This window comes from Nilaparvata lugens, unplaced genomic scaffold, assembly GCF_014356525.2.
Source record: "Nilaparvata lugens isolate BPH unplaced genomic scaffold, ASM1435652v1 scaffold1682, whole genome shotgun sequence".
Lineage (NCBI taxonomy): Eukaryota > Metazoa > Arthropoda > Insecta > Hemiptera > Delphacidae > Nilaparvata > Nilaparvata lugens.
In genome coordinates this window covers 1,360-73,448 of record NW_024090257.1, presented here as the reverse complement: position 1 = coordinate 73,448, position 72,089 = coordinate 1,360, and the positions used below count along the sequence as shown (strand labels likewise).

General features: G+C 32.4%; 1 protein-coding gene and 1 long non-coding RNA gene across 3 annotated transcripts; both read left to right on the top strand.

The window, feature by feature from the left end:
- Positions 1–22,200: 22,200 nt before the first annotated feature.
- On the top strand, positions 22,201–30,190 carry LOC111050621 (3-phosphoinositide-dependent protein kinase 1). The gene is made up of 5 exons (XM_039443831.1): positions 22,201–22,614; positions 25,293–25,420; positions 25,760–25,855; positions 26,632–26,786; positions 29,349–30,190. The coding sequence occupies exons 1-5, from the start codon at positions 22,475–22,477 to the stop codon at positions 29,457–29,459; spliced, it is 630 nt and encodes a 209-aa protein (XP_039299765.1). The 5' UTR covers positions 22,201–22,474; the 3' UTR covers positions 29,460–30,190.
- Positions 30,191–36,270: 6,080 nt separating this feature from the next.
- Positions 36,271–50,209, top strand: LOC120355451. 2 transcript variants are annotated; one of them, XR_005573523.1, is made up of 3 exons: positions 36,271–38,933; positions 41,399–41,582; positions 49,608–50,209. It is a non-coding gene; the product is annotated as an uncharacterized LOC120355451 (long non-coding RNA). The 2 variants fall into 2 exon arrangements; XR_005573522.1 differs by having other exon boundaries at positions 41,399–45,951.
- Positions 50,210–72,089: the final 21,880 nt, after the last annotated feature.

Sequence of the window (72,089 nt, the reverse complement as noted above, 5' to 3'; positions counted from 1 at the left end):
CAGCTGTGTACACTCATTGGCAAAATCGAGAGACTTGGCAACGTTTTTTCATAATATCTTTCTTCACTGCCATTATAACGTGGATCTCACTATAAGGGGATTCACTCTGAGAGAAGAACAAAAGTATGTGCAGTACATTCTTAACGTATTTTCATGTTATATAATTACATTGCATGATGAATATAAATAAATAAATTCAAATAATATTATTAAATAATAATAATATCAATAACTATAATAATATTATTAAATAATAATAAATTTGCATGTTAATTGGTAGGTTGGCCATACTTCCATAGATGTGTCACGTGACTTGTCGATGCTATGTCGTGTCGGTGCTATGGTTTGTCGAGGCTGTGGTGGCAGGCCTAACTTTATTTTTCTTGTCGATGCTATGGTTTGTCGAGGCTATGTCGTGTCGGTGCTATGGTTTGTCGAGGCTATGTCGTGTCGATGCTATAGTTTGTCGAGGCTATGGTGGTTCCCCCATCGAACCCCTAAGAGCAGCTTCTCTTTGTCTCAGAAACAGAGTAACGGCCAGCAACAGTCACAGTTATAACATAGTTATTCAAAAGTATAGTTATTCAAAGTAAAAGTAAGAGTATCTATAGTGAGGTGCACGTTATAATGGTAGTGTACAATTTGCAATGGTGCTGCTATCCTTGTCTATTGTTCAACAAATGTGAAAGAGTTAGGGGTTAGGTTTTATTTAGGATATATTTGATAATGTTTTATTAGGATAGGTTAGGTTTTTGCTTTAAAATTGCAATATGCTAGAAGGGGCTAGGGTCTAGGTAGAGTTATGTTTTTTGATGTTTCAATGGTAAAAGGATAGGTTAGGGGGTTAGGATTTTGCTTTGAACCACATGTTTGTGAACATGTTCATGAAATGAACCACATGTTTGTGAACATGTTCATGAAATGAACCACATGTTTATGCTTTGTTCTAAAGATGACAAATAAATCTAAAGAATTAAATGTGAAAGGGTTAGAGGTTAGGTTTAATTTAGGTTATATTTAATAATGTGTTATTAGGATAGGTTAGGATTTTGCTTTGAAATTGTAATATGCTAGAAGGGGCTAGGGTGCAGTTAGAGTTATGTGTTTTGATGTTTCAAATGTGAAAGGATAGGTTAGGGGGTAAGGATTTTGCTTTGAAATCTAAATTATTGAATGTGAAGGGGTTAGTGGTTAGGTTTTTTGGATTATATTCAACAATGTTTCAAAAGTACTCTTTCTTTTATCAAATAAAATGATAATATATTGATTATTATATTGAATTTTATGATAAATCATCATTGGATAATAATATCTTCATCAAATAGAATGACAATTGGCTCCAGTTACAGTGCTCAGTAAGCATCATCACAAAGAACGTTACATTCAAAGAACTGACTGAATGGAACAGGAAAAACCCGTTGCTAACTCATGCGCGATACGGTGCTGTCTGTGACAGAGAGTGGTTTGTCCAACTCGCAACTCCAAATGAATTGAAAATTTTAGGTTAGTGATTGTTTTTCCAAAAGGAGCAGAAATAAAAAATAAATACTTAGGCATAAAAGAAGAATTTGGCAATGTCAAAGAGAGAAGACAAGAGTATAACTATAGTCAGATCCACGTTATAATGGCAGGAGATAAAGATAGAAGAATAGCGATACCGATTCTCTGCATTAATTATATTTCTACACCATCAAAAACATAATTGGCATCTTTGTGGACCTGGAAAAGTATAGTACCACCGGCTTTGTCAAATGATAGATAAGGATAGCAAAACCAAAGTTGATCAAATACTGTCATTATAACATGGACCTCACTATACATCAAAGTCAACAAAAACAGTGGTTCTTGGAAGCTTTTAACTTGGATAAAGAAGTGTTACAGTGCTTTGAAAAGACTGACTTGAATGAATAAAAAAATTTATTTTAATGATACAAAGAAAGTACAATATTCTAATTTAGCAAGCTGCATGAAATTGCTTCCTCCAAGTGACAGTAAAAGGTAGTCAATTTTAAGACTGAAAAGCATTTTGTTTGGAAATATTCTATCAAAAGTGTTGGTCATTAAGTAGACATTTGCCTATCATTTCTTATAAAGTTATAAGTTTTTACCAAGTATGAGTGAAAGGCATTGGAAAAAAAAGTTGAAGAGAAACCTCTAGATAAACTGCGACTATTTACAGGTAAGCATGGAAAACAATAATAAATTAGTGTGAACCAATAATGATAATATTTTTATTTCCACAAGAGAAGAACAAAATAAACAAACAACTTGTGCAAATGTAAGAAAATAACTAACTAATTAATACTAAGACAACTTTTACATCTACAAAATGATATGGCTCTATATATCAATGTGCGGTTTCCGCCATTTATTTTCTTTTGTAACTCTGTATCGAAATAAGGTATCATGAATTTGGATTCATATTTAAGATGTTGAAGCGACAGAGTAAGTTAATAATTGAAGAGTAATTTTCAATTTCAAATTGGAGCTCATAACTTCAACAATTATGTGTCAATTCAAATCGCAATTGACAACTCTAAGTCACGACTAACTAGTCCAAAACGGCGCCGCGCCGTGCTCGTAGTGCACAGACCTTCCATTTTCCGCTCTCCTGCGCGCTGTGCCGCATTGCACCGCCCCACCGACCTAGTGCACGCATAGCTTAAGGCTCTAATAGCCTACTTAAGACTGCTCTAATCAAATGTTTTTCTTGAGTGAAATTTTTATTGAAATGGTTAAACGTTCAAATATTCATTTATTCAAAGATTTTATTGAAATGGCCAAAATTTAATTTTTGTAATATTGTACTCAGTGTACTTTTCGTTCATATACGACGCAGGTTACAAAAGAGAAAATACTGGATTCACCCAATTATAAGTAATAGGCTGTCTGAAGGCATGCATAGGAAATTAAGAAAGTAATATTATAAAAATAAGAAAGTAGCAACAATTAAGAAAGTATTGAGACAAGAAGTTATTGCTTAGATAAGTTAAGAATCATGTGCCTGGTACTCTCGTTGGAAGGGTTACCACTTGAGCCAACTCCTCTGAATATGATTAATGAGTTGTAAAATTGCCTAAAAACTTTAGGTGCATTCATCTCTCATCATCATCCTCAGCAAAAAAATACATGAAGACTCAATATCAATTTCAAACTCCATTGTTCACAAAATATTTTGGTGTGACACCACTTTGTGCGGCGCAGCAGACGGTCTCTAGTGGACCATCTATGTTTGTTCTCTACTATCTCCGACTCACCAGCCACACTTTGCAGCGCAATAATATACAGTGAGTGGAGCCGCGGCCAAACTGTACAATCCTCAAGTGGAAGACACAGTTCTAAGTAAATTATGACCTTTACAAGAATTCCCAAGGTCAACCTGGTCCGGCTAACCTCAGTCAGCGTTTGGAGAGGACCGGAGTAGGATTTACTGCTCTCAATGTGGTGTCGGCCGGCCGCTCAAGGTTGGAACAGCCAGGCACGATTGGCCTCCTAGTGGTGTTTGGCAACCTTCCAACACCGAGTGGTGACCTCTAGGTTCACCATGGCAGTCTCCTCATGAGTTGGAAAATCTTCAGGAGGTGGAATGCATCCTTTGCACTGTCCGAAGGGAGGGGTGTAGCTAGGAAAGACAGGAGAGTAGGGTAGCTCATCTGCTCAGTATTCAGTTTGAGGAAAAATTTATTAATTAGTTCGAATTTGAATTTGAAAATGCTGTAGATCACCCCGAAGATGACTACTACTGCAAATATTGACAACAGGGTTAACAGCTAGATGGAAATTCGATGATCACTACTATCCAAAAATTATCTGCCAGCCCGGGAATCAAACCCGGTACCTCCTCATTGCTAGTCAGGAATGCTCACCCTTACACCAAACTGACAATCTCTGGATAGTAGCGCTCATTTTAATCAAAGATTACAACATTTTATTGGGATTCTCGTTTAATAATAATTATTCATCAATTAATTTGATGCAATTTCTAATTTATTTCTATTTGTAAAAATATAGACTTGATCACTGCTCTATCCTTAATACATTTTAATTGGTTTGTTTCCAGATGGCAAGCACTTCCAATGCACGCCCTAATCCCCCAAAGAGGAGGCGTGAGGAGGATGGGAACGTTGCCCCTCCTAAGAGAAGGTGCATTGCACCTCAACAGGCCCCTCTTAGACAATCTCAGAGGATAATACAAAGAAAGTAAGTAACTTATATGAATATAAACTATTCAAATCAAATTCATACATTATATTCTCCAAGTAGGTAACCCATGCTCCGCAAGGGTCTGTATAAAGCACAAACAGGTTGAATTTAGTTTTATAATTTCATGCTGATATCTTTCAATATCACTACTTTCAATGTTACTAACTACACTTATTATTTACAATGGGAAAATGGATTGATTGGGCTCCTTACTTTGCATCAAAAATCGAATAAAGTCACATTTTGAAAAAACCCTTCTGGCTTTGATATTTCCATCTTTTCGGCCTTATAACATTTTAACGACTGATTGAAAAAATCCGTGCTAATCATGAGCTCATAGAGCATCATATTTTCTTCAATTTAATGTATCATTTCATTATATTATGCATCTCCCTATGATTGTTGCAACCATTATAGTGTTGAGTGTAAAATCTTCAGTTTAACAACAATAGATCATTTGACAAAGAAATTAGGAGGGAACACTTGGAACAAAATATTTGACTTCACAGTTTTTTTTGGACTAGTTAGAAGGTCAACATATCAAAATTCCTCAACCCTACCCCTTGTGCTTAAGGGATGAGGGTGGTTTAAAAGTTGCAATTTCATTTCTGGCTTACATGCATGTATCTTGGAAACAATGTATTTCAGCAACATGACTAGCTGAACAAAAATGAAGCTAGATAAATTTCCTACAAGTTTTGTTCAGTAGGGTTTTTGATATATTCTTTTCCTACAGTTACCTTGAAAAGTGGACATTCCTGCACTAATTACAGAACACAAAAAATCACTTTTCTGCTCTAGTGTGGGAATAGTTATTTGTGCAACTAGTGCGCAAAGTGACAGTTTGCTGCACGCCCGAGCTGTAGGCGAGGGCGGAATGGCTTCTTGAGTGCAGCAGAGGAACTTTGCTCACATATTTCACATTAAACTTTTCCTACAGTTACCATTGAATATGAAAAATGAATAATTATGGGTAAAATGATGGTTGAAATCCATCAAATTTTTGTGTGTGTGATGCTGTTATTAATAACAATCTTAACTCATTTAAAAATTAAAAATCCAATTGAAGTTGGAAATTCTCAGCCAAAATTCTCATCTTTATTCATTCAAGAATCAGAAAAAATACAGATAGAACAAAAAATTCACATTCAACATACATGCCAGCAGCTTGTTGGCTCAACTGAGCTGCAAAATGGCTGAACACAACAAGATGGCTGAACCGACAAGCGTGCGACCTAGCGGGAAGAATTGTACCTAAGTTTGTTTCATCCAGCTAAAAATTACTGAAACACGATTCAGAAATTTAGACTTTTGCTCAAATTACCGAGAAAAATGCTCAATGTAAACTGAGAAATATTTATAAAAATAACATAGACAACAGTGAATATTTATTGTAGTATTGTTATGTTTTTTATTATTTCTATTTATATGAATATCGAATGGTAATCATTTAACCTCAAAATTAGAATTTTATAATGTATATTTGCTACTTTTCTAATTTCTTGCAGTTGAAATAATAATAATTATTATTGATAATTATTATCAATAGAAAAGAAGTATTATTTATTATTCAATGATGAGAATTCGTAAATGATGATTATTTAATTATGATTTAGATGAACATTATTCTTGTTTTGGATTCCTAGATTGGGATTTTATCATAAATGTAGGGTAGTCATTGAAATGATTCTCATCTAAATCTAACCACAGTCATTGTTACCAACTTAATTTTTGTTTTTGTGCACTAATCATCCATTTAACCCACCAACTATTTTGTGTTGCCATGTTGCAAATCAGGAGTGCAGAAAAGATTTTTCCCGCACTAGAACGGTAAAGTGAATCTTTGCGTTCTGTAATCAGTGCAGGAATCATCACTTTTCAAGGTAACTGTAGGAAAAAAATTTTTCTGCACTCCAGATTTGCAACATGGCAACACAAAATAGTTGGTGGTTATATGGAGGATTAGTGCACAAAAACAAAAATCAAGTTGGTAACGATGACTGTGGTTAGATTTAGATAAGAATCATTTCAATGGCTACCCTACATTTATGATAAAATCCCAATCTAGAAATCCATAACAAGAATAATGTCTATCTAAATCATAATTAAATAATAACTTCTGATCATTTAATAATAAATAATGTTTATTTTTTATTGACATTTCTTTTGGTGCAGCAAACTGACACTTTGTGCACTTGTTGCACAAATAACTATTAGTTTTAGAGATATTTGTTTCTAAAAGTGTAAAATCTTTGAAAAGACAGTTTTTCTTCCAACATTTGCATTTTCAGGGCTCATTACTCAACAAATGCATATTGTTCGAGATATATGCAAAAAAACAAAGTATGGTACTTGCAAACCACCCCCACCCCCTTAGAAAAGGGGGTAGGAGTGAGGACTTTTTATATGTTTACCCCCTTGCTATCCTTAAAAGAGCTGCGGGGTCAAAAATTGTGATCCAAACTTTTCCCTCTTCAATCTTTCATTGACTGGACTAAAAAAGATTTCAAGTTATTGAAAAAATAAAATTTGATTAAACTCAACCACTTATTTCTTGATAATTATCAGGAATCATTCTTGGTTTCATTTTCTATTAATGTTTTGACTTTACCTATTTTTTGATCCTGTTTTCAAACTTTTCTTTTATCCTCAGTGCTGAGAGATATCATGAAGAATCTATCCTCTAAATCTCATGGATTTATATCTTACCAAATTTTAAATGTTCTGTCCCAAAAATTTAAACTTCAGGTGCTCATATCTCAAAGAGTAATGATCAGAAAAAATGTTTTCCTGAGAAAACTTTTTCATTTTGGTAGATTGATGATATACAAATCGAAAAACTTAGAAAAATATCATGAGTAGAAAGTTTATTTTCAGCCTTTGCACAGCCTTAAGGGATGAGAGTGGTTTAAAAGTTGCATTTATCTTAGAAACAATGCATTTCAGCGACATGACTAGCTGAACAAGAATGAAGCTAGATAAATTTCCTACAAGTTTTGTGATATCACCTCCAGTTTTGGAAATATCTACTTTCAAAAGAGTAAGAGACAGTTTTTCTTTCAACTTTTTGGGCTTATTACTCAACAACTGAGCATTGAACAAATGAGTACTGAACATTGGGTTGTAGAGGATTTAGTTCTCTTCAATTTGATGTATTTTTCACAATTTAGTGCTTTTTATCAATTATTATAGCAATATTAAGTATATTAAGTTTTGTTCAGTAGGGTTTTTTGATATCTTCTTTAGTTTTAGAGATATTTGTTTTTGAAAGTGTAAAATCTTTTTAAGACAGTTTTTCTTTCAATGTTTGGCACTTTCAGGGCTTATTATTCAACAAATGCATATTGTTCTAAAAAAACGAAGTATGGTACTTGCAAACCACCCCCACCCCCTAAGCACAGGTGGTAGGAGTGAGGAGTTTTGGTATGTTCACCCCCTTACTATCCTAAAAAGAGCTGCAGGGTCGAAAATTGTGTTCCAAACTTTTCCCTCTTCAATCTTTCATTGACTGGACTAAAAAAGATTTCAAGTAATTGAAAAAATGAAATTTAATTAACTCAACCTCTTATTATCAGGAATCATTCTTGGTTTCATTTTCTATTAATGTTTTGACTTTACCTATTTTTTGATCCTGTTTTCAAACTTTTCTTTTATTTTCAGTGCTGAGAGACTAGAGAGAGAGCAACAACAACAACAACACAACAACAACAACAACAACAACAACAACAACAACACAACAACAACAACAACAACAACAACAACAACAACAACACAACAACAACAACAGCAACAACAGCAACAACAACAGCAACAGCGTCAGCAGCAACAGCCTCAACATCCCCAGCAACAACCCCAACCGGAACAGGAACCTGATGTTATGGATTGTACTTCTTTACCCACACTTTTTTACACCTGATGTTATGGATTGTACATATTTACCCACACTTTTTTATATTCTTCTGATTATTATTTTTCTCCTCCTCCTCCTCCTTCACCTCCTCATTCACCTCCTCATTCACCTCCTACTCCTCCTCCTCCTCCTCCTTCACCTCCTCATTCACCTCCTACTCCTTTCCCTCCACTTCTCTTTACTTTCATTCCATCTACAAATAGCAATATGCCACATTTCCACTCACTATCCATGAAAGCTGTCAATGATAAATTTAGGTAGCACTGTAGGTGTTTGATCCTTTTTCCAAATAATTGGGAATGTATTGGAAATTGGTTTGTTTATTTCTGAACACTGTTTGAAAATGTCTCTGTTTTAATTTCAGTATATTTGGAACTATACTGGGCCAGGATTGGCAAAGGGCCGTACTGGCCATGCCAAATCGTAACAGATGAAGAAGGTAGATTCTACAAGAGAAAAAGTAAGTCATCAACATTATCTACTTGAACAATACTTTGGATAGTCCACTATTGCATTTCTTGTTTTGTTTATTCATTCATTTTTCATTCATATACAATCACATATTATACAAATTATTCATATTTATATGCATGACAATATTTATTATTATTATTGGCCTTATGAATTTTGATCGATCTATCCATTTATATCTATCTCTTTTATAATTCAAACATTACAACATTTGAAATGGACCAACAGGCTTTCTTGAGGTTCAAACTGTTCCAATTCCAATTTATACAACATTCCAACTCTATAAATTTCTAGCTAAACAAAATATTGTATGATAGGTAGTGAGTATATCATAGAGAAATATAGCATAAGAATAAGATAGCCCATGGTATAGGTCGTTTATGTTCTGTTTATATACTGTTGACTACTGTCTATTATTACTTTTCTTGCTGGGTGAGAGTATAAGAATGGCACAGTATGAGAGACCACCAGCATCACATAGCTTCAAGAAAATGAACTACTAAGTTTGAGATAACATTTAAATTTATAACATAAATGCCCTATACCTTGGAATATATTCTTATACTATATTTTCTCTATGGTCTTGACTATGACCATTGACATGGTCTAGTATGACCATGACTATTGAAAATTTTCAAAAAAGGGTTTAAAAAAATAGTTAGAAATCAGCCATTAGATTCAATTCATTTTTATGTAAATTGTAACTAGAGTAGATTATTAATCATATTCACTAGTTTTCTACAATAAAAAGAATAAGTTTAATTTTTTCTTCATGTTTGTTTTCAGTTTGCTCCAACAATGTCATAAGAGTCTCACTCTATGTGCGGTGGTTGGGGGATGGGAGGCATTCCTGGGTGGGCCTCTCTTATTTGGTGCCCTTTGAGAGGGCACCAAACCCCCAACAGACACCCTACACAATGTTGAAGGATTATGTCATAACTGTAAGTGTAACAACATGTTTCCGAGTAAATATTACAGTAATTACAATACGACAACACTTGATTATCACAATATCACAAAATATTGATTATTAATATTATTAGATACAATTGAATATTGAATTATTAATGATATGAGTATGTTCATTAATTCGCGAAAATCCAAATCAATTTGTCTATGAATAATGGGATGTTTATACAGAGTGATGCAGAGAAAACACAACCATGTTCTTCAAACTGCCAGTACTGTGTGATGGGGGGGGGGTTATTATCCTCAAACGAATGTTGGCAGATGGCCCATATTATGCCATTTCAGTTGCTATGAGCATTGGGATGTACAATATTGTGTGTTCGCTGTGAAGCAGTTTTTCTAAAACCAATGAATCTGTAGTCACAGTGCAATGCTTTTGCGTCAATATTTTAGAGTTGGGCCTCAGGGTGCAATGCCTGATCAAAATACTGTACCCCGATGGGTTGCAGCGTTCAGGAGTACTCGTTCTCTGATAAAAAAGAAATCACCTGGTATTCCCTGTTCAGTTAATACTCCTGAAAATGTAGACCGAATCAGTGTCGTCTAGTCCTGATACCATCTCATCGAGTCAATTGTCTAGGACTAGTAACAACTGCCATTCTGACTTGGTCTACATATTCCGGGGAATGGGGAAGACCAGGTGGTTTCTTTTTCATCAGATAACTAGTACTCCTAAACGCTGCAACCCACCAGAGTACAATATATTGATCAGGCATTGCACCTCAATGCCCAACTCTAAAATATTGATGGAAAAATATTGTACTGTGACTACAGTTTCATTGTTTCTAAAAAAATACCTTGTTAACAGCGAACACATGATTTTGAACATTCCAATGCCCATAGCAACTGAAACGGTATAGTATGGGCCGTCTGCCAACATTCGTTCCAGGGCAATACCCCCTCCCATTGACGAGTACTGGCTGTTCGAGAAACATGCATTTCTTCTGCACCGCTCTGTATTACTTGTGTCTACCAAAAGATAGCTTCACTATTCATATGAAAAAGAAAAACATTTAAAATAATTTATTGTGTGCAGGTTACAGAAGGTCTACAGTATTGTTTTATTTTTATTATTATTTTTGTTGAGTATGTTAATGTGAGGATGTGGTTTTGCCAAGAGCAAGGAGTGTTCCTTTTCGAACTGTCTTTCATAAGAAACCTATTCAATGCCTCTACATTTTTTGAAATGGGGCTATCTTGAATGTTTTAAAAAATATCATTTATATATATATATATTATATATATATATATATATATATATATATAGGTTCATTCCTTAACACAAAGTTGGTCTTTTCTATAAATCTTTACAACTCATGTTGGTACGTTCGCGTAAGATGGTCCAAGCATCTTTAGTAGCTCCACAGACCTATCATGTGATGGCGTTTGTGTAATGGAGTATTATAGTTCACTCCCGTGGGTCTGCGCGTTCGCGCCATTTATTCAGACTGAACTTGATTTGAGGTTATGACTGTATTGAAGTTGGCGCCGTTTCTGTTGTGAATAGAATATTCTTGTCTAGTCCTTGTCTGTCAGCTGTCTGTTGTCTGCAGACAGTGCAGAGTGAAAGTAATATTGTGTTTTGTGATGTTGTGATTGTGTCAAAATGTCCAAAAAGATTATTCAAGCAGTGATAAAATTTTGAATTTAACTTTGAAAGGTAAGTCAGTTATAGAATTATAACTTGTACTTGAATTATTATAATTACTTGTACTATTTAGCTTGCTTCTTTTACAATTATTTCCTTATGAGATTTAGTAATGCTTTAAGGTTATTAACATTTTGAAACGAAATCAAGAATAAAACACATCAAAAGTAGAAATTAAAAGTAAACCGCATCACTACTCACAGAGTGTATGTAATTGAGTGATTGGAAATAAATAAATGTAACAAAAAATAAAATCGTAAATGTAATTCCTTCATTTCTATCACTACTTACAAGCTCAACTAATTCTGCACAAGAATCTTATTCTATTAGGATATATACAATAAATATATACCTGGATAGAATTGGTAAGAAGCTCATTGGCAATGAAATTCTCAATTGTATAAATAAATATTTAGATCATAAAAGTCAAGTTAGTCCTAAAATCATTCCTCTTCAGCCATGCAATTTTTCATAAATAACTCTTTTAATAGGTCTAAAGATAGGAATATATATTTATTTATTTATTCAATCAATGAGAATTACTCAACTTACAGAAAAGTACCACAGGCTTATACGCCCAAAACGGTTCCAATTCTAATTTATACAACAGTCCAAATGTAGCTAGGTTATGTGAATGCAAACAATACCAATCCTGGGCCTAGGACTAATGATGAATAAACAGCTAATGAAACTTTTCTAAACACCATATCTTTGAATGTCCAGGGTATATCAAACAAATAAGAATATATTTCCCTCTTATTATGTTATAAAACTATAGCCTAATGCTAGGATAATTACTGTTGCTGAACACTGGTTAACAAACAATGACTGTAGCTGTCTCACACACTGGAGTGTGGTGTATTTGCTTAGCCTAATGATGCGAATGATAAGTTTAAGAAGTTTTTTGATTGTATATGTCAGCTGTTAATGCTGCTTATCCTCTTAGAGGTTTCAAAGTTAGTAAGCCTAAGCTGGATGATGGATGGTATACTGCTGATTTAATAAAGCTCAACATAGTTGTGATGAATATTATAGCTTACTGAATTTTTTTAAGACTAATCAGTTTAGAGATAAATATAAAAGCTGTAAGAAAGAGTATAGAATTGCTATTAAGAATGCAAAAATAAATTATTTCAACAACAAAATAGAGCACTCAAAAAATAAAACTCAAGCTGCATGGAAGGTAGTTAAAATTCTTACAAATGTCAACATGAAGCTATTGATTCACATGATGATAACAACGCTGATTCATTTAACAACTTTTTCATTGAAAAAGTTGAGGAAATTAGTGAAAATGTGCCAGTTAGTGAACATCTCAGCTCTCACTACATCAATAAGTGCAATAGGCCCAATGTACCATTTTTTTCCAACCTGTTACTGCAGATTATGTGTACCAGAAAATAAGTAGTCTTAGTAATTCAAGTTTTTTTTTAGATATATATGGTATTAATTCTAAGGTCTTAGAAATATCTGCCCCTTATATAAGTGAAGTTTTGAGTTACCTTTTTAATTATTGTTTAGTATACAAGGGCATTTTTCCAAGTGTATTGAAAAACGTTAAGGTAATACCTGTAGGCTACATAAAAAAGGTGATAAGAAAAACTTCAGGCCAATATTTCAGGCCAATATAATCAGGCCTTATTTCAGGCCAATAACAATTGTACCTGTGATATCCAAAGTATTTGAGGCCATAATGCAAGACCAGATCTCAAATAATTTTGAAAACTTTGGTATTTTTACTAAAAAACAATTTGGTTTCAGGCCATGTAGAAATACTAGCAATGCAGTAACAAGTTTAGTAAATTAATAGTGTCTTTGATGATTTGGAGAAGGGTCTATCTGTTAGTTTTTGGTCATATGACATGTCTAAAGCTTTCGATACTGTTAAGCATAACATACTTTTTGAAAAATTTTCTTATTATGGCTGCAATTCAAAATCAATCTATTTAAAGGACCGCAACCAGTTTGTTTACAAAGATTGTCAATTCTCTAAGGGCAGAAAGGTTCATTATGGGGTCCCTTAAGGCTTCATACTTGGATCAATACTCCCTAATATATATATTAACAACATAATTTGTAATATAGAAGGCACTGATAAAGCAGGATTTCTCTTTGCTGATGATTTTGGTCTCAAAGTTAGTTGTAAATACGAAGCAGGTGTACAAAATTGTCTAGTTGATAGCTCTCTACTCCTTAATGATTGTTGTGCTAGTAATTATTATGTTCACCTATAAAAGAAATTCAAACAATGAAGTAGGGACTGAACCTTTAAAATTTCTAGGTATTGTTCTTGATCCCAAACTTAATTGGCAACCACATATGCAGAATTAATTAGTGAAAAAAATAGCAAAGGTACTGTACTTGCTGAGAAGGTTAAAGTTAACTGTAGATATTAATATATTATTAAATGTGTGTTTCTCTCAATACAAAGTTTACTGTCCTATGGTATACTATTATGGGGCTCTAGTACTCATGTCTCAAAAATATTTATACTCCAAAAGAAAGCAATTAGATTGATTTGTAATGTTGATATGAGGACCCACTGTAAACCTTTTTTCACAAAATTGGGAATATTAACTGTCTATTCTTTGTATGTATTATTTAGTGTTAGTTAAGTAATCTGGATTTTTTTAAATTAAATAGTGACTGTCATGGATATGAAACCAGAAATAGGAATAATATCACAGTTCAATAGTTCAGGTTCACAACTTCACAAAAAAATCTTCTGTACACATCTGTTAAACTGTACAATTCATTACCACTAGAAATTAAGGCACTGCCTCTTACATTCTTCAAAAGGAAATTGAAAACTGTACTGAAAGCTGAAAGTTTTTAAGATAACATCCAAGAATTTCATGTAATTGACTGGACCAAATATTTGTAGGCTAATATTATTTGTATATATTAATTGTATTATGTAATATCTAGTACCTATTTTTGACATTTATCAATGCATTGTTAACAATGTCTATGATAATATAGATTCTTATTCTTATTCTTTCAAGAATGTGAACAAAAAAAGGCTTGCTCATTTTTGAAAGTGGATTTCATATTTATTTTTTGTTTGTATTCTAGTTTCCTACATCTTTGTGAGTAATGAGAGAATTGAACAAATACTTTCTGTATTAATTAAATTTATTACTTATAATAAATTAACTTATTACACATGGATGAGTGGATGAATAACCCCCATAATAATTTGAAATTAAAAATGGTTTTTGAATTTCAGTATTTTTTTTATTTCTACAATTTATTCCTGTTTATTATTTCATTTATTTTATAATAGTTCCTGTTATATTCAATATAAACAATTTTCATAGATAGAGAATAGCTGCTACAGTATCTTATATTCACTTTCTAGAAAACCACATGAAAATACATGTGAAACAATTGTGGAAAATGCACATTGTAGTGGGTTCTAGCACATACAATATTATTAGATTACAAACTCTACCTCTTCTTTGGTTCTAACCTTCTTATTGTGGAAAACTTTTTTTGAAAATTGCAACTTTGAATGCTTTATTGAAAAACGATGATACGTATCAAAAAAGTATTTTAGCTGTTGTTTTTCTTCCAAAGACTACATTAAAATAATGTGTCATCTAGTGTGATGATCTTTTTCTTCGAGAAATATTAGTTTAATTGAAATAGATGGAAACAGTTAATTAATCAAACTTGAAAAGCTAATTATACATTGAAACAAATCCTGAAACAAGAAATCTAGCTTATTGGAAGAATAGCTTCCAAAATTACTAATGAAGCTAACAATGAAAATCAATGAAAAAAATTCCAATGTCACTTCAAAAATCATAAATTGAATCTATGAAGTGCATCAACAAATCAACTGCATTCAGCCTATCAGCTTGGAAAATTATGTATTATCATAAATTCAATCGAAAGAAAATACTGTAACCATGCCTATTGGAAGAATCCTTACAGACATCGCGAGGAACGGAGAACCAAAAATTGAAATTCTATCAGCCAGTTGCATAAAAGAAAATCAAACCATAAGATGACGTCTTTAATGGAGCCACTACAGCCACTTCCCTGTTCAGCTCTGTATGATGACGTCATCTTATGTTAATTAAATTACATTTTCTTTTGTGCAACTTGCCGTTTGTGTTGGAACTTGGAATTATGACATCCCTATTGTCTGTACAGGTAGATCGGAATTTTCTCTTTTATTATATTCGGAACCTACAAGTTATGTATGGTAGCCATTGAGCTTATTAATTTTTTTTGTCCAAAAAGATGTGGGGTCCCAAATTTGAGAATAATTTTCAATATCATTTATCTTATCAATTCGAGTGATAGCTCATTTTACTCTAGAACATGGTATGCCATAGTGGAGTAGGTCAATTTCCACACAGAAAAAACTAAACAAGTAGAATAGAGGACACATTATAAAATTTTTTTGTAACTAACTAGGTTTTGTATGTAATTTATTGTAATTTATCTAATATGTTGCGTAATTGATCTTGTAGTTTTTTTTTTGGGGGGGAAATAAACATTCATTTAATTATTTGTTCATTTTACTCAGCTCTTCAAGGTGGGTTCAATGCATATCGGTTACCTGATTGAACCTTACCTAACCCTAACGCATGCCTTCGCCACGACCAACCTCACCAGACATGTGTATTTTAATGAAATGATTATAAACTCAACTTTTTGGAATGGGATTGCTCCAAAAATACTTCAACAGTGTAATAAATAAGTCAACAGTGCAATTCATTAAAATATACATAGCCTATCTGGTGAGGTTAGAGGTACTAGTGAGGTTTTGTCAGGCAACCGAAATATGCATTGAAACCGCCTTGAAGAGCTGAGTAAAATGAGCTATCACTCAATATGAAAGGACAAATATTAAGAATTCTCTAATTGGAGAAAAAGAAGAACAAGATGACAAAGAAGGAGAAGCAGAAGAAAAAGAAAAGTTGGGAAAAAAGTAGGTGTTATCCAATGTACCTACAAGGTACTGGTATACAAAATACAAGGTATACAGAATACAAGGTACTGGCCACGAAAAGATGCGCGTTGACAAATCCAAACCAGCTGGTCGGTGTAACGTCATTGGTGCTCTAAAAGTATATTCTTCCTATCTTTTCAATGTTAAATTGAGCAGCTTTGTAAGTCTTTTTCTCAAAAAGTACATAACTTTCCAGTACCATCGACATCCCCTACGATTAATACAAGAATTATCTTAATTTTTTTTAGAAATTCAATACTTTTGGACGGCTGGATCTTTCAGAATGATCGATTTTGTAAGAGCCTGCTCATCGAATAACTGTTGCTCTCTTATTGAAAATTAACATGCTTTCCCTGGCTCTTTTGTAATTCAATTACTCAATGCTGATCAATTTGATAAAGCGATCATTGAATAAGGAATTAAAAACGTGGAAACATTAATTAGAGTATAATATTATTTCTCTCAACATCCTTCATATCTTGTCTGTATATTACATAGAATCAGTAGAACATCTTGCCGGTTCAACATCTTTAATCCTTTAGGAGTGCACTCTTAATTCAGGAAAAAAATGATATACACATACTTTAACCAGGTGATAGTTGTGTGTTACGGTCACATACAATATTTATCTTTTTTCTTGAGCAGCTTTGTAAGTCTTTTTCTAAAAAGTATATAACTTTCAAGTCCCATCGACATCTCCTACGATTTATACAATATTTATCTTCAATTTTTTTTAGAAATTCATCACCTTTGAACTCCTAGATCTTCCAGAATTCTCGATAATGTAAGGGCATACCGGTTTGGAGATAGAGAACTCTCATTTGTTACTACGAGAAGGGATACTCGTAGAATGAATGAATAGATTTTATTTGTCAACATTTGAAAAGATGAATGGCTTCAAAGGTTTTCTACTGGAGGTTTTCTATTCAAAGTTTTAATACCCCAACAATTATAAAGTTGAAAAAAGGTACTGAATGTAGCCTATTTCTCCTAGTAATACTTTGAGTGATAATATAGACCTATACTTCTTCAATCACTGTTTTTATCAGCATAATAATTAGGCTTGGCTTGAATACTTTATAGTTATTTCGAGCTTTCTCGTTATTTATTACGTTGTACACATTCGAGCTGTTTCCTTTGTTCATTGTGATATTCTTCTGCAAACTCAACCAATATCTATCCTTTCAAAATTGATTCTAATACCAATCTCAATGCAGAAGACATATAAAGGAAAAGCTAATATTAATTAGATAAAAGTAAAATCAAGAGCGGTTGCAGAGAATAAAGGTTGTTAGTGCAGGGCATTCCATCAGTGATTTGAAAGGAGAATGTGGATGATCAACGGATGAAGATGATAAGCGCACCACTTTCCTCCCTTATGATATTATATTATGATATTTGATGATTTCGTTTGTTATTACCAATCAATTGGATTGATCAACAATTAAATTCCAATTTTATTTTCGATAAAGAACTTTATTGGTTTCAAAATTATTTACACTCAGTGACCAAGGCACAATCTAGTAACATAATTTTTATCACATATACATCACTCACACTCTATGTGGTAGAAAGCCCCAATATATGGAACAAAAGAAAGTATGGGGTGATAGTATAACACTCACATTCATAAATGCATTATAAACTGAATAATTTGCTATTTGAAAAAATATCTTAAAATATGCCCAACTATATTATCTTTCCGGTATAGGAAAATAATGTGGAGATTGAAAATAATTGGAATTTACCACGCACATTATCCTGTTTTAAGTTTATGAGAGTTCAATTTCTAGAATTGAAATGCCCTCCGAGTTGATTAAAGAGATTTTCATCCTTTCTATTCTTTCAAACAGGAATTCAACCGATCACTTGCCTTATAGAATTATCAAGTTTATTAGAATGAATATATTGTAGGATACTTATAGTATGAATTCATATTCATACGCATACTTTTCAATGTATGATTCATTTTCATTAAATTCATTATTATTGAATCATGAAGAGTTGATTTTCCCTTTCACAAATAAATAAAGAATGAGAGTTCTACAATAAGTACCAATTGAGAATTCCTCTTACAAATAATTAAATTAGAAATATGTGTTTCAGAATACGAGATCAAGTATTCAATACAATTATTGAGAATTCCTCACGCGCAATCCATGCTTTAATATAATATTCGCCCTTATATTTTTTGTTATAGTTTTCAATTAGAAAGATTCAACCAGAAAACTATTTCCTCATCAAGTATGTGAAAGCCATAATTTTCCTGAAAAAAGAGTTCCTCCTAAGGGATTAGGCAAGAAGTTCTATTGATTCTACATATGATATACAGTACACAGACAAGATAAAGGATTGTGAAAGAAATAATAGTACAATCAATGTTTCATGTTCTTAATACCTTATTCAATGATCGATTTATCGAATTCATTAGCATTGAGTAATTGAATTACAAAAGAGCCAGGAAAAGCATGTTAATTTTCAATAAGAGAGCAACAGGTATTCGATGTAGGCTCTTACAAAATCAATCATTCTGAAAGATCCAGTCGTCCAAAAGTATTGAATTTCTAAAAAAAATTAAAGATAAATATTGTATGAGTCGTAGGAGATGTCGATGGGACTTGAAAGTTATTTACTTTTTGAGAAAAAGACTTACAAAGCTGCTAAATTTAACATTGGAAATATAGGAAGAATAGATATTTAGAGTACCAATGATGTCACACTGATCATCCGACTCTGATCATTAAAAGATCGAGATGCACGTGGCCAGTACCTTGTATTCCAAGTAACTTGGTGTTATCTACAGCTTCCACTTTTATAGAGAGATAAAATGAATGCATATCGTTTGAACTTGCCGGTTCAAGTTCAACTACCTAATAGCGTTGTAGCGTTGTTACGCGGGAAAAGTTATCCAATTCAGTTCCTTGGCGGGCGACAGCTGAACGAAGCGCGACTTTTGAAAATTTTTGCCTAGCGTCACAACTCTCATAATAATTATGTTTTTTCGGCTTAGGAAGGTGAAGGAGTCATGGGAAAATTCTACAAAAAGTCGTGAACGTTTTTTTCATATATTTGAGATTCTTCTAAATTTTTAAATCAATCTGTCCAAATTTAACAAAGTTATAAGCATTTTCAAATGTGATGCTGGTTAAGAATAAAAATAGAGTAATATCCGTATTCCCTACCAGACATTCAGCTGAACTTTGAGTTCTCATTTTATTCTATGGAAAAATGAATGCATTTTTAGCATTTCTGAGCTTGGAATCATATTTTTCAAATGTTTCTTCATATCTTTATCCAATCAGGTACAATTTATATAATATACAGTGATGCAGTAATTAAGATTTCTATTACATAAATACATACATTACATATATAAATTAATAAATATATACATTATATAAATTACATACTTGAGTATATTCTTACCATTGAACAGACCAACACGAATTGTAGAGATTTAAACAAAAGACCCTCCTTGTGTTAAGGAATGAACCTACACTTCTATGGATGAATACTTCGTATACAAATCAATTAATATCAGATAATTTGATAATATTCTAGAGATTGGAGTTAGACTCACTAATATTCTATAAGGAATAATTGTCATACTTGGAAGATGTTGGAGAACATTGCTCATTATAATGTAAATGTAGTAACAGTTTGTAGCATTCAATGTTTTAATGATTCCAGTAGTCCTTCATTATTGTACTTTCTTGTGTATGTCACTGCAATAAACTGAATTTATTGATACACGAAATAATTCTAAAATCAATATAACAATAGGCAGTGTTCGGTAAAGATGGTATTGTGATTAAAATTCATTCAAAGACCTGGCATGCTGCCCAAAAGTCTTCATTCAGTTTTAACAATCGAAACCTTGATATTATTCCAGCAAATAAGTTTGAATTTCATGGCCATTCCCCAATTTTATTCAGATGTTCATACCTTAAGATTAGTGTGGTTAATTTCTGATGAGAAAGTCAAAAACATTTTTTTTAATTTCCAATAATTGATAGTAGGGCCATTTGCACAGTGACAGTTTAAACGAAAATTCCATCTTAAACTGGATTAAATCCATATCAAGTCTTGTTTGTTATAATGTGTTACATTTTGAGTTTAAGCCACCAGCTGATTAAATTCAGTTCAAGCTTTGACTGTGCAAATGGCTCTTAATTCGGTAATTCCCTTTCAACTGATACAGCTCATTGGGGTTTTCAGGGTAATCTCCTAGATTTCTACATTTATTGAGCATGCTTGACTTATTATGCAACCTCAAATAAATAAATAAATCAACTTTATTAATCAACTTTAAATGCATGAAAAAACGGTGCTTGTACAATTTTTTTCCTTTACATATTCTGACAACATGAAAATCTTAGTCTATTGACAATGCTCTACAGAATGTTTTGAGTTATGTGCAATACAAGTTCACAGAGCCGGTTGCTGGTTGATTCAAACAAATCTCGAATCATTATTACAAAGACGAAGTATGGCAACGTTTGATGGACCTTCATGAGGAGTGGAATTTATTACTATATATGAGAATTGGCAACACAGCTCAGCGGACCAAACATAGGAGCACATTTCACGCAGCAATTATAATATTGAAGGACCTTCTTGAGGAGTAAAATTTGGAAGCAACTCCAATGTTGGCGCCAAATCACTCAAGACCCAACATAGGAGTAGATTTTATATAGCAGAATTATATAAGCACTTTGGAGGTTAGAAAGGACCATCATGAGGTGAATAACTTCACAAGGATCTAGATTAATTATGGATGAATATATCATAAATTGAGTGGAATATAACCATTCAGCAAGTCAAGTTCTTCAGGTATAACATAATAGTTTTATTTTGTGACTATCTGATCAAATTTAAAATGGGGGGTCCCGGGAACTACATAAGAGTTGAAATTTTACTGGACCCACAACAGGCACAAAAACGTAAATATATATATATATATATTATTAGCATGACCTATTCCACCCTCTAGGTTCCTAATAATTGTGAAGTATTGCTACAACGCGGACTAGCTACAGTCGGATATGGGTCGGGGTCAGTAGCCATACTGACAGGTGGAGTTACCGGACCTACACTTCTCCCTCTATCCTGATTCTTTACCCTCTGCTTCTTTCGCGAGATTTTTACTTTCAGGGGAAGAGTGTTTGCCCGTGCCGTTGCTGGCCATTTATTTTCTTTTGTAACTCTGTATCGAAATAAGGTATCATGAATTTGGATTCATATTTAAGATGTTGAAGCGACAGAGTAAGTTAATAATTGAAGAGTAATTTTCAATTTCAAATTGGAGCTCATAACTTCAACAATTATGTGTCAATTCAAATCGCAATTGACAACTCTATTCACCCAATTATAAGTAATAGGCTGTCTGAAGGCATGCATAGCAAATTAAGAGAGTAATATTATAAAAATAAGAAAGTAGCAACAATTAAGGAAGTATTGAGACAAGAAGCTATCGCTTAGATAAGTTAAGAATCATGTGCCTGGTACTCCCGTTGGAAGTTTTATGACTTGAGCCAACTCCTCTGAATATGATTAATGAGTTGTAAAATCGCCTAAAAACTTTAGGTGCATTCATCTCTCATCATCATCCTCAGCAAAAAAATACATGAAGACTCATTATCAATTTCAAACTCCATTGTTCACAAAATATTTTGGCGTGACACCACTTTGTGCGGCGCAGCAGATGGTCTCTAGTTTGTTCTCTACTATCTCTGACTCACCAGCCACACTTTGCAGCGCAATAATATACAGTGAGTGGAGCCGCGGCCAAACTGTACGATCCTCAAGTGGAAGACACAGTTCTAAGTAAATACTGACCTTTACAAGAATTCCCAGGGTCACCCTGGTCCGGCTAACCTCAGTCAGCGTTTGGAGAGGACCGGAGTAGGATTTACTGCTCTCAATGTGGTGTCGGCCGGCCGCTCAAGGTTGGAACAGCAGTTTGGGGTGATCCCAAAGATGACTGCTACTGCAAATATTCACAACAGGGTTAACAGCTAGATGGAAATTCGATGATCACTACTATCCAAAAATTATCTGCCAGCCCGGGAATCAAACCCGGTACCTCCTCATTGCTAGTCAGGAATGCTCACCCTTACACCAAACTGACAATCTCTGGATAGCAGCGCTCATTTTAATCAAAGATTACAGCATTTTATTGGGATTCTCGTTTAATAATAATTATTCATTAATTAATTTGATGCAATTTCTAATTTATTTCTATTTGTAAAAATATAGACTTGATCACTGCTCTATCCTTAATACATTTTAATTGGTTTGTTTCCAGATGGCAAGCACTTCCAATGCACGCCCTAATCCCCCAAAGAGGAGGCGTGAGGAGGATGGGAACGTTGCCCCTCCTAAGAGAAGGTGCATTGCACCTCAACAGGCCCCTCTTAGACGATCTCAGAGGATAATACAAAGAAAGTAAGTAACTTATATGAATATAAACTATTCAAATCAAATTGATACATTATATTCTCTACTAAGTAGGTAACCCATGCTCCGCAAGGGTCTGTTTAAAGCACAAACAGGTTGAATTTAGTTTTATAGTTTCATGCTGATATCTTTCAATATCACTACTTTCAATGTTACTAACTGCAGTTATTATTTACAATGGGAAAACGAATTGATTGGGCTCCTTACTTTGCATCAAAAATCGAATAAAGTCACATTTTGAAAAAACCCTTCTGGCTCTGATTTTTCCATCTTTTTGGCCTTATAACATTTTAACGACTGATTGAAAAAATCCGTGCTAATCATGAGCTCATAGAGCATCATATTTTCTTCAATTTAATGTATTATTTCATTATATTATGCATCTCCCTATGATTGTTGCAACCATTATAGTGTTGAGTGTAAAATCTTCAGTTTAACAACAATAGATCAATTGACAAAGAAATTAGGAGGGAACACTTGGAACAAAATATTTGACTTCACAGTTTTTTTTGGACTAGTTAGAAGGTCAACATATCAAAATTCCTCAACCCTACCCCTTGTGCTTAAGGGATTGATTATATTATATGCCTTTATTAGGGCGGAGTTAGGACTCCTGGTCCTCTCTACCACACAACCCTTGAGGGTGGTTTAAAAGTTGCAATTTCATTTCTGGCTTACATGCATGTATCTTGGAAACAATGTATTTCAGCGACATGACTAGCTGAACAAAAATGAAGCTAGATAAATTTCCTACAAGTTTTGTTCAGTAGGGTTTTTGATATATTCTTTTCCTACAGTTACCTTGAAAAGTGGCCATTCCTGCACTAATTACAGAACACAAAGAATCACTTTTCCGCTCTAGTGTGGGAAAAATTTTTCTGCACTCCAGATTTGCAACATGGCAACACAAAATAGTTGGTGGGTTATATGGAGGATTAGTGCACGAAAACAAAAATTAAGTTGGTAACAATGACTGTGGTTAGATTTAGATAAGAATCATTTCAATGGCTACCCTACATTTATGATAAAATCCCAATCTAGAAATCCAAAACAAGAATAATGTCTATCTAAATCATAATTAAATAATAACTTCTGATCATTTAATAATAAATAATGTTTATTTTCTATTGATGTTTCTTTTGGTGCAGCAAACTGACACTTTGCGCACTTGTTGCACAAATAACTATTAGTTTTAGAGATATTTGTTTTTAAAAGTGTAAAATCTTTGAAAAGACAGTTTTTCTTCCAACATTTGCACTTTCAGAGCTTATTACTCAACAAATGCATATTGTTCAAGATATATGCAAGAAACAAAGTATGGTACTTGCAAACCACCCCCACCCCCTTAGAAAAGGGGGTAGGAGTGAGGACTTTTTATATGTTTACCCCCTTGCTATCCTAAAAAGAGCTGCGGGGTCAAAAAATTGTGATCCAAACTTTTCCCTCTTCAATCTTTCATTGACTGGACTAAAAAAGATTTCAAGTTATTGAAAAAATAAAATTTGATTAAACTCAACCACTTATTTCTTGGAATCATTTTTGGTTTCATTTTCTATTAATGTTTTGACTTTACCTATTTTTTGATCCTATTTTCAAACTTTTATTTTATTTTCAGTGCTGAGAGATATCATGAAGAATCTATCCTCTAAATCTCATGGATTTATATCTTACCAAATTTTAAATGCTCTGTCCCAAAAATTTAAACTTCAGGTGCTCATATCTCAAAGAGTAATGATCAGAAAAAAATGTTTTCCTGAGAAAACTTTTTCATTTTGGTAGATTGATGATATACAAATTGAAAAACTTAGAAAAATATCATGAGTAGAAAGTTTATTTTTAGCCTTTGCACAGCCTTAAGGGATGAGAGCGGTTTAAAAGATGCAATTTCATTTCTGGCTTACACGCATTTATCTTGGAAACAATACATTTCAGCGACATGACTAGCTGAACAAAAATGAAGCTAGATAAATTTCCTACAAGTTTTGTTATGTAGAGTTTTGTGATATCTCCTTCAGTTTTTGAAATATCTACTTTCAAAAGAGTAAGAGACAGTTTTTGTTTCAACTTTTTGGGCTTATTACTCAACAACTAAGCATTGAACAAATAAGTACTGAACATTGGGTTGTAGAGGATTTAGTTCTCTTCAATTTGATGTATTTTTCACAATTTAGAGCTTTTTATCAATTGTTATAGCAATATTAAGTATATTAAGTTTTGTTCAGTAGGGTTTTTTGATATCTTCTTTAGTTTTAGAGATATTTGTTTTTAAAAGTGTAAAATCTTTTTAAGACAGTTTTTCTTCCAATGTTTGGCACTTTCAGGGCTTATTACTCAACAAATGCATATTGTTCGAAAAAACAAAGTATGGTACTTGCAAACCACCCCCACCCCCTTAGCACAGGGGGTAGGAGTGAGGACTTTTGGTATGTTTACCCCCTTACTATCCTAAAAAGAGCTGCAGGGTCAAAAATTGTGTTCCAAACTTTTCCCTCTTCAATCTTTCATTGACTGGACTAAAAAATATTTTCAAGTAGGTAATTGAAAAAATGAAATTTAATTAAACTCAACCACTTATTACCAGGAATCATTTTTGGTTTCATTTTCTATTAATGTTTTGACTTTACCTATTTTTTGATCCTGTTTTCAAACTTTTCTTTTATTTTCAGTGCTGAGAGACTAGAGAGAGAGCAACAACAACAACAGCAGATACAACATCAACAACAACAACAAGAACATCAACAACAACAACAACAACAACAACAGCAACCGGAACAGGAACCTGATGTATTGGATTGTACGTATTTACCCACACTTTTTTATTTTCTTCTGATTATTATTTTTCTCCTCCTCCTCCTCCTTCACCTCCTCATTCACCTCCTACTCCTTTCCCTCCACTTCTCTTTACTTTCATTCCATCTGTACAAATAGCAAAATGCCACATTTCCACTCACTATCCATGAAAGCTGTCAATGATAAATTTAGGTAGCACTGAGTATAACAATGAGTGTAGGCCTAATATTCTTATTTTTAAACTGTAGGTGTTTGATCCTTTTTCCAAATAATTAAAAATGTATTGGAAATTGGTTCGTTTATTTCTGAACATTGTTTGAAAATGTCTTTGTTTTAATTTCAGTATATTTGGAACTATACTGGGCCAGGATTGGCAAAGGGCCCTACTGGCCATGCCAGATAGTTAGGGACGAAGATGGGAGATTTTACAAGACAAAAAGTAAGTCATCAACATTATCTACTTGTACAATACTCTGGATAGTCCACTATTGCATTTCTTGTTTTGTTTATTCATTCATTTTTCATTCATATACAATCACATATTATACAAATTATTCATATTTATATGCATGACAATAATTATTATTATTATTGGCCTTATGAATTTTGATCGATCTATCTATTTATATCTATCTCTTTTATAATTCAAACATTACAACATTTGAAATGGACCAACAGGCTTTCTTGAGGTCCAAACTGTTCCAATTCCAATTCATTCAACATTCCAACTCTATAAATTTCTAGCCAAACAGAATATTGTATGATAGGTAGTGAGTCTTATCATAGAGAAATATAGCATAAGAAGAAGATAGCCCATGGTATAGGTCGTTTATGTTCTGTTTATATACTGTTGACTACTGTCTATTATTACTTTTCTTGCTGGGTGAGAGTATAAGAATGGCACAGTATGAGAGACCACCAGCATCACATAGCTTCAAGAAAATGAACTACTAAGTTTGAGATAACATTTAAATTTGTAACATAAATGCCCTATACCTTGGAATATATTCTTATGCTATATTTTCTCTATGGTCTTCTGTATGACCATGACTATTGAAAATTTTCAAAAAAGGGTTTAAAAAAATAGTTAGAAATCAGCCATTAGATTCAATTCATTTTTATGTAAATTGTAACTAGAGTAGATTATTAATCATATTCACTAGTTTTTTACAATAAACAGAATAAGTTTAATTTTTTCTTCATGTTTGTTTTCAGTTTGCTCCAACAATGTCATGAGGGTACAACTCTATGTGCGGTGGTTGGGGGACGGGAGGCACTCGTGGGTGGGCCTCTCTTATTTGGTGCCCTTTGAGAGGGCACCAACCCCCCAACAGACACCCTACACTATGCTTAAGAATTATGTCATGACTGTAAGTGTAACAACATGTTTCTGAGTAAATATTACAGTAATTACAATACGACAACACTTGATTATTACAATATCACAAAATATTGATTATTAATATTATTAGATACAATTGAATATTGAATTATTGATAATATGAGTACATTCATTAAGTCGCGAAAATCCAAATAAACCTGTCTATGAATAATGGGATGTTTATACAGAGTGGTGCAGAGAAAACACAACCATATTCTTCAAACTGCCAGTACTGGGTGATGGGGGGGGGGTTATTATCCTCAAACAGATGGCCCATATTATGCCATTTCAGTTGCTATGAGCATTGGGACGTTCAACATCGTGTGTTCACTGTGAAGCAGTTTTTCTAAAACCAATGAATCTGTAGTCACAGTGCAATGCTTTTGCGTCAATATTGGGCCTCAAGGTGCAATGCCTGATCAAAATTCTGTACTCCGATGGGTTGCAGCGTTCAGGAGTACTAGTTCTCTGATAAAAAAGAAACCACCTGGTCTTCCCTGTTCAGTTAATACTCCTGAAAATGTAGACCGAGTCAGTGTCGTCTAGTCCTGATACCATCTCGTCGAGTCAATCGTCTAGGACTAGTAACAACTGCCGTTCTGACTTGGTCTACATTTTCCGGGGAATGGGGAAGACCAGGTGGTTTCTTTTTCATCAGATAACTAGTACTCCTAAACGCTGCAACCCACCAGAGTACAATATTTTGATCAGGCATTGCACCTCAATGCCCAACTCTAAAATATTGACGGAAAAATATTGTACTGTGACTACAGATTCATTGTTTCTAAAAAAACCTTGTTAACAGCGAACACATGATGTTGTACATTCCAATGCCCATAGCAACTGAAATGGTATAGTATGGGCCGTCTGCCAACATTCGTTCCAGGGCAATACCCCCTCCCATTGACGAGTACTGGCTGTTCGAAAAACATGCATTTCCTCTGCACCGCTCTGTATTACTTGTGTCTACCAAAAGATAGCATCACTATTCATATGAAAAAGAAAAACATTTAAAATAATTTATTGTGTGCAGGTAACAAAAGGTCTACAGTATTGTTTTATTTTTATTATTACTTTTGTTGAGTATGTTAATGTGAGGATGTGGTTTTGCCAAGAGCAAGAAGTGTTCCTTTTCGAACTGTCTTTCATAAAAAACCTATTCAATGCCTCTACATTTTTCCAAATGGGGCTATCTTGGATTTTTTTAAAAATATCATATATATATATATATATATATATATATATATATAGCGCACCCTTTTTTTGTGCTATATATTTTATACAACTATGTACTTATATCCATTATTACTTCATATAACCCCACCGGAACAAAATATATATAAATATTAGTTTCTAAGGATACTTCATAAATAAAATGGTTAACAAGAGTAAAAAATAGATTTTTGCACATATTGGAGAACATGGCAGACATTTCGAACTAATGTTATAAAATTTTTTTGCTATATATTTTATACAACTATGTACTTATATCCATTATTACTTCATATAACCCCACCGGAACAAAACCTGGGGGCATTGGATACTGGTAAAATACTGTTCAAGAAGGAACACTCGTTGCTATTGGAAAAAGGGGGCATGCTTCACATTATCCTTCACAAAACAATACTGCTTACCTGTTGTAATCTGTACACATTAAATGACTCACATTTATGTTTTTCATTTATTAACAGTGATGCTATCTTCCAGTAGCCACACAACGAATATAAACCCCCACTTTTTACAGATATGTTTATTTGAATGTGCGTGACTTGATGAACGTTCTGTATAATAAAAAATATTGAATTATTATGGGAATATTAATTATTATATACAATTGAAATGGAATTAAATGTGTTAGATTCAAATGGAACTATAGTGGGATTCATGTTATAAAGACAGTGGAAATGATAGGGAGTCATTGTTGCCACTTTTTCTTTCCACCACTATAGTAGATAGCCCCCTGTAAATCTGATATGATATTGATTAATGATTCTTTCTAATAATGATCAATTCCATCTTAAATATATTCCATTCATCAAGGAGAGATATTTTCCCATAATTTGGTAGTAAATTTCCATTATTGAGAAGAAATATTTTGGTAGTTCATATTTTTGCATAGTCTGGTAACAATTCAGCAACTGTGTGAAGTTGGAAAAAGATAGAGCTATCTATATAAGATATTTATAAGATACTGTCTCTATAACCTGACTCTCACAATGGATAACCCAGCAGCAAGAAGTGCCACATGGTTTTTTAAAATTTGCTGCTGCTCTACTCCATAATCTTTTTAGCAATTGACTCCATACAGCAACATTGAACTCATGGTGAACAACATGGTGACAGCAGAGGGAAAATGCTCAAGCTTTGATTGAATATGGTTGGAATCGCCGCCATTAACAAATTATAGTCGAGTTTGCAAAGCCTGCATAACGAGAATGGAGCAATTCTCATTTTTAATGACTGAACAAAGCAAATCTTAATGAATACAATACAATATATGATAATGATTTTTAAAATAAATAAATAATCAATATTTTATTTTTGTTTTCAGCACCTCAAAACGAAAGAAAATTTGAAGGCCTGTAAGGTGCCAAGGAGGCTGGTGGCCAAAGTCGATGCGGCAGTGGAGGAGGCTATGGAGATGCAGGATGTTTTTATCTGAGTGAGTAAGAGAAAAAAATAATTGTGAGGAGTACTCTGGAGAGAAGGGTACAGTGTCTGAAGGGTGAGTGATGAAGATCAATTCATTTCATTTTTATTGTTTATTAATAATAATAATTCAATTTATACTCAAAGTTAATGTACTTCGCTTACTACACAGTCACTATATAACCTATTATCACAAATTTATATACTTTTATTCATTCATTCATTTCTATGATTATGATGATGATGATGATTTTAGGCCTACAATAATAAATTATTATCAATCTAGTACCATTATCAAATTTCAATTGAATATCATATGTAGCAATTATATTATTGTTATGCTAGTTCATCAATTTCAAATCTATTATTGTAAAAAATTAATATTACAAGATTTGTGATTACATTTTCTTAATTTCTAAATTGAATGTAGAATTGGTTGATTGATTGATTGATCATGCTTTATTGACAGACAGGGAGGCTGCAAACCTCTCTCGATCATTGTTTGAATGTTTAACTTTCATCAATTCATGAATATTTAATTATTTTCTATTTGTTCAATGAAATAGAATTACTTTTTTGCGATTTTCAGCTCTATCTCTATTTATAAAAATAGAACATGTCACTAAAAGGCCTAACATGTCCTCGCCCAATTTATATTGATGGTGTAATAATAGTACCTAATGAATAAATAAAAAGGAATTATTAGGCCCCAAAATTTCCAATTCATAGCACTTAAAAAAAAAACAACAACCTCAAATTAAATGTGAATTCTCAATATAATATTTATTTTTCTCACATATTGTCCCCTAATTTCACGAAGCAAATAATTATAATACTTATCATTTCTTATCTCCAATTCAAGTTCAAATTAATTCAACCAAATACACAAAATGCATCAACATCTTGTCAAAAATATAATTCAAAATTCACAATAAAATTAAATAAATAATGTAAAAAATAATTAACAATAATCAGAATAAAACAATAAATATAAATCTAATTCAATAAAATAAAATTCAATCAGACAAAAATTAACAGTCACCTAGAAGTTGAATATCTCTTATTATTAAATAAAAATTAATCAACTCCATGTATGTCTGTAAATTAGTCCGGTTATTTAACATTGCCCAACCCATAAAGCAATAGAATGATAATAACCCTACCTTCAGATAATATTTTGTGTAGAATGTCTAGATTTGTATCCAATGGCGCCTCTGGCAAAAACTTTCCTCTTTCCATCTTCTCACATTCGTTTTGGTTACCAGCCTATCTGGAAATTTTTGTAACAATGTATTGAGTACATGTAGGTGGGTAATTTATTGAGTTCTAATTATTGAAAATTGGGCCAAAATTGGTATTACTAGGCCTACAATATTATTGATTAAATAGAACAGGATGCAATTGTAGCTAAATTTCAGTTTCAAGTCTTCAAACTCCAACACAGATAATTGGCAATGATTAAAGTAGAAAATGAAGGCTCTGGTACAATCTTGACTTTTGACTTTGACTCTGACCGACTGGCCACGACTTGACCTCGACTTAACCCTAATTCTCCCCTCAATATTTATTTTTCCATTTCATCTTAAAATTATTCATATATGGTATTCAACTATTTGGGGAAATTTTATTTTTTCACATTAGATACATTTTTATAGCTTTATTTTTCTAGAGGTCAAGGTTGTTTCAGAGCCCACAAGTTCTATTTATTATCCAGTTGAACTTAAATTTGTCAAATGGTTTAATTTCAAGTCGTCCAAAATAAATTGTCTAGTTGAATTTTATTATTATCAGCGTATGGCTTTGAATGGTGAGGAGACCCAAGGATAGTTCCACCTCGCCGTATATAGTCCAAAGTTCCCTAATGGGAAACCGGACACTAAGGTTATAGTGAACACAATACTTTAAATGTACACTTTTCACTTCGGAATAAAGTTCATTTCGATGTTAAAAAGTCCAAACATGTACAAAACCGAAACATAACACAAAACCACTAAGCCAAATTTAGAAAATATTAAATTTTAATATTCTAGTTGAATTACCATTGAGCATTTCTGGGCAGATTTCCTCATATCAGCTCTGTTTACTTGAGTGACTGATGAGTCTGATAGGCCAAAATTATTTTTTTTTTCAAAAAATAAGTTAATCTTTTGATGATCAAGGCAGAGGATTCTTTTAAAAAATTAAATTGAGTAAGGTTCAGATGAATTCCTGTTACAGTCATTGTACCATACAAATCCACTGTTTTTACACAGATGAAACATGTATGTTGGTTGGAGCAGCTGGTTCATTCTTGACTTGTATGTTATTCTCTGAGAGGGATCTCTACAGTTTGGTCGTTGCTGTATTATCATGATGATTATGAAGATGTAGTATTGAATTCTCTACGGTTTTTGGGTGATTGGGTTTTTGGATGTTTTAGTCTACCAGTTGTGGTAGATATATCATTGTGATGAGAAACTGTTGAATGTTATGTAAGTATCGGTTCCACATATTTTGTGAGTCTGAAGCCTCAAGGCGGCCTTGAGGCGCCCGAGGCCGCCTTGAGGCAGAGGCCACATGTGTGGGCCAGTCAAGGTATTTGCATTTCAAAGTAAGTATTGTCCAATCCCCACAGCAAGCTCAAAGACCCCCTGAATACCCCAAATTTAGTACATCCACTCTGAATACCCCGCTTTTATACCACCCCCTGAATACCTCAAATACAGTATACAAATCCCCCCCAACCAAAGATTTTTTTATTTACCACCAATAATTGTTTTGACCCCTCCCCCAAATAATTTTAATCACACTGTTTGCTTATTCGCCCCCCCCCCCCAGTGATCACCTGTTGTAAGTTGTTGGCTCAAGCTGTGTGGTGTTGTTGGGAGGTTTTGTTGTGGTTTGCTGAGTGGTCTACTATGTGGTCGAGGTAAACTCTCTCAGCTGTTGACCAAAGTCGACAATGAACCCTTTTTGTTCCAACCAACATACAATGAATGATTGCAAAATTCAGATAAGTCTAGAACTTCCAACTCCCTACTTTTCCAAAAAACAAGCTGATTTATAGACAAGTACTAAGTTTTACCTTCCAGGTTGCTCAAAGAACGTAATTCAACTAGGTAGCTTTTCTCCGCAATGCTCTAATTACTGCTGTTCAATGAATAATGAGTTAACCACCAAACTGCAATATCAAATTAAATCAAATCTTCATTTTTCCCAAAAACATAATTACAATGTCAATGTTTGTAAGAAAGTTCTATTTATTATCCAGTTGAACTTAAATTTGTCAAATGGTTTAATTTCAAGTCGTCCAAAATAAATTGTCTAGTTGAATTTTATTATTATCAGCGTATGGCTTTGAATGGTGAGGAGACCCAAGGATAGTTCCACCTCGCCGTATATAGTCCAAAGTTCCCTAATGGGAAACCGGACACTAAGGTTATAGTGAACACAATACTTTAAATGTACACTTTTCACTTCGGAATAAAGTTCATTTCGATGTTAAAAAGTCCAAACATGTACAAAACCGAAACATAACACAAAACCACTAAGCCAAATTTAGAAAATATTAAATTTTAATATTCTAGTTGAATTACCATTGAGCATTTCTGGGCAGATTTCCTCATATCAGCTCTGTTTACTTGAGTGACTGATGAGTCTGATAGGCCAAAATTATTTTTTTTTTCAAAAAATAAGTTAATCTTTTGATGATCAAGGCAGAGGATTCTTTTAAAAAATTAAATTGAGTAAGGTTCAGATGAATTCCTGTTACAGTCATTGTACCATACAAATCCACTGTTTTTACACAGATGAAACATGTATGTTGGTTGGAGCAGCTGGTTCATTCTTGACTTGTATGTTATTCTCTGAGAGGGATCTCTACAGTTTGGTCGTTGCTGTATTATCATGATGATTATGAAGATGTAGTATTGAATTCTCTACGGTTTTTGGGTGATTGGGTTTTTGGATGTTTTAGTCTACCAGTTGTGGTAGATATATCATTGTGATGAGAAACTGTTGAATGTTATGTAAGTATCGGTTCCACATATTTTGTGAGTCTGAAGCCTCAAGGCGGCCTTGAGGCGCCCGAGGCCGCCTTGAGGCAGAGGCCACATGTGTGGGCCAGTCAAGGTATTTGCATTTCAAAGTAAGTATTTGTCCAACCCCCACTGCAAGCTCAAAGACCCCCTGAATACCCCAAATTTAGTACATCCACTCTGAATCGTCTGAATACCCCGCTTTTATACCACCCCCTGAATACCTCAAATACAGTATACAAATCCCCCTCCAACCAAAGATTTTTTATTTACCACCAATAATTATTTTGACCCCTCCCCCAAATAATTTTAATCACACTGTTTGCTTATTCGCCCCCCCACCCCCCAGTAATCACCTGTTGTAAGTAGTTGGCTCAAGCTGTATGGTGTTGTTGGGAGGTTTTGTTGTAGTTTGCTGAGTGGTACAGAGGGTCTACTATGTGGTCGAGGTAAACTCTCTCAGCTGTTGACCAAAGTCGACGATGAACCCTTTTTGTTCCAACCAACATACAATGAATGATTGCAAAATTCAGATAAGTCTAGAACTTCCAACTCCCTACTTTTCCAAAAAAAACAAGCTGATTTATAGACAAGTACTAAGTTTTACCTTCCAGGTTGCTCAAAGAACGTAATTCAACTAGGTAGCTTTTCTCCGCAATGCTCTAATTACTGCTGTTCAATGAATAATGAGTTAACCACCAAACTGCAATATCAAATTAAATCAAATCTTCATTTTTCCCAAAAACATAATTACAATGTCAATGTTTGTAAGAAAGTAATATATAATATAAAATGAAATACCAACAGATAGGTTAAGATATTAATATAATACATACCAATATAATGTATATAACATAACAATATAACATAATTTCAATGACAATGGTAATAAAAAACTATAATACAATATAACATGAAGAATGAAATACCATCAAATTGGATTGAATATAAATATATTAAACAGCAAGTCTCTGCAAGGTTTGAAAAAACCTGAGTGCAGAGGCTTAGTGTTATTGAATTATTAATAAATAACAATATTATTCAAATAAATATTTAATATCATTGAAATAGCAATAGTATAAATCTAAACATAATTCATGCTCAAATCCCTTCCTGTTTCTCAACCTCTCTCTCTCTCTCTCTCTCTCAATGCTACAGTTTTCTATTCAGAACCATCTTTTGGTTGAAAAATATTTTTTGTTGATTAGTTCATCATCTAAGCATTGGGCTAGGACATCATTTTGGTGTAGGACTCTTAAAATATATAATAGCTTTATTGGAACTCTCGTTGGAATAAAGCAGAATGGAAAATTCATTTTTATGCGGAATGAGAGAGTGATTTTGGAATAATTGACTTGAAAGAATATCCTCTCCACAACTAAGCTCTGTCAATCAAGCATCATCAATCAATGAAAAAATATTAAACAATTGACCATTTTTTTCAATTTAGGCAATACTATTTCTGTATGATAATTATGAACAAAATTTTCAATCTTTATTAATCAGTTGTTAATTATTACCAGTATTTCTATTTTTCAATCATCATCATTATCATTTAAAATCAATTGAAACTATTCCTTATCAGTTTAATAGATTCTGTTCCACATTTCAAAATCAAAACCTTTTTCTCCTAGAAATATTTTTGTTTTTTTCCTTTGAAAATTATCAAATTTGTTTTTCCAAATTTAATTTTCCTAATTGTATTTTAAAAATTCACTTTCTCATAAAAAATCAAAATTTTCATATTTATGAATTGATTGAATCACTCAATCATAATAAAGACTGTGCCCAAATCTCTGAGTTGCTCCAGTAAAACTTACTCACTTGCTCCAGCTCACTTAGAACATCATCCTCCTTCAGAAAGCCTCTCCACTCGCCTCTTCGACAGCCTTTTCGACAGCCTCCTCGACAGCCTCTTCAACAGCCTCCTCAACAGCCTCTTCAACAGCCTCCTCAACAGCCTCTTCAACAGCCTCTAGGTCTCAATCCCCGGCCGGCTCTTCCTCATCGTCCTCCACATCCTTGAAAAATAACAAAAAAATGTAATTAAGAAAAATAGTTAATGTAGGCCTACATAAAAAATGGAATGTTAGGTTAGTTTAGGTTAGGATAGGTATAATAGTTAGTTTGGATATATATTAAAAAAAAGCCTATATAAAATCCAAAAAAAATTAAAAAATGATTGAAATAACAAAAAAATTATAGTTTAGGTAATCATTAATAATAGTAATAGTTAGTTAGGATAAATTTAAAAAAATCCTTTATAAACCCAAAAAAATAAAAAACTTGAAATTTAAAAAAATCATAGTTTGGGTTATTATCATTAGTTAGGATATATTCAAAAAAATGCCTTTATAAAACAAAAAAATTTAAAACTTGAAAATTAAAAAAAAAATGATAGGCTAGGTTATTATCATTATCAATAATAATAGTTAAGATATATTAAAAAATGCCTAAATTAAAAATAAAAAAATATATAAATGTAAAACCAAAAAAATCTTAGGTTAAGTTATTATAGGCATTGCATTTATATAATAATTTATTATCTTGTTTTAGGAATATATCCTAAGAAAATATATTATGTAGGCCTACATTAAATACATAAGAAATAAAAAAGTAATTTTTCTTCATTGTTAGACTTGCTCAAAAAAATCTAAAATCTTAATTTTGTTATTTTGAACTCACTGTTGAAAAAAATATAGTGACATATCATGAGTCATACATCTTTAGATAAGTTCATATCTTAATTTATCATAATGAACTCACTGGCAAAAAAAAACAGTGCTAAATTATAATTCACTTTTCACAATTGTTAGTATTTCATTTTAAATGCTCACAAAATCTCAATTCATTATCTTGAACTCACTGTAACAAAAAATAAAAAATACAGTGATATATTGTGAGTCATAACTCTTTAAATTAGTTCATGTTGGACTTGCATCCTAAATGCCCACTAAATCTCAATTTATTATCTTGAACTCACTGTAACAAAAAATAGAAAAATACAGTGAAATATCATGAGTCATAACTCTTTAAATTAGTTCAAGCTGGACTTGCATCCTAAATGCCCACTAAATCTCAATTTATTATCATGAACTCACTGGCTAAAAAAAATACCAGTGATAAATTATAATTCACTTGTTAAGTAAATTACAAGTTAAAATTGTCCCAATTGTTAGTATTCCATCTTAGATGCAATAAGCTCATCATAGAGGTGATGATAATAATAGTAATATTTTCAATTATAATAGAATAATAATAATAATAAATGGCGCCAAGTGAAGAAATATGCAATAGCTGTAACAAAATAATATATGGTCGACAAGAGTCTGTTCAATGTGAAAAGTGTCCATTGAGACAACATGTTGCATGTTTACTGAAGAAGAACCTAATTTTTACAAAGACTCAGGCTCCAAATGTCATGTCTCCAAATGTATGAACAAGTCGCTCCCAATAAACAATACTCCAATGCTGATGACTCATAATACTGAACTAACCTTGCTCTCTGCACCAAAAGAGTTCTTGAAATATGTCAGGCAGAACAGAAATGAGTCAAATAGCTGTCCCACCTCCATATCAATGGATGGGGCCATCATTTCAAACCCTTATGAGATCTGTAAAATTTGCCTAAGCATACTCATTCAGTCACTTGGCGCCATGTGGTGGAACGGGTTGGCTGTAAGGGGTGATGGGAGGCCAACAAATAAAAAAATAATAATAAGAATAAAATGAATGCTCACAAAATCTTAATTTATTATCTTGAACTCACTGTAACAAAAAATAGAAAAATACAGTGAAATATCATGAGTCATAACTCTTTAAATTAGTTCAAGCTGGACTTGCATCCTAAATGCCCACTAAATCTCAATTTATTATCATGAACTCACTGGATAAAAAAGCAGTGATACATTATAAGTCATTTTTGCTCCATGAGTAACAGTTCATTTTAATTTTCTACTTGTTATGTGGAATTTTACACTGCCATTATTGTGGAGGAGTGGATTGGATGTAATATCAATATCATGTATATATATCAATAAATAAGTAAATATCAGTTTTGGATGTAAGAATAATATCTGAAGGCCAAGAGGCCAAGTTTTTTTGTAATTCTATGTTTGTATGATTTTAACCCATTAAGTAGATGTACATTTAAATGTGAAAAAATTGAAATAACTACTTGTTATAAAGAATTATACATAATATGTATGTATAATAAATATATATTATGATGGCTACTTTTTCATTATTGTGGAGGAGTGGTTTGGCTGTAAGGGGAGATGTGGAGGCCAAATATTTTTGTAATTATATGTTTGTATGATTTTAGCCCATCAAGTAGATGATTTAAATGTGAAAAAATGAAATAACTACTCGTTTTAAAGAATTATACATATATATAGTTGTAGTTACTTAGATTGAAAATGTAATTGTTTTTTAATTTCAGTCTTAGGGGATATTATGTAGGGAAGAATCGGCAAACAGCCTTTTTGGCCTTGCCACATTGTACAGACAATGATGGGAGATTCTACAAAAGAAAAAGTAAGTCATCAACATTATCTACTTGTACAATACTCCGGATAGTCCGCTATTGCATTTCTTGTTTTGTTTGTTCATTTATTTTTATTCATATACAAATGCAACGATATATTACATATTATACAAATTATTCATATTTATATGCATAACAATAATTATTATTATTGGCCTTATGAATTTTGATCTATTCATTTATATCTATCTCTTTAATAATTTAAAATTACAACATTATTAATGGACCAACATGCTTTCTTGAGGTTCAAACTGTTCCAATTTCAATTCATACAACATTCCAGCTCTATAAAATTCTAGCCAAACAGAATATTGTATGATAGGTAGTGAGTCTTATCATAGAGAAATATAGCATAAGAAGAAGATAGCCCATGGTATAGGTCGTTTATGTTCTGTTTATATACTGTTGACTACTGTCTATTATTACTTTTCTTGCTGGGTGAGAGTATAAGAATGGCACAGTATGAGAGACTAGCACATTATAAAGCGTCACATAGTTTCTAGAAAATGTACTACTAAGTTTGAGTTAACATAAATGCCCTATACCTTGAGATATATTCTTATTTGATATTTTGTCTATGGTCTTCTGTATGACCATGACCATTAAATAATTTCAAAAAAGTGTTTAAAAAAATAGTTGGAAATCCGCCATTAGATTCAATTCATTTCTTATGTAGATTGTAACTAGAGTAGATTATTACAGTATTCATATTCACTAGTTTTTTACAATAAGCAGAATAAGTTTAATTTTTTCTTCATGTTTGTTTTCAGTGTGCTCCAACAATGTTTTCCGAATAACATTCTATGTGCAGTGGTTGGGGGATGGAAGGCACTCGTGGGTGGGCCTCTCTTATTTGGTGCCCTTTGAGAGGGCACCAAACCCCCAGCACACTCCGTATGACATGTTGAAAAATTACATCCAAACTGTAAGTGTAACAACATATTTCTAAGTAAATATTGCAGTAATTACAATATGACAGTATTTGGTTATAACAATATCACAAAATATTGATTAATTATATTATTCGATAAAATTGAATATTGAATTATTAATAATATGAGTACGCAATTTCATTAAGTCGCAAAAATCCTAATAAACCTGTCTATGAATAATGGGATGTTTATACAGTGTGTGGTGCAGAGGAAACGTATGTTTTTCAAACCGCTAGTACTGGCTGATGGAGGGGGGTTATTGCTCTGGAACGAATTTTGGCAGACGGCCCATACTATGCCATTTCAGTTGCTATGAGCATTGGAACGTACAACATTGTGTGTTCGCTGTGAAGCAGTTTTTTTTTTAGAAACAATGAATCTGTAGTCACAGTGCAATGCTTTTTTGTCAATATTTTAGAGTTGGGCCTCAAGGTGCAATGCCTGATCAAAATACTGTACTCTGATGGGTTGCAGCGTTCAGGAGTACTAGTTCTCTGATGAGAAAGAAACCACCTGGTCTTCCCTGTTGAGATCATACTCCTGAAAATGTAGACGGAGTCAGTGTCGTCAAGTCCTGATACCATATCCTCGTCTCAATCATCTAGGACTAGTAACAACTGCCGTTCTGACTCTACATTTTCCAGGGAATGGGGAAGACCAGGTGGTTTCTTTTTCATCAGAGAACTAGTACTCCTAAACGCTGCAACCCATCAGAGTACAATATTTTGATCAGGCATTGCACCTCAATGCCCAACTCTAAAATATTGTACTGTGACTACAGATACATTGTTTCTAAAAAAACCTTGTTAACAGCGAACACATGATGTTGTACATTCCAATGCCCATAGCAACTGAAACGGTATAGTATGGGCCGTCTGCCAACATTCGTTCCAGGGCAATACCCCCTCCCATTGACGAGTACTGGCTGTTCGAAAAACATGCATTTCCTCTGCACCGCTCTGTATTACTTGTGTCTACCAAAAGATAGCATCACTATTCATATGAAAAAGAAAAACATTTAAAATAATTTATTGTGTGCAGGTTACAACAGGTCTACAGTATTGTTTTATTTTCATTATTATCATTTTTGTTGAGTATGTTAATGTGAGCATGTGGTTTTGCCAAGAGCAAGGAGTGTTCCTTTTCGAACTGTCTTTCACAGGAAACCTATTCAAATGCCTCTACATTTTTTCAAATGGGGTTATCTTGGATGTTTTAAAAGTAGGCTTTATACTCTGAATAAACTGAAAATTAACCCCACTGGAACAAAATTTGGGGGGCATTGAATACTGGTAAAATACTGTTCAAGAAGGAACACTCCTTGCTATTGGAAAAAGGGTATGCTTTTACATTATCGTACACAAAACAATACTGTATACATGTTATAATCTGTACACATTCATGTTTTTCATTCATTAACAGTGATGCTATCTTCCAGTAGCCACACAATGAATATAAAACCCCACTTTTTACAAATATGTTTATTTGAATGTGTGTGACTTGAGGAATGTTCTGTAAAATATAAAATATTGAATCATTATATGAATAATAATTATTATATACAATTGAAATGTAATTGAATGTGTCGATTCGAATGGAACTATAGTGAGATTCATGTTATAAAGACAGTGGAAATGATAGGAAGTCATTGTTGCCACTTTTTCTTTCCACCACTACAGTGGATAGCTCTGATTCAAGTATTCCCTGTAAATCTGATATGATATTGATTAATGATTCTTTCTAATAATTATAAAACATATCTTAAATATATTCCATACATCATGGAGATATATGTTTCCATAATTTGATGATAAATTCTCATTATTGGAATGAAATATTTTGGTAGTTTATATTTGTGCATAGTCTAGTAACAATTCGGCAAATGTGTGGAGTTGGAAATAGATAGAGCTATCTTTATAAGATATTTATAAGATAGTGACTCTATAACCCGAATCTCACAGTGGATAACCCAGCAGCAAGAAGTGCCACTTGGTTTTTTTTATATGCTGCTGCCCTAATCCATAATCTTTAGCAATTGACTCCATACAGCAACATTGATTTCTCTGAAAATGCTACGAGAAAGAGCCATCGTATATTTTCGCATGTTTTACATTCTTGACTGAATCAAATATGAAAAATTACAAATATATGCTTTCAATAAATACTTCTATATCAAACATTGTGCACACTGTTGCAAACCTCATTATGGTGACGGCAGAGGGAAAATGCTCAAGCTTTGATTGAATATGGTTGGAATCGCCGGCGTCACCTAATGCGATCTGCTAGGGTTTAACAATTTATAGTCTACAATACAGTCGATTCAGCGAATCATGCTTCATGAGAATGGAGCAATTCTCATCTTGAATGAATGAATAAAACAAATTTTATAAAGACAATACAATGTATGATAATGATTGTTAAAATGAATAATTATTCAAGGTTTGTTTTTTGTTTTCAGCACCGAAAAAACAAGGAAAATTTAAAGGCCTGCAAAATCCCAAGGAGGCTGGCGGCGGAAATAGATGCTACAGTGGAGGAGGCTCTGGAGAGGCAGGATATATTTGAGTGAAGGACATTAGAAACAATGTAAGGAAAGTGATTTGTAAGGAGTACTCTGGAGAGGAGGGTACAGTGTCTGTAGGGTGAGTGACAAAGATCAATTCATTTCATTTTCATTGCTTATTAAGAATAAAAATTCAATCCATATCCAAAATTAATTCACTTCGCTTACTAAACAGTCACTATATATATAGCCTATTATCACAAATTTATCTACTATTCATTCATTAATTTCTAAGATGATGATAATGATGATGATTTTAGGCCTACAATAATAAATTATTATCAATCGAGTACCATTATCAAATTTCAACTGAATATCATAATATGTAGCTATTAATTCCAATAATAAAATTGTTATGCTAGTTCACCAATTTCAAATCTATTATTGTAAAAAAAGTTATATTACAAGATTTGTGATTACATTTTCTTAATTTCCAAATTAAATTTAGAATTGATTGATTGATCATGCTTGATGGACAGACAGGGAGACTGCAAACCTCACTCGATCATTGTTTAAATAATTAATTTCCAGCTGATAATTTTTATAAATTCATGAATACATTATTATTTTCTATTTGTTCATAAAATAGAATTACTTTTTAGCGATTTCCAACTCTATTTACAAAAATAGAACATATCACTGAAAGGCCTAACATGTCCTCGCCCAATTTAAATTGATGGTGTAATAACTGTAATAAATAAATAAATAAATAGAAAGGAATAACTATTAGACCCCAAAATGTTCAATACATAGGCATTTTTGTTGCACAAAAGCCTTTCAAAATTTAATCATGATTAAATTCCGCGAGAACCAATCATAGAAGATTTTTCTGAGAATAAGGCTTCTTTGATTAGTTCTCATGGAATTTAATCGGGATTAAAAGCTATCAGACTTTGTGCAACCGGGCGATAATCCTCTAAAAAACAAACCCTCAAATAAGCAAATTAAATTTCCAATAATATAATACTTATCTATCTTCAACATACATAGTCCCCTATGCTTCATAAAGTAGATAATTGATTATAATTAAGAATAATAAGTATTTCAATATCATTTCCTACCTCTAATTCAAATTTTTACAAAATACTGAAAATGCATACTAACAGCATAATAAACACATCTGTTTGTTGTTTGACAATAAATAATACTTGACTGAATAAATAAATACATTCAATGAAAATCTAAATTAAAATTAAACTGAACAAAAATTAATATCTGCCTAAAAGTTGAAGTAGAATATCGCTTACAATAATAAAAATTAATCATCTTCATGTATATTTCTGTAAATTAGTCCAGATATTTAGCATTGGCCAATCCCATAAATCAATAGAATAATAATAGCACTCTACCTTCAGATAATTGCAGTTTCAAGTCTGCAAACTCCAAGACAAATAATTACAATGTTTCAAGTAGAAAATTGAGGCTCTGGTTCAATCTTGACTTCCACCTTGACCACTGACTGACTCTGACCTTGGCCACGACTCGACCTTGACTTGACCTTAATACCCCCTCAATATCATTTTACCATATTATCCTAAAACTGTTTAAATTATTCGACTATTTGGGGAAATTTTGTTTTTTCACAGTAAATAAGTTTCATAGCTTCATATTTGTCAAGATTGTTCAAGAGCCCACAATTTCTATTTACTATCTAGTTCAACTGAAATTTGTCATTTTGAATAGTTTAATTAATACCAAGTCCTCCAAAAAGAAAAACAGATCTGTAGGGTTCAATTATTAGGAATATTTTCAGTCTTTTACAGTAAACAGTAATCATATAACCAACCATGCATGATTCAGGAACCAAAACTTCTTTCATCCAAGAATAGTTGAATTACTATTGAGCATTTCCTGGACAGGTTTCCTTATTTCAGCCTAGTTGACTGATAAGTCTGATAGGCCAAAATATATTTTTCAAAAAATCAGTTGATCTTTTGATGGCCAAAGCATAGGATATTCCATAAATTTGAGGGAGGTTCAGATGAATTTCTGGTACAGTCATTGTACCAGACAAATACATTGCTTTTAAACAGATGGAACTGGATTTTTTATGGTAGAGTAACTTTTGTATGTTGGTTGGAACAAATCGGTTCATTCTTGACTTGCTTTTGTTGTTCTCTGAGAGGAATTTCTACAGTTTGGACGTTCAGATGTTGCTGCATTATCATGAATATGGAGGATTGAATGCTCCAAGGTTTTTGGATGATAGGGTTTGGGGAATTTTTTTTGTCGACCAGTTGTGGTAGAGGTATCATTGTGATGAGAAACTGTTGAATGTGATGTAAGTATCGGTTCCACACACTTTGTGAGTCTGAGGCCTGAAGGCGGCCTTGAGGCGCCCGAGGCCGCCTTGAGGCAGAGGCCACCTGTGTGGGCCAGTCAAGGTATTTGCATTTCAAAGTAAGTATTGTCCAATCCCCACAGCAAGCTCAAAGACCCCCTGAATACCCCAAATTTAGTACATCCACTCTGAATACCCCGCTTTTATACCACCCCCTGAATACCTCAAATACAGTATACAAATCCCCCCCAACCAAAGATTTTTTTATTTACCACCAATAATTGTTTTGACCCCTCCCCCAAATAATTTTAATCACACTGTTTGCTTATTCGCCCCCCCCCCCAGTGATCACCTGTTGTAAGTTGTTGGCTCAAGCTGTGTGGTGTTGTTGGGAGGTTTTGTTGTGGTTTGCTGAGTGGTACAGAGGGTTTACTATGTGGTCGAGGTAAACTCTCTCAGCTGTTGACCAAAGTCGACAATGAACCCTTTTTGTTCCAACCAACATACAATGAATGATTACGAAATTCAGATAAGTCTAGAACTTCCAACTCCCTACTTTTCCAAAAAACAAGCTGATTTGTAGACAAGTACTAGTTTTACCTTCCAGGTTGCTCAAAGAACGTAATTCAACTAGGTAGCTTTTCTCCGCAATGCTCTAATTACTGCTGTTCAATGAATAATGAGTTAACCACCAAACTGCAATATCAAATTAAATCAAATCTTCATTTTTCCCAAAAACATAATTACAATGTCAATGTTTGTAAGAAAGTAATATATAATATAAAATGAAATACCAACAGATAGGTTAAGATATTAATATAATACATACCAATATAATGTATATAACATAACAATATAACATAATTACAAGTGACAATGGTTAAAAAGGAGTAAAATTCAATATAAAATGAAAAATGAAATACCATGCAATAGGTAAAAATGTGAATGCATAACAATATAACATAATAATATAAACATAATTTCAATGACAATGGTAATAAAAAACTATAATACAATATAACATGAAGAATGAAATACCATCAAATTGGATGAAATATAAATATATTAAACAGCAAGTCTCTGCAAGGTTTGAAAAAAACCTGAGTGCAGAGGCTAAGTGTTATTGAATTATTAATAAATAACAATATTATTCAAATAAATATTTAATATTATTGAAATAGCAATAGTATAAATCTAAACATAATTCATGCTCAAATCCCTTCCTGTTTCTCAATCTCTCTCTCTCTCTCTCAATGCTACAGTTTTCTATTCAGAACCATCTTTTGGTTGAAAAATATTTTTTGTTGATTAGTTCATCATCTAAGCATTGGGCTAGGACATCATTTTGGTGTAGGACTCTTAAAATATATAATAGCTTTAATGGAACTCTCGTTGGAATAAAGCAGAATGTAAAATTCATTTTTATGCCGAATGAGAGAGTGATTTTGAAATAATTAACTTGAAAGGATATCCTCTCCACAACTAAGCTCTGTCAATCAAGCATCATCAATCAATGAAAAAGTATTAAACAATTGACCATTTTTTTCAATTTAGGCAATACTATTTCTGTATGATAATTATGAACAAAATTTTCAATCATTATTAATCAGTTGTTAATATTATTACCAGTATTTCTATTTTTCAATCATCATCATTATCATTTCAAATCAATTGAAACTATTCCTTATTTGACAGTTTAATAGATTCCGTTCCACATTTCAAAATCAAAACCTTTTTCTCCTAGAAATATTTTTGTTTTTTCCTTTGAAAATTTTCAAATTTGTTTTTCCAAATTTAATTTTCCTAATTGTATTTTAAAAATTCACTTTCTCATAAAAAATCAAAATTTTCATATATATGAATTGATTGAATCACTCAATCATAATAAAGACTGTGCCCAAATCTCTGAGTACTCCATCTCACTAAATTGCTCCAGTAAAACTTACTCACTTGCTCCAGCTCATTTAGAACCTCAGCCTCCTTCAGAAAGCCTCTCCACTCGCCTCTTCGACAGCCTTTTCGACAGCCTCCTCGACAGCCTCTTCGACAGCCTTTTCGACAGCCTCCTCGACAGCCTCTACAACAGCCTCTTCTACAGCCTCTAGGTCTCAATCCCCGGCCGGCTCTTCCTCATCGTCCTCCACATCCTTGAAAAATAACAAAAAATGTAATTAAGAAAAATAGTTAATGTAGGCCTACATAAAAAATGGAATGTTAGGCTAGTTTAGGTTAGGATAGGTATAATAGTTAGTTAGGATAAATTTAAAAAAATCCTTTATAAACCCAAAAAAATAAAAAACTTGAAATTTAAAAAAATCCTTTATAAACCCAAAAAAATAAAAAATGATTGAAATAACAAAAAAATTATAGTTTAGGTAATCATTAATAATAGTAATAGTTAGTTAGGATAAATTTAAAAAAATCCTTTATAAACCCAAAAAAATAAAAAACTTGAAATTTAAAAAAATCATAGTTTGGGTTATTATCATTAGTTAGGATATATTCAAAAAAAAATGCCTTTATAAAACAAAAAAATTTAAAACTTGAAAATTAAAAAAAAAATGATAGGCTAGGTTATTATCATTATCAATAATAATAGTTAAGATATATTAAAAAATGCCTAAATTGAAAATAAAAAAATATATAAATGTAAAACCAAAAAAATCTTAGGTTAAGTTATTATAGGCATTGCATTTATATAATAATTTATTATCTTGTTTTAGGAATATATCCTAAGAAAATATATTATGTAGGCCTACATTAAATACATAAGAAATAAAAAAGTAATTTTTCTTCATTGTTAGACTTGCTCAAAAAAATCTAAAATCTTAATTTTGTTATTTTGAACTCACTGTTGAAAAAAATATACAGTGACATATCATGAGTCATACATCTTTAGATAAGTTCATATCTTAATTTATCATAATGAACTCACTGGCAAAAAAAACAGTGCTAAATTATAATTCACTTTTCCCAATTGTTAGTATTTCATTTTAAATGCTCACAAAATCTCAATTCATTATCTTGAACTCACTGTAACAAAAAATAAAAAATACAGTGATATATTGTGAGTCATAACTCTTTAAATTAGTTCATGTTGGACTTGCATCCTAAATGCCCACTAAATCTCAATTTATTATCATGAACTCACTGGCTAAAAAAAATACCAGTGATAAATTATAATTCACTTGTTAAGTAAATTACAAGTTAAAATTGTCCCAATTGTTAGTATTCCATCTTAGATGCAATAAGCTCATCATAGAGGTGATGATAATAATAGTAATATTTTCAATTATAATAGAATAATAATAATAATAAATGGCGCCAAGTGAAGAAATATGCAATAGCTGTAACAAAATAATATATGGTCGACAAGAGTCTGTTCAATGTGAAAAGTGTCCATTGAGACAACATGTTGCATGTTTACTGAAGAAGAACCTAATTTTTACAAAGACTCAGGCTCCAAATGTCATGTCTCCAAATGTATGAACAAGTCGCTCCCAATAAACAATACTCCAATGCTGATGACTCATAATACTGAACTAACCTTGCTCTCTGCACCAAAAGAGTTCTTGAAATATGTCAGGCAGAACAGAAATGAGTCAAATAGCTGTCCCACCTCCATATCAATGGATGGGGCCATCATTTCAAACCCTTATGAGATCTGTAAAATTTGCCTAAGCATACTCATTCAGTCACTTGGCGCCATGTGGTGGAACGGGTTGGCTGTAAGGGGTGATGGGAGGCCAACAAATAAAAAAATAATAATAAGAATAAAATGAATGCTCACAAAATCTTAATTTATTATCTTGAACTCACTGTAACAAAAAATAGAAAAATACAGTGAAATATCATGAGTCATAACTCTTTAAATTAGTTCAAGCTGGACTTGCATCCTAAATGCCCACTAAATCTCTATTATCATGATCTCACTGGCTAAAAAAAGCAGTGATACATTATAAGTCATTTTTGCTCCATGAGTAACAGGTCATTTTAATTTTCTACTTGTTATGAGGAATTGTACACTGCCATTATTGTGGAGGAGTGGATTGGATGTGATATCATATATATATATATATATATATATATATATATATATATATATATATATATATATATATATATATATATATATATATATATATATATATATATATATATATATATATATATATATATATATATATATATATATATATATATATATATATATATATATATATATATATATATATATATATATATATATATATATATATATATATATATATATATATATATATATATATATATATATATATATATATATATATATATATATATATATATATATATATATATATATATATATATATATATATATATATATATATATATATATATATATATATATATATATATATATATATATATATATATATATATATATATATATATATATATATATATATATATATATATATATATATATATATATATATATATATATATATATATATATATATATATATATATATATATATATATATATATATATATATATATATATATATATATATATATATATATATATATATATATATATATATATATATATATATATATATATATATATATATATATATATATATATATATATATATATATATATATATATATATATATATATATATATATATATATATATATATATATATATATATATATATATATATATATATATATATATATATATATATATATATATATATATATATATATATATATATATATATATATATATATATATATATATATATATATATATATATATATATATATATATATATATATATATATATATATATATATATATATATATATATATATATATATATATATATATATATATATATATATATATATATATATATATATATATATATATATATATATATATATATATATATATATATATATATATATATATATATATATATATATATATATATATATATATATATATATATATATATATATATATATATATATATATATATATATATATATATATATATATATATATATATATATATATATATATATATATATATATATATATATATATATATATATATATATATATATATATATATATATATATATATATATATATATATATATATATATATATATATATATATATATATATATATATGTATATATATATATATATATATATATATATATATATATATATATATATCAATAAATAAGTAAATATCAGTTTTGGATGTAAGAATATCTGAAGGCCAACTATTTTTGTAATTCTATGTTTGTATGATTTTAGCCCATTAAGTAGATGTACATTTAAATGTGAAAAAATTGAAATAACTACTTGTTATAAAGAATTTTACATAATATGTATGTATAATAAATATTACTTTGTCATTATTATGGAGGAATGGTTTGGCTATAAGGGGAGATGTGGAGGCCAAATATTTTTGTAATCATGTGCTTGTATGATTCTAGCCCATCAAGTAGATGTACATTTAAATGTGAAAAAATTGAAATAACTACTTGTTATAAAGAATTATACATAATATGTATGTATAATAAATATATATTATAATGGCTACTTTGTCATTATTGTGGAGGAATGGTTTGGCTGTAAGGGGAGATGTGGAGGCCAAATATTTTTGTAATTATATGTTTGTATGATTTTAGCCCATCAAGTAGATGATTTAAATGTGAAAAAAATGAAATAACTACTCGTTTTAAAGAATTATACATATATATAGTTGTTGTTACTTAGTTTGAAAATGTCATTGTTTTTAATTTCAGTCTTAGGGGATATTATGTAGGGAAGAATCGGCAAACAGCCTTTTTGGCCTTGCCACATTGTAACAGACAATGATGGGAGATTCTACAAAAGAAAAAGTAAGTCATCAACATTATCTACTTGTACAATACTCCGGATAGTCCGCTATTGCATTTCTTGTTTTGTTTGTTCATTTATTTTTATTCATATACAAATGCAATGATATATTACATATTATACAAATTATTAATATTTATATGCATAACAATAATTATTATTATTGGCCTTATGAATTTCGATCTATTCATTTATATCTATCTCTTTCATAATTTAAAATTACAACATTTGTAATGGACCAACATGTATTTGATTATTACAATTGATTATTACTAGAGTAGATTATTACAGTATTCATATTCACTAGTTTTTTACAATAAGCAGAATAAGTTTAATTTTTTCTTCATGTTTGTTTTCAGTGTGCTCCAACGATGTTTATAGAATTTCGTTCTATGTGCAGTGGATGGGGGATGGGAGGCATTCCTGGGTGGACCTCTCTTATTTGGTGCCCTTTGAGAGGGCACCAAACCCCCAGCACACTCCGTATGACATGTTGAAAACTTACATCCAAACTGTAAGTGTAACAACATATTTCTAAGTAAATATTGCAGTAATTACAATATTACAGTATTTGGTTATTACAATATCACAAAATATTGATTATTAATATTATTAGATACAATTGAATATTGAATTATTAATAATATGAGTACGTTCATTAAGTCGCGAAAATCCAAATAAACTTGTCTATGAATAATGGGATGCTTATACAGGGTGGTGCAGAGAAAACACAACCATGTTTCTCAAACTGCTAGTACTAGGTGATGGGGGGGGGGTTATTATCCTCAAACGAATGTTGGCAGATGGCCCATATTATGCCATTTCAGTTGCTATGAGCATTGGGACGTACAACATCGTGTGTTCGCTGTGAAGCAGTTTTTCTAAAACCAATGAATCTGTAGTCACAGTGCAATGCTTTTGCGTCAATATTTTAGAGTTGGGCCTCAAGGTGCAATGCCTGATCAAAATACTGTACTCCGATGGGTTGCAGCGTTCAGGAGTACTAGTTCTCTGATGAAAAAGAAACCACCTGATCTTCCCTGTTCAGTTCATACTCCTGAAAATGTAGACGGAGTCAGTGTCGTCAAGTCCTGATACCATATCCTCGTCTCAATCATCTAGGACTAGTAACAACTGCCGTTCTGACTCTACATTTTCCAGGGAATGGGGAAGACCAGGTGGTTTCTTTTTCATCAGAGAACTAGTACTCCTAAACGCTGCAACCCATCAGAGTACAATATTTTGATCAGGCATTGCACCTCAATGCCCAACTCTAAAATATTGACGGAAAAATATTGTACTGTGACTACAGATACATTGTTTCTAAAAAAACCTTGTTAACAGCGAACACATGATGTTGTACATTCCAATGCCCATAGCAACTGAACGGTATAGTATGGGCCGTCTGCCAACATTCGTTCCAGGGCAATACCCCCTCCCATTGACGAGTACTGGCTGTTCGAAAAACATGCATTTCCTCTGCACCGCTCTGTATTACTTGTGTCTACCAAAAGATAGCATCACTATTCATATGAAAAAAAAAATTTAAAATAATTTATTGTGTGCAGGTTACAACAGGTCTACAGTATTGTTTTATTTTCATTATTATCATTTTTGTTGAGTATGTTAATGTGAGCATGTGGTTTTGCCAAGAGCAAGGAGTGTTCCTTTTCGAACTGTCTTTCACAGGAAACCTATTCAATGCCTCTACATTTTTTCAAATGGGTTATCTTGGATGTTTTAAAAGTAGGCTTTATACTCTGAATAAACTGAAAATTAACCCCACTGGAACAAAATTTGGGGGGCATTGAATACTGGTAAAATACTGTTCAAGAAGGAACACTCCTTGCTATTGGAAAAAGGGTATGCTTTTACATTATCGTACACAAAACAATACTGTATACATGTTATAATCTGTACACATTCATGTTTTTCATTCATTAACAGTGATGCTATCTTCCAGTAGCCACACAATGAATATAAAACCCCACTTTTTACAGATATGTTTATTTAAATGTGTGTGACTTGAGGAATGTTCTGTATAATATAAAATATTGAATCATTATATGAATAATAATTATTATATACAATTGAAATGTATCGATTGAATGTGTCGATTCGAATGGAACTATAGTGAGATTCATGTTATAAAGACAGTGGAAATGATAGGAAGTCATTGTTGCCACTTTTTCTTTCCACCACTACAGTGGATAGCTCTGATTCAAGTATTCCCTGTAAATCTGATATGATATTGATTAATGATTCTTTCTAATAATTATAAAACATATCTTAAATATATTCCATACATCATGGAGATATATTTTTCCATAATTTGATGATAAATTCTCATTATTGGAATGAAATATTTTGGTAGTCCATATTTTTGCATAGTCTGGTAACAATTCGGCAAATGTGTGGAGTTGGAAAAAGATAGAGCTATCTATATAAGATATTTATAAGATACTGTCTCTATAACCTGACTCTCACAATGGATAACCCAGCAGCAAGAAGTGCCACATGGTTTTTTAAAATTTGCTGCTGCTCTACTCCATAATCTTTTCAGCAATTGACTCCATACAGCAACATTGAACTCATGGTAAACAACATGGTGACAGCAGAGGGAAAATGCTCAAGCTTTGATTGAATATGGTTGGAATCGCCGCCATTAACAATTTATAGTCGAGTTTGCAAAGCCTGCATAACGAGAATGGAGCAATTCTCATTTTTAATGACTGAACAAAGCAAATCTTAATGAATACAATACAATATAATGATAATGATTGTTAAGATAAATAAATAATCAATATTTTATTTTTGTTTTCAGCACCTCAAAACCAAAGAAAATGTGAAGGCCTGTAGGGTGCCAAGGAGGCTGGTGGCCAAAGTGGACGCAGCAGTGGAGGAGGCTCTGGAGATGCAAGATATTTTCATCTAAGTGGGTAAAAGAAAAAAATAATTGTGAGGAGTACTCTGGAGAGAAGGGTACAGTGTCTGAAGGGTGAGTGATGAAGATCAATTCATTTCATTTTTATTGTTTAGTAATAATAATTCAATTTATACTCAAAGTTAATGTACTTCGCTTACTACACAGTCACTATATAACCTATTATCATAAATTTATATACTTTTATTCATTCATTCATTTCTATGATTATGATGATGATGATTTTAGGCCTACAATAATAAATTATTATCAATCTAGTACCATTATCAAATTTCATTGAATATCATATGTAGCTATTAAATTATTGTTATACTAGTTCATCAATTTCAAATCTATTATTGTAAAAAATTATATTACAAGATTTGTGATTACATTTTCTTAATTTCTAAATTGAATGTAGAATTGGTTGATTGATTGATCATGCTTTATGGACAGACAGGGAGACTGCAAACCTCACTCGATCATTGTTTAAATAATTAATTTCCAGCTGATAATTTTTATAAATTCATGAATACATTATTATTTTCTATTTGTTCATAAAATAGAATTACTTTTTTTGCGATTTTCAGCTCTATCTCTATTTATAAAAATAGAACACATCACTAAAAGGCCTAACATGTCCTCGCCCAATTTATATTGATGGTGTAATAATAGTACCTAATGAATAAATAAAAGGAATTATTAGGCCCCAAAATTTCCAATTCATATCATTTAAAAAAAAAAACAACCTCAAATTGAATGTGAATTCTCAATATAATATTTATTTTTCTCACATATTGTCCCCTAATTTCACGAAGCAAATAATTATAATACTTATAATTCTCATCTCCAATTCAAGTTCAAATTAATTCAACCAAATACACAAAATGCATCAACATCTTGTCAAAAATATAATTCATAATTCACAATAAAATTAAATAAATAATGTAAAAAATAATTAACAATGATCAGAATAAAACAATAAATATAAATGTAATTTAATAAAATGAAAATCAGTCAAACAAAAATTAACAGCCACCTAGAAGTTGAATATCTCTTATTATTAAATAAAAATCAATCAACTCCATGTATGTCTGTAAATTAGTCCAGATATTTAACATTGCCTACCCCATAAAGCAATAGAATGATAATAACCCTACCTTCAGATAATATTCTGTGTAGAATGTCTTCGATTTGTATCCAATGGCGCCTCTGGCAAAAACTTTCCTCTTTCCATCTTTTCACATTCAGAATCACTGATCTTGGGGGATTTCGATTACATTCGTTTTGGTTACCAGCCTATCTGGAAATTTTTGTAACAATGTATTGAGTACCTGTAGGTGGGTAATTTATTGCGTCTAATTATTGAAAATTGGGCCAAAATTGGAAGCTTGGTATTACTAAGCCTACAATATAATTGATTAAATAGAACAGGATGCACTTGTAGCTAAATTTCAGTTTCAAGTCTTCTGTGCCAAACTTCACACAGATAATTGGCAATGATTCAAGTAGAAAATGAAGGCTCTGGTACAATCTTGACTTTTGACTTTGACTCTGACCGACTGGCCACGACTTGACCTCGACTTAACCCTAATTCTCCCCTCAATTTTCATTTTTCCATTTCATCTTAAAATTATTCATATATGGTATTCAACTATTTGGTGAAATTTTTTTTCTCACATTAGATACTTTTTATAGCTTTATTTTTCTGGAGGTCAAGGTTGTTTCAGAGTCCTCAATTTCTATTTATTATACAGTTGAACTTAAATAAATTGTCAAATGGTTTAATTTCAAGTCGTCCAAATAAATTGTCTAGTTGAATTACCATTGAGCATTTCTGGACAGATTTCCTCATATCAGCTCTGTTTACTTGAGTGACTGATAAGTCTGATAGGCCAAAAAAATTTTTTTTTCCAAAAAATAAGCTAATCTTTTGATGGCCAAGGCAGAGGATTCTTTTAAAAAATTGAGTAAGGTTCAGATGAATTCCTGTTACAGTCATTGTACCATACAAATCCATTGTTTTTACACAAATGAAACGTGTATGTTGGTTGGAGCAGCTGGTTCATTCTTGACTTGTATGTTATTCTCTGAGAGGGATTTCTACAGTTTGGTCGTTGCTGTATTATCATGATGATTATGAAGATGGAGGATTGAATTCTCTACGGTTTTTGGGTGATTAGGGTTTTGGATGTTTTAGTCTACCAGTTGTGGTAGATATATCATTGTGATGAGAAACTGCTGAATGTGATGTAAGTATCGGCTCCACGCATTTTGTGAGCCTGAGGCTTGAAGGTGGTCTTGAGGCGCCCAAGGCCGCCTTGGGGCAGAGGCCACATGTGTGGGCCAGTTAAGGTATTTGTATTTAAAGGTAAGTATTCGAAAATGAAAAATGAATAAATTTGTCCTCTCACCCACACCAAGCCCAAAGACCCTCTAAATACCCCAAATGCAGTACAGTACCACCCACTCTGAATCACTACCTCTTTAAACACGTAGGTAGTGTCTGAATACCCCACATTTATATCACCCCCCTGAATACCTCTAATACAGTATACCAATCCCCCTAACCCAATATTTTTTTTTTGAACCCCTCCCCCAAATTATTTTGTCCCTTGTCAATAATCTGAATATGTCGGGCAGTTGTTGGCTCAAGCTGTGGCTGTTGGAGGTTTGTTGTGGTTTGCTGAGTTGTACAGAGGGTTGACTTTGGTCAAGGGCAACTCTCTCAGCTGTCGACCAAAGTTTACAATGAATCCTGTTTGTTCCAACCAACATACAAAACATTATTTAAAAAATCAGATAACTCTACCACTGCCAACTCAGTGCAACTTTTTCCTGTTAAAAAACAAGGTGATTTGTAAATCGAGTTGTATTTCCTTCCAGGTTGCTCAATGAACGTAATTCAACTAGGTAGCTTTTCTCTGTAAATTTCCAATTACTGCTTTTCAATGGATAATACAGGTCTAAAATTATTTCACATTAATTTATCCACCGCTTCATGTATACAGGCTCAATACAATTGTTTCTTTGCTCTATTGGATACATAGTTTTCGAGGGTCTTAAGTCTTTTATGCCAATTCCATCTAGTCCTGGCATCTAGTACTTTTAGGGAGAATATTATGAAGAATAAAATTTCATCAATGACACAATTTAAAAATATCATTACACAATGAAAAACATCCAATTTAACTCATTTTTATATCTTGTAGAAACCTTTTCCCATACTATAATAACTATCAATTTTAAATCAAACAAGTTTTTTCCAGATTTAGCCAAAGCTGTCATTTGGGTTGATAAATGTCATTAGTGGTCCTGGGTATTTAAATCTATTTTTTATAAATGCTAAAAGAAACTAAATATTAATTAATTATATAAATAACCATTTTTAGAATTTTAAAATTACATAAACATTTATTTTTTTCATTAGCTATTGTTGAGACTCCCTCCCATGCCACCGATGAATAACACTTTTATTCATGCTAAAAGAAACTAAATATTGAATTAATTATATAGATAACAATTTTTTATAATTTCAAATCACATTATTATTTTTTTGAGACTCTCTCCCATGTCACCCATGAATAATAATGGAATTAACTTAACATAAAATAAAAATGAATTAACTACCAATCTGCAATTAAATGAAATAGAATTAATCTTGGAGCATACTTGGTAAATTTTCTACTAAATCCGTTCTGAAAAAATCCTCATTTCTTTTATTTCACATTCTAAATTCTACATTTATTTCTATCCGAACCATTTTTACTTGAAAAAAGTTTTTGTTGATTATTTAATCATGCGTTGGGCTAGGACACAATTTTTTGTAGACTCTTAAAGATAGAATGGCTTTGATGGAACAATTGTTCAGATTAAGCATAATGGAAATCTTGTTTTTATGTAGAATGGAGAAGTAATACTGTAGTAAAAGATCCTCTCCGCAACTAAGCTCTGTCAATCAAGCATCATCAATCAATGAAAAAATATTAAACAATTGACCATTTTTTAATTCAGGCAATACTATTTCTGTATGATTATGAACAAAATTTCAATCATTATTAATCAGTTGTTATTATTACCAGTATTTCTATTTTTCAATCATCATCATCATCATATCATTTCAACTTATTTTTTATCAATTTGTCAGTTTAAAAGATTTTGTTTTACATTTCACAATATTCAGTTTTTTCATAAAAGAATCAAATTTTATATGTAAGAATTGATTTATTCACTCATTATAATGACTGTGCCCGAATCTCTGAGTACTCCAACTCACCGAATTGCTCCAATCAATTAATTAAACATCTCTGCCAATACAACTCTAGAACTTTTTAGCCTCCTCCAAAAAGCCTCTCGCCACTATCAACAGCCTCCTGAAGCCTCGCTCCAAAATCAACAGCCTCCTCAAGCCTCACCCCCAAAATCAACAGCCTCCTCAAGCCTCTCGCCTGTACCAGCAGATTGCTCCTAAGCTATTGTATATAAAAATTATATTACATGCATCCACCATACATATTATATATATTATATTCATGTATCCATAATTATATACAATTATTCTTATTGTATATGTATGATATTTATTGTATGTTTTTTCACAGTATATTTGAAAAATATATCTAGGAATAAAAAAGAATATAATTTATATAATATTGAAAACATCAAAAAAATTGCATGTAATATATATAATACCTATAATTATATTCATCTATCCATTATTATTAATAATGTCATCATTATTATTGTATTATATATTATATATATTTATTGTTCATTGTAATGTACTGTTATTTCAGAGATATACAAAACAAAAAAATGAATATAATTCATAAAATATGTAGAATATCTCAAATGTATTAAAAACCATAAAAAATTGAAAATAAAATTTAATATATATATATATATATATATATATATATAATATATATATATATATATATAATATATATATATATAAATTTGTAAATCAAAAAATACATATTATTGGTGTTTATGGTGGATGCATACTTATGTGTGGTTGATACAAAACGATAAAATGAAAAAAAAAGGATATAATTTGTAAAATATGTAAAAAAATCTAAAATTTATTAAAAACCATAAAAATATATATATAAATTTGTATATAAAAAACATATTATTGCTGTTTATGGTGGATGCATAATTATGTGTGGTTGTTACAAAAGATAAAATGAAAAAAATTAATATAATTTGTAAATATGAAAAAATCTCACTGTATTAAAAACCATAAAAATAACAATATATTATAAATTTGTAAATCCAAAAAATACATATTATTGGTGTTTATGGAGGATGCATAATTATGTGTGGTTGTTACAAAACAATAAAATGAGAAAAAATAATATAATGAGTAAAATATGTAAAAAAATCTCAAATTTATCAAAAACCATACAAATGAAAAAATATATATAAATTTGTAAATCAAAAAATACATATTATTGGTGTTTATGGAGGATGCATAATTATGTGTGGTTTTTACAAAACGATAAAATGAAAAAAAAATGAATATAGTTTGTAAAATATGCAATAAAAATATCAAAAGTATTAAAAACCATGAAAATAAAAATATATATATAAATTTGTAAATCAAAAAAATACATATTATTGGTGTTTATGGTGGATGCATAATTATGTGTGGTTGTTACAAAATGATAAAAAATGAAAGAAAAAATGAAAATAATTTGTAAAATATGTAAAAAAATCTCAAATTCATTTGTATTGTATTGGTGTTAATGGTGGATGCATAATTATGTTGGTTTTACAAATGATAAATGAAAAAAAAATGAATATAGTTTGTAAAGTATGTAAAAGAAATCTCGAATGTTTCAAAAACCATAAAAAATATGAAAATGAAATTTAAAAAATATATAAAATTTGTGAATTAAAAAATACATATCATTGGTATGCATATTGTAAATAAAAAAAAATTATTGCTTTTTATGGTGGATGCATAATTATGTGTGTTTGTTACAAAACATAAAATGGAAATAAAATTGAATATAATTTGTAAAATATGTAATAAAAATATCAAAAGTATTAAAAACCATAAAAATAAAAATATATATATAAATTTGTAAATCAAAAAATACATATTATTGGTGTTTATGGTGGATGCATAATCATGTGTGGTTGTTACAAAACAATAAAATGAAAAATGAATTCATTTTGTAAAAATATGTAATAAAAATCTCAAATTTATCAAAAACCATAAAAATAAAAAATATCTATAAATTTATAAAAAAAAAAATATTATTGGTGTTCATGGTGGATGCATAATTATGTGTGGTTGTTCAAGTTCAAGTTCAAGTTATTCATTCATCTCTTGTACAACATAGAAAATCAAATTGACAATGTACATACAAAAATTATTACAAGAAATAGAATGTGGAGCTCACAAGACTTACGTCCGTTCGTGAGCTTCAAAAAGAAATAGATTACAAAAAATTTATAAACAAAGTGGCATAAAATAATATGAAATAAAGTAGGATTAAAAAGTAGGAGATAAAAAATACATACAAAAAAAGTAGTAAATATGGAATTGAAAAGCAGGTAGAAGAATCTTCAAAGTGGAGTTATACATTTTAAACATCGCTAGGCTAGACAGCACAACAGGAACGCGAATGAGAAAAGCATAAAGCTGTTTTAGAGTACGGTAAGCTTGAATGATAATATTGGGCTAGAAAAACTTAGGGCTCTGATATAGTGGAGAAAGTAGTGAGAAACGATCCAAATCACAAAAATACTATCTTATGTTACCAGAGAAGTCAGTGGATGCTTTGATCCAATTTATGGTTTCAATCTTTAGTTTATTTGGTGGAGAATTTATTTTATTTTTGGGGGAGAATTTGCAAACAAGGTTTGGGGAATTATATTCACAAGCTTATCACACCTATAAGGAAATTGCATCCTACAAACACTAAGATTTGTTTCAGTCATGTCAGAAGATCTAAAAACTCGACGTGTATGGTATGGAGTATACCGGATATTAAATAAATTTTTATTTTTTACCACATATAATGCTAGGTTTTTTAAATAGAGCTGTTTGATTGATAGTATTTTGCTTTCCTCGAAAAGTGTTCTGGTCGGGTAGAGCCGCGGCTTGTTAAGTGCAATTTTTATTATATGTTTTTGTATGTTGAAAACATTACCAATGTGTCGTTCAGCTGCGCCTCCCCAGACTCTTATCCCGTATTGCAGAACAGATTGAGCGTAAGCGAAATAGGTCATTTTGGCAAGCTGTGGTAGTTTCAAGAGGCTAATTCTATGAAATTTTTGTATTAGATATTTGGCTTTATGACATAATGACTGAATATGAGTATCCCATCTTAGATGTTGGTCAATCATTACTCCCAGGTATTTAACAGACTTCGAGTTCTCCAGTGAAGGGCAGTCACAGCCTGAACCTAGTCCGTTACAGCTATTCTTGTGACTTTTCAAAATTATTTGATTCAATGGTTGAGTTGCAGTATTTGGTGTAAAAGTAATAAAGGAAGACTTTTTATAATTAAGGTTAGAGTATGATTGTCAAGCCAAGCTTTGACCTCCGAAAAACCCTTCTCAGCTGAAGTTCTAGCTGCCTCCCAAGTTTGACCAGAAAAAATTAAAGTAGTGTCATCGGCAAAAGAAATTGCTTGACCATTTTTCAAGTGCAGGTTCAAGAGGTCATTTAGTATATTATGAATAAGATTGGAGAAAGAACAGTTCCTTGTGGCAAACCATAGTCGAGCATATATTCAGTACTGGATTTATTCCCATTTGATAATATCTGTGATCGCCCTCTCAGGTAACTCGAGAAAGATTTAAGGGTAATCCTCGAATACCAATATGGTTAAGTTTTTCCAAAAGTTTTGAATGTAATTATTGTTACAAAACAATAAAATGAAAAAAATGAATATCTTTGTAGAATATGTGAAAAATCTCAAATTTATTAAAAATCATAAAAATAAAAAATATATATAAACTTGTAAATTCAAAAAATACATATTATTGGTGTTCATGGTGGATGCATAATTATGTGTGGTTGTTACAAAACGATAAAATAAAAAAAAATGAATATAATTTGTAAAATATGTAAAAAAAATCTCAAGTTTTCTAAAAACCATAAAAATAAATAAATATATATAATTTGTAAATCCAAAAATACATATTATTGGTGTTTATGCAAATAAAAATTCTAGCAAATGAATTGATTCTGTAGAAGTGCCAAACTACTTTCATGATTTTCTCACTGGATTATATCAGTGATTCAGCAGTAAATAATTGTGATATCTATTCAAATACTGAACAAATTATACCTTGGAAATACTAGTTGACAATAAACTATTAAAATTAAACATTTGATAATTATTGTGATGTAAACGAAAGATAATGTGACTTTCAATGTATATTTATGTATGTAGCCTTAAACTATAGGCTTTTATTCCATTTAATAGAATAGTTTTGTACGAAATATTGACAAAATATTTGTGTTATCACATCCTGCTTTTTTATCCTACCTGTTTTGAAATTCATATATTAAATGAAACTTATTGTTGAAGAACTTTATTCATTATATAATTGTTTTATCTTACTATATTGTTTTTAATTTTTTTCTCAATGAATAACCTAAATAATTAGATTTGTTCAATGACACCCCCTTTCTCCACACTGACAGACGTAAATTAAGTAGTGTAATAGTATATTTCGCACCTAGGGCCGAAAATGAGATATTTCCGGCTCGAAATCGGTTTTTAAGTCCGAGACCGTAGGCCGAGGACTAGAAATGATTGAGAGCCGGAAATACATTTTGCCCATGGTGCGAACGCTATTTTTCGCCACACCCAAAAAAAACTTCCCAATATATAAGAAATTAAAAATAAATAAATTCAAACAGCCTATTTTGATAGTTTGAATCTTGGTTATGACAACTTTTACTGTCAATTAATTTCAATATTACTAATTAATAATTTACAATAATGACCATATTTTTATACTATTATATTAGGCGCGAGCTTTGCGCCCGGTGCAATATCATGGATAGATGGATGAATAGAATTCTCATTAGGTACTATTTTGAAATAATATGATGGAAAAATTAATATAATTGCATATTTCACAGTTTTGTCTCAAAATATATCTAAAAAATTGATTGAAATTTAAATTAAGGTAACTAATATAAAAAATAGGTAATAAAAGTCGAAATTCATCGACAAAAAAAAGTCATTGACCGAGATTCGAACCTAGATCATGTTTGTTCACTGAGCATTGAGTTCTGACTGATGTATTACGCCTTTACGCTCTCGGCCATTCCATTTTCACAACAAAATATTGCTCTGAAAATAGTTAAATCATAGAGAAAACATTCGAAGATTCAATCTTGAGTGGGCCTAATGTTTTCTCTATATGGTTTAATATTGAAGAAAATTATCTAAAAGTTTTAATAATGAATTACGGAAAAATTACTAGGTATTTTTAGTCAAGGCTGAGTTTCACCAGTAGGCTTACCTTAAACTTCAGATCTGTGCTGTATTTGCTTATTATTATTGTTGATTGTATTGCATTAAAAAGTGGAATTCGATAATAAAAAAGAAACAATTATTACTCTACCTCACTTTTAAATATTGATACAATTATTGTACTTTGAATTCAAATTCGATTCTTCACTTTTAAATACTTGCGATTTGCTATACGTACCTTTCTGACAATGGACAATGTAGCCAACATTATATTGTTGAGGCTATGGAGATATATCATCGTATTCTATTGTTTGATATCAAAAACACAATAATAAATATCAAATTATGAAACAGTAATTTATAAAATATATTATTATAGACATAATACCGCGATTCACGATACATAATTATATAGATTATTACAGTCATTATGAGATTATCTCTCTATGATTTTTGTGAGATCAGACACGATCAGCTGTTATTCAAGGTCATTTTACAGCCCTAGGGCCGTAAAGTTTTACCGGCCTGGTCGGAAAACAATCACTTTCGGCCTCCATATGACGCACGTAAACCAGCTCATTACATCCAAGTGTGGCGAAAAACAATGAAACTATCAGCACAGATCTAATGGTTGTCTGTGGCATTTATTAATACAATGATTTTTTCAATATTCAACATTGTTTGTTCATTCAACATTCAAATGTCCCAGTTCTAACCAAATATAGATATTATCTAATCAATTTTTTTCTCCATTTTTACAATATTACAGAGCATGAAAAGCATGAAATTACCATAGTTACTAAATATACATACAATGCTTATCAAATGTTCAAATATTGAACAAAAATATCTGATAATCTTCATTTAACATTCGATAGTGGTTGAATAATGTCTAATAATGTTCGATAGCTGTTTAATATTCACCAGACAATGTACATAAACGTTAATCATAGTCCAATTTTCTGTATATGGCAAACGCCAACAAAAATGGCGGCTGGTGAAAGAACAATATTAATGTTCAGTTCTGGGATGTCAGTTAGCAAGTGGTCTGTGAGAGCATATCGAGTCAAGGGCGACCTCAGCTAAATCGTTAGGGTGTGATCACATTGAATGCCTAATAAATATATGAGTGCAAGTTCACGTCAGATCATGCATGAGCCGAAAAACAAAATTTGAAAAGTGCCATTGAACCATGTTGAGACTTGCATGTAGCTGCTCACCCACTGAACGCAACCAGCAAGTGCAAGCGTTCAATGTGAGGGTTCCTGTTCATTTTTCTCAGATTTTGTTTTTCTCACCCCTGCATGCTTGATCATGCATAACCAAGCTTGCACTTCGCATTCAATGTGATCATACCCTTGCACTTTGACAGACCACTCACAGAACTTCCTGACCGAGCTGAACGAATTGATATCAGTCTTTCACCAACCACCAATTTATAATAAAATTAAAAAATAGTATGGTTGATTGGCATGGAAAAATATATTAGGCACACTTGTTTGGATAAAATTGGTATTTATTTTTTTGCAAATTTATGAAGAAATGTAACAGTCGCTGTAAATACAAATACTGTACTCCTTATAAATGATATAATGTTACTGGTTAGAACGGAAACAGTACAGTGCATGTCTTATCGCATTTAGTTCCCCCCCTCTATGTCTCTCCACCTAGCTCTGTCTATCTCCGAGGAGGAGGAGGAGGAGGAGGAGGAGGTACTTTCTCCCCGGCAGAGCTGGCTGAGTCCCTGTCGTCTTTAAAACCGCATCAAGTAAGTCGATCCGCATTTTTATGTATTTTCCTCGGTCCTCTATATTTTGTGAACCCTCAAAGTTACCCAGCGTTGTTCAATCTTATTTGTATTGCTTAAACTAATGACCAGTTGCTATAGTGAGGTCCACTTTATAATGGCAGTGGAGAAAGATAGGAGAACAACGTTGCCAATCCTTTGTCTTGTCAATGCCTTCTATAGACGGTAGCTGATACAGGTCTATTTATGTAATATTAACTGTTTATTCTCGTTTCAAATAATCAATTATATTTTGTCAAGCAAGTTATATTTTTCAATAATTTCATAATGAATTTTCATAACTAAGATGAAATATTTTGTTAGTTAATTAAATCGGAGCACCGAGCTTCGCTCGTTATTTTTATTTATTGATAAAAAGAACATGATTCTATAAAATGATCGTGTTTATATTTCACAGCTGGCTATACGTCATCTTATGAATTTCGAGGATGCAATATTTTGATTTTTCACATACTTTTTTACTATCCACAGCTGTTTCAGCCAAGGATGAATTATCCTTTTAATGTCGTTCAGCGAGTTTTCTCAAGGATAAGACCTAGTGCAATCGAATCTTTATAATAAATAAAATAAATTCGTATGGCTTTTGTTGGTGGGGAGTTCCCTTTCGGGAATGTTCCACCGCCTGAATATATAATTTAAGCCGTCAATGGGCCTTACGACTGTCATACTTCAGCCGGGACCGACAGTTTAACGTGCCCATCCGATAACACGGGAGTGATCTGGTTAAAAAACTTTTGGTAATGAGAGGGGTTCGAACCCGGGATCTCTATGCTGCTACGCAGCACTCTATCCACTAGACCACGGATCACTCATCTTTATATATCATGAACCTACTATGTTCCAAATTTCGTGAAAATCGTTAGAGCCGTTTTCGAGATCCGTTGAACATAAATAATCAGATATAAATAGCCAGATATAAAATAACCATATATAAAAATACAGAAATTGCTCGCTTAATATAGTAGGATTAATTCCACATTGTTAAAACGATCTGGCGACAGAGCAAAGCGAGAAGGAGATAGCGCTATCCGCTTTGTTGAATGATAGACAAGGATAGCATTGCTAATCAATCTCAGCCATTATAACGTGGACCTCACTATAGTCACATATTCTAGTTGTTCTTCATTGACCGAATGTCAAATCTAATATCAACCCCATGTTTTGCAGTGATTTGAATTGGTGTGTGTTTTCCGCAGGTGATGGTGATTGGTTCCATGGTGTTGAACGAGATAGTGGTGGGACTTGCGGTGTCCTACCTGAGCGTCCTGATGTGTGGCATCGGTGTCCTGATGGCGTGGCGTGGCTTCTCTTCCCTCCGCCAGCAGCCCACCTTCCACTGGGTGTGCGCCGAGTTGGCGCTCCACTAACTCTCACAGGTTTGTCCAAATACAACGACATAAACTAGTACATCAATTTATTAGAGAGCGTGATAAATTGCATAAAAAACTAAACAGTCAGCCATTCAATATTGATTACAATCTAGGTACAAAACATATAGAATTTATTAAATAAACTTATAAGAAAAACTAAATTTGAGCATTACAAAACCATAATCTCTAATTCTAAAGGAAATAGTAAAAGACTTGGAATTGCATAGAAGAAATTCTAGACATCCAACGTGCAAATAAACCGCCCAATATTGATCCAGATATTTTAAATAGTTATTTTGCTGGAGTGGGGAGAACTTATGCTGAAAGAATCGATATTGTACAACAATCAGTGGATGCACAACGTTCACGTTGTTTAGCGGCGGACAGTCCACATTCATTCTTCATGCGTCCAACGAGCTCTGATGAGGTATTAGTATTAATCAGAAACTTGAAATCTGGCTCGTCCCCGGGGTGGATGGACTGGGTAATGTATGTTTCAAGAATATTGCTGATATTATAGCGAAACCATTGTCAGTGTTATTCAACAAATGTTTTGAATTGGGTCATTTTCCTTCTCATTTCAAGATAGCAAAAATAGTTCCTCTATTCAAATCAGGTGACAGAAAGGCGCCGAAAACTATCGCCCAATCAGTTTGATAAGCAATCTATCTAAAATATTTGAAAACTTATAAAACGACGATTGATAGAATACCTTAATAAATATAAATTTTTAGCTGAGAATCAATTCGGTTTCCAAGAGGGCAAATCAACTGAGGATGCTATGACAAATTTAGTTCGGATAATTACAGATAACTTTCAGAGCAACAAAAAAACTTTAGCAGTATTCCAGGATTTAGCCAAAGCTCACAGGTCCCTCTGAATAAGTTGGAAAGTATAGGTTTTAGAGGAACAGTTCTAAAATTATTTGGAAGCTACTTGCAAAATAGATCTCAGGTACTCACTCTAAATGAAAAAACAAGTTTCATGATATTGACTGGGTTTGGCCTTCCCCAGGGTACAGTCCTCTCACCGATATTATTTTTGATATACATTAAGGATCTCTTAAAAATAAATATTAATAACTGTACTACTATATCTTTTGCCGATGATACTGCCTTGGTTTTCACCGGACCGGATTGGAGGCAGGTGGAGCGATTGACGGAATCGGGTCTGGCTATTGTGAAGTCATGGCTGGATCAAATTCATTAACTCTAAATGCAAAGAAAAGCGTTTACATGGCCTTCTCACCCTCATTGAGATCAGCCCCCCGGGAAGGGTCACATACGGTATTAAAATTCACCATCCCCTGACTGCGCGTATTACGCATATCACGGGTGAGGCACGAGGACTGTGGTTGCAGCTCGTTAGAAAAAGTGAATGTAATTAAATATTTAGGCGTTATGTTCGACTGTCATCTGAAGTGGAATGCTCACATTGATAGTCTGTGTAGAAGATTGAGACATGTTATATAACAATTTCATAAATTGAGCGTCTCGGGATGCGAATATAGTGAAATTGGTGTACTCGGCATATGCTCTCAGTCCATTTTCAGTATGGAATCAGGGTGTGGGGTGGTGCCTTGGATACGCACATGAACAAGATTCTCATACAATATTAAACTTCAATGCGCCGCTTGTCTGAAACTCGTGTGCTAATAAATGGAAAATATAATTTTTTATCCATTAAACATTGGTTTGTAATCTATAAATGGTTTGTGTCCGGATCTACTGTGTGCATAATTGTGTAATAAAAAGTTTTTATATTGCCTCTAAATTCATTTTCTATAATCTAAATGGACTATATCTATTCGCTGTTCTTTGGTCTCTTCCTGCTCCACTAACACAACAACATCAACAGGTGTTGTCTGCTGCTGTTCTTCTTCTTCTCTCTCCTTCTTCTCCGTCTGCAGTTTGCGCCAATCTCTCCGTTTAAATGGCGCGCATATTTGTAGTTACTACTACTACTACAATTACCTATGGGAAAAACAACATAATACAGCAACATATTTACATACAAAGTAACAATAGATTAGAAAAGATTATTACCTGTTTGGTTTTGATTTCTATGTGTTGATGTACACTTGCTCTGGTTTTACTTAATATTAAATGTTCTACCATATGGTTGAACAGACAATGAATAACCAGTCATGTCGATTTTATTATCTTTTTCGTCCAAATTGAACATTATTTTTCTCTTTGAAGTAGCGTTCTGGTAAAATGTATAACTTGTTGTGGCCATCAACTTCAAGTTTCACTAGAATTCTATCACCATGTTGTGTTTTCAAATGCGAGGCACTGATCATGGGATAATTCTGATCAGGTATCAATTCTTGTAAGCTCCTAAATTTATGTGATTCGTTTTCTGCTGAAATCGCTCTGACTAATTCTGCTGCCGCTGCTGCTGACATCTGTGAAAGTCATGGTAATTTATTCTGTACAAAATAGATTATTACACAATGATAACGTTTGATCTTGTACTTGTTCTTCTTCCTTCAAACAATAGACTTTACCTATGTCAGCGAGTGATTTTCATAGTTTCTTCCAATGTTTTGTTGTTGTGTCTGTGCTCTTGGGAAAAGACCTGCCCACAATTAAATTCCACAAACATCGGTGTATTTAGTCTATACTTTTGAGTGAAATATAAGTTTAAGTGGTATAATCGGAAAGTCAATTTGATGCAATTGCAATACCAGATTTCACCATCCATCGCAAAATACTTCGTATGTACATGGAGCAATGTGCAAAGTTCGCAATGGAAGATACCAGCCACTGTCAGCAATCCTTCTAGCATTATTCAATGCTATACTATATAACGAGTAGGTTTTTTCATATCTTTAATTAAATTGCACAAACTTTCCATATCTTTTCGTAATTCGACACAGGTCCATCGTTCATTTGGTGTCATGTTCTTTTCAATTTACACTAGAAAAAAAATGCTATGATAATATTTTTTTACTTTAGTATTTACATGTAAGTGTGTCTGCTGCACTAACTTCGGTAGTGAAAATACATAAGGCTTCTCATTATAAAATCAAAAGTATACTCTTCGGTTTTTCTATTAAATGAAACGATATTTCTCCGGATTAATCTCTCTTAAAATAATGGGTCGATATATCTAGTCCTGTTTCGAATTTTAAACATATGCGATGTACTATCGAAAATTCCTGACAACGACATTTGAACGTTGCTAGAGTATTTAAGGGACATAAAGCCTGGTGCTCCAAACATGATGGCAAATGGTAATCTTTGGTAAGATCTATACGCTGTAGCTTGTCAAACGTAATGTTATCGAAACCATCTTCTTCTTCTTCTCCCATAGTCAAGATTATGCATATATAATTCTGTTATATCCGCACAGGACAAGTGTTCAGCCGCAATCATACTCATGAGGTCTTTATATCTAGTCTCTCCACATATGACATACATTTAGAAAGTAATGCACAATTACGTCTGCTGGTACTACTGCTGCTGCTGTGCGAGAGGCACAATTTTCACCATATTCTAAATCTGAGTTTGCATTGCTTTTGGGATGCTGCTCATGTCTGCTCCATAGTATATAGCATTTATGCTGGCCTCTTTGATAAAGTTAGTAAAGAAAGTGGTGATTTTAGCTCGTTAAAACCCATAATTAAACTGTTTGCCATGTGTCTTCTCTTAGAGGAGAACGTCTGCAAACAGAAAAACAAAAAATATGTTTGTGTGTGTCTCTCTCTTTAGAGGTTTTTACTTTTCAATAAATGAAATGAGAAGAAGAAAAGATGTTACAAATAGTTGTGAAACATACCTTTGAAGTAGAAGAAGAAAAGTTTTTGTTAACAAAGACTCTCTCAATCAAATAATAGCACACACACACAGGCTGCTGGCTGGCTGGCTTGTAAGTGTGTGGATCACATGGGTAGTTGCTTATACATGTCACTTCTCTCTCAAACACACACAGGCTGCTGGCTGGCTGGCTGGCTGTAAATCACAGAGAGTGAGAGACAAGTGTTCTGTCTAAGCTTTCAGGCAGCAAATAACCTCTTCCGCTCATCTTGAAATTGTTTTATTGATTAACAAAACAGGAGAAAGTGCGGGTGTGGGGTGGAGGCGGTAACTGTAGTGGGATGGCGAGGGTCGAAGGGGATTAGTTGACCAGTCATCTCAAGGGTCAAAAGGGTGGGAGGGGGGGGGGGCGGATAATGATTAGTAGACAATCTTGTAAGTCATCACAAGGGTCAAATATTGCGTGATGCATAATCTGTCTCTCTCTCTCTCTCAGCTAAATGCATTAACTCAATCCGTTTTACTGGCAACAGGCAACAGGCAGCGATAATTACGCACACACCCCCCCACCAATTATGGGTATACACGTTGTACATGTAATCAGAATTAAAAGCTGAACACACAACAACAGAATTAAAAAAAGCTGTGTACATGTCAACAGAATTAAAAAAGCTGTACGCGTCAACAGAATTTTAACTGGTGGTGACGTTGCCTGCCGCGCCCCGCCCGCCCACCCCTGTCTCCACCTCATCTATGCCAATATTTTATAAAAAGGGTGTTAAACACTCAATTTCTTCTTCTTCTCTTGAGCAGTAGGCTACTTTGTATGTGTTATCTCTTCTCTTGACAGCACTCGGCTACTTTGTGTGTGAGTGATCACTTTAGACAACCACTGGCTACTTTGTGTGTGAGCGATCACTTTAAGTACAGACAATCAGCAATCACTCTCTTCATCTCCAAACAAAGTAAGTCATCTTATTGATCTTTGTTTTGCTAATAAGTGTCTCATTGACCCAGTCTCTCTCTCTCTCTCTCTCTGTCAACAACTTTTATTGATTTTTGCTGGTTGTTGCATTTTGATGAAGGTGTGTGTGTGTATGTCATTTTCCAGACATGAACAATAATGAGGAGCAGCAGCCACCATCCAACCTCCCACCCTATTCACATTCTCCACCTCCTCTGTATGGACCACCTCCTCCCTATAGCTCTCGACCTTCATCCCCGACTTCAGCCCCCGACCTTCTTCCTCCCCAATTAACCTACCACATACCTCCACTTCCTCAGCACCAAACACCAGGTGTGATAGAACAACAACATCACTATATGATGTTGATTCATGCCTTCCTCACCAATCAACCTACCACACACCTCCACCACTTCCTCAGCACCAGACACCGATAGCTTTGAGGAGAGGAGAATTATGTCCTTTTTAAGAAGAAACGTGCAAATAAGGAGTCAGCTATTCACAGAAAATACACAAGACGATGATGATGATGTAGATATTCTGGATGATGTTGACCCCGATGAGCCAGACCATCGACATCATGTCACTAGTGTGTGTTCAATGTGTATGATAGTTGACAACTTTTTATGTCTCCTACTCCCCTGCATGCACTTAGCATGCAAATTATGCCTGCTAAGTTCAAGAAAATGTAGATATTGCAAGAGGCCGATTGATGGCTGGTTTAGCATCAAGCAATCGCCTTAATAGCACAAGCCCTTCCTTTCCTCCCTTCCCTCCACCCCCCCTCATCATGGCCGGCGGCGGCGGGCTGCCTGGATGAAAGCAGTTTACCATCACCTTCATCACTCATGTAATTAACTAATAATAATATGTTCTCACCTACTAGCACTACTTTTATTTTGGTGTGTGTGTGTGTGTGTGTGTTGTTCTTCACGATTCACATGCATTGTTTTTTCAGGAGAAAAAAATGAATAGAGTAAACGAAATTGTGGTGGTGGAAGAAGAAGAAAAACGGAGCACAGGCAGATGATTTGGTGGTGGAAGAAGAAGAAGAAGAAGAGAGGGTAAAAGATGTTGGAGTACAAGTTGACTTAAATGGCACTTGCTGGGAAAAAAATCGTTATTTTAATACCGTTCAAAAGGTGGTTCCACTAAACCTAACTGGCACCCCCTTCTTTTCAATCGATTCACCATCTAACACCTCCACTTCCCACCCTAACAGATATACCCCCTAGAGGTCGCGGCATGACCTCACCCTCCGCCTCCTCCTCCTCCTCCTCCTCCTACTCCATCTCCACCCTAGACGTCGCGGCATGACCCCACCCTCAGCCTCCTCCTTCCACCCTAGACGTCCGCGCAGCACCTCCCGCCCTAACAGTAATGACACCTCATCTCTCACCTATAGACAGCCGATCTTCCATTAAAGAAGAAGATGAAGATTTACACGCAACAGGCTCGTATTACCCTCAATACAACCACGCGCCAAGAGGATGTCCCTATCCTCTAACGCCTGAAGGCTTCACTGATTGGCATCTTATAAATCTTAGAAATGGAGAAGAACCCACTATTCTAATTTCTCTAATGGGCGCCTGGTTAAATAGGATTCAACATCATAATGTAATTGAACACACTTTACCTCCTTCTACTTTTCATACACTAAATAGCTGGTTAGACAAAATAAAAAAAAGACAATTAGATTTTTTTCGGCTTTATAGCCCCCTTTTTATTAACAACACAATTTTTCTTCAATACATTGTTTGTGTTTACAAATCACATTATATTTTTAAATAATCTCACAAGTTTTTAATCTTACTACTACTACTTTATCAGACCGAATGAACCGTTCCAGTTAAGGGGCGGTTATTCTAATTACATCGTAGATCATGAGACAATAGGCACGTGTAGATTCTGGATATTTTCACTGGCTTCTAAATCAACCCTTATGTCCACACTGCCGGTTTTCAGCGTTTCTGTCTGTCGTGAACAATCGAAAACAAATAAGGCAACTTTTGTAGAGCAGACTTTGGTAGGAGTGGAATTCCGGCACGTGTATCTCCGTGATTATAGGTTCCATTGATATTGTGTGTACATGTTTATACATTCGAGAATCA

Bases quoted from the DNA above. Each gene is read 5' to 3' on its own strand.
- LOC111050621 (XM_039443831.1), top strand. From the start codon at position 22,475: ATGGCAAGCACTTCCAATGCACGCCCTAATCCCCCAAAGAGGAGGCGT. The intron at 25,421-25,759 runs GTACGTATTTAC...TTTTAATTTCAG, and splicing joins GGAACCTGATGTATTGGATT to TATATTTGGAACTATACTGG. The intron at 26,787-29,348 runs GTAAGTGTAACA...TTTTGTTTTCAG, and splicing joins TTAAGAATTATGTCATGACT to CACCTCAAAACGAAAGAAAA.